Here is a 72,089-nt window from a genome sequence, read left to right as displayed (position 1 = left end):
TCTGTAGGTGTTTTGGGTGCTGACCAGTTTTCAATTGCCTTAATTTTGGAAGGGTCGACGTGTATTCCTTCTGAACTGACCACGTGACCTAGGAATTCAACCTTTCTGATCCAAAATTCACACTTTGAAAACTTCGCATAGAGTTTATCTGTTCTAAGAGTTTGCAAAACTTGACGAAGATGTTGGCCATGTTCCTCTTCACTTCTTGAGTAGATAAGGATGTCGTCAATGAAGACTATGACGAATTTGTCCAGAAATGGACGACACACTCTGTTCATTAGATCGATGAACACAACATGTGCATTCGTCAATCCGAGTGGCATCACTACGAACTCATAATGACCATAACGAGTTCTGAACATGATTTTGGGAATGTTATTCTCCAAAATCCGTAACTGGTGATACCTGGATCTTAAGTCTATTTTTGAGAAGTAGCTCGCACCTTGAAGTTGGTCAAATAGATCGTCAATACGAGGCAGAGGGTATCGATTCTTAATGGTAAGTTTATTCAGCTCGTGGTAGTCTATGCACATACGGAATGATCCATCCTTCTTCTTCATGAACAAAACCGGTGCTCCCCAGGGTGAGAAGCTTGGTCTTATGAAACCTTTGCTAAGGAGTTCGTTAAGCTGACTGGATAATTCCTGCATTTCAGAAGGTGCAAGACGATATGGAGATTTGGCTACTGGGGTAGCCCCTGGATTTAAGTCGATTCTGAACTCGACTTGTCGTTCATGAGGCACTCCCGGAAGATCATCGGGAAAAATGTCGGGAAAGTTGCAGACTTCAGGAATGCTCGATATGTCTTTCACTTCTTGCTTTTTGTCTACTACATGAGCTAAGAAAGAAGAGTACTCTTTGCGAGGGTACTTCTGTGCCTTTATGCAAGAAATGATCTGGATGTTCGTTTCGGGTTTGTCGCCGTAAATAACAAGAGTTTTGTTAGTTGGCAAGTTCAGACGAATGGCTCCTTCATAGCATAGGATGTCAGCATGGTTAGGACACAACCAATCCATACCTATTATGACGTTGAAACTTTTGATAAAGACCGGCATAAGGTCTATTAGGAACGAAGAGTTATTCAAGTTAAGAGTACATCCTATGTACATATCGTTGGTGGATTCGGATTTCCCATTAGCCATTTCGACTGTGAATGTTTCTTTTAATGGTTGGGGGTTTTGATTTAGTAAGTGTTTGAAATTATGGCTCACAAAGCTCTTCTCAGCACGACAATCAAATAGAATGCATGCATAAGTGTTGTTGAGAAGGAACGTACCCGTGACTACGGCAGGGTTTGCTATCGCTTCTTTGTGACCTAAGGCTAAAATTCTCCCAACTCCACCGACATTTCCAGCTTTAGGACAGTCTTTCTTGAAATGTCCCACTTCACCACAATTGTAGCACACTTGTCCTACTCCAGCAGCAGGTACTTGGTTAAGTGGTTGGGGTGGTGCTCTACAGAATCGGGCAGTATGCCCTTTTCTGTTGCAGTTACGACACTGCATTTCCCTGCAATTTCCATTATGGTGAAAATTGCAGTTATTGCACTTGGGGATATTACCAGCATAAGGCTTAGCTGGTACTGGGTTACCAGGAACAGTAGCTGGTACAGTAGCAACATTAACTATAACTAGCTGTTGTTTCTTTAAGGAATGTTGTGAAAACTTGCCCTTCCTCTTGTTCCGACCCTTTTTCTTGCTGTTGTTGTTGTTGTCATTGTTGTTGTTGTTTCCCTTCGGTTTTTCTGGTGCAGCAACCAGTGAGTTTTGATGGACTCCGTGGTCGATAAGAGATTGTTCCAGCTCTTTGGCACTGTCAAAAGTAACAGGCCTCAAAGCTAAAACACTTGACTGAATTTGGGGCGACAGTCCCCAAATATATCTCTCAATCTTCTTTCTCTCCAGAGCAACCATATCCGAGCAAAGAATATCCATATCACAGAATCTACTAGTATAGGTTGATATATCAGAACCAACCATTGTGAGACCCCAGAGCTCCTGCTCGAGTTTCTGAACTTCTCCTCTCGGACAGTATTCCCGCGTAAGCATGGCTTTGAAGTTCTCCCAGATTATCGAATTAGCCACTACCAGAGTAAGTGACTTAACATGGCCATTCCACCATGTTAAAGCTCTTTCTGAAAAGGTACAAGCAGTGAATTTGACCTTGCTGCTTTCAGGACAGGAGCAGATTTCGAAAATTGCTTCTGTCTTTTCTATCCACTGCCTTAATGCCATAACTCCTCCGTTTCCATTAAAGGTCCTGGGTTTGGCATTGGAAAAATCTTTATAAGTGCACTCTCGTGAGTGCCCATGACTCTCACCATGGTTAGAAGGATTTGCACCAGCTCCCGACCCACTAGCACCTGGAGTATTAAGATGAGACATGGCAGCCGCTACAGCCGCTGTGACCGCCGCTTGGAACATAGCGAAGTCGAACTGAGGAGGTGGTGGCGGAGGTGGCATCGGTGCTTCATTAACATTGTTAAGTCTTGGATTTCTACAAGGAGGCATCTTTTTCTATAAAAGTCAAAAGATACAAGGATGGTAAGATATCAAGAGTGAATATGAATTTTGATATCTCTTGAACTAAAACATATAGTTCCACATGAATCTTGTAATGAATTGGAAATAGAAGTCTACGAAAAGTACAACGTGTAACAGAATAATATGAAATTGAATGGTTATTTTTCAAAGAGTAAGCAAATGCATGTCGATTAAATTGGTATATTGAATACATAAAGTCTGGAAAATTTGACCGTAAACAGGTCTACAATACACCAAATTCTGGGAAAACATCGACATCATACAGACCTACCGAAAATAAAATTTCCGTGGTCTTACTGAAAAACATGAAAAATAACGCTAGAACCTATCCGTAGAGTTAACTATAACCAAAAGAGTGAACAGGAAACGAGTAGAGTATCTTCTACTGGCGACGGGTATCTCTTGGATGAAACCTCAACTTAGCCAGTTGACGCTCCACAGCAAGCAGATGTCTTTCATATATGACTTCAGCTCAAGTTTCTGCTAACTCTTGCAGTAGATACTCATTGTCTCTTGTAGCTCTCTCGCTAGCATATTCAAGACGACGAATGCGGACTGTATTAATTCTCGCATTAGCATCAACTTCCCTGATTTGGTTATGGCTGTTCTACCCTGAATTCATTTCGGGCAACCCTGCAGACTAGAATTGGTAGGACTCTATCTGCTGAGCCTCCTTCGCTCTGGTTGTAGAAGCTTCTGTCTCCATTGTATGGGATAGGTTGACCCTGTTATTGACTCCATGTTTCTAAGCTTTCTACCCACGGAGGTGTTGGACCTTGGAAAGTCGGGCGAGGGTTAGGATTTTGGGCTACTGATGGTGGATTATAAGCTTCTGATTCGGAATCATTTTCTTCAAGAAAATTTTCTGCAAAATCATCATCTAAGGGAATTTCGTGATTTTCTTCTGGCCCTGCTTCTTGTTCTTGACCGGGGAAGTAAGGGTCTCCGGGTATGTGAAATCCAACCATTGTTATCTAAGCGAGAATAGGGATAAGAGATATAGAATATAGTTAGTAACGATTGATTAAGGATATAAGTTTCTACGAGAAGGATTTACAGTTAACAAATAATGTATTCTGTATAAGTTGTTCTAGGTCTTACTATAACTATAAAGTGTATACTAATTATATATAACTTGGGTCTAATCGACCTTCGATTAAATGACCCGGCTCTAAGTCCACAACCAAACAAGGAACAGGAAATGAAGCTAGATCACATATTCTAAGTCTATATAACTTTAATTATATATAATTGTAATATACCCTTAATATTTATAGTTCTACCCTTTTTTTTCTCTATTGTGTTCACATGTTTGTTATTAGTATGTAGTGCCTAAAATACTCCTATAGTATTTTAACCTTTATGTTTTGTTCTAGAGTTCTTGTGAATATATATGACTTGTAAGTTTTAGACATGTCACAACACCACTATCACTCCCAAACACATGTTGGTCATATCTCAAATCAATATAGTTGATCAGGCTATATTAATCCCAGATATGATTACATAACTGTCCAGGTTTGACTGTAATGTTCAACATCCAAATACTTTTAAGTTCTTATGATTGTCATACTGTACTTATAGATATAAATGTTAGTATACTGCTTGTAAAAATACTTAAAATTTTAAAAGTATACTTGTAGCCAGAGCTCTCAGCCCCAAATATAATTATAGTTTGTATATCTTTTATGGATTGATATACTGTGTTCACTATAAACAATGCTCTGATACCAATCTGTCACACCCCCAAACCAGACGGCATAAATGTCCAGGGGTGGAGGACTTCATTTATAGTATCACAACACATGCATTATAGTAATCAGAGTACAAACAACCACTGTATTTAAAAAGTATAAGTATTTACATGTGTTTCAACATTGTCACACCCCCAAACCTGAACGGCGGAAATATTCGGGGGCGGAGGACGTCATGTACAGTATCATAACAATTGAATAGTAAAGAAAGTACACACCACCATAACATATATTTGAAAAGTTTACATGATTGTTGTATTACATATTTCAAAAGTCAAATACAATATGATGTTCCAAAAGATATTACTAACGCCAGAGCATTAGTCCCCAAAAGCAGTTGCTAACCTGGTTTAGCGATTTCCTGAGAATACAAGTTAATTCAAAGAAAAAGTGTCAACATTTAAGTTGGTGAGTTCATAAGTATATATTTGTATAAATGTATGCCATTCGAAAGTTTGTGTTTGTTTTCCAGAAAATTCGATATTTTCTCATAAAAGGAGTTATGAATCTTTGTTTGTATAGAATGAATGCATCGAACCAGGAAAAACCTATATTTTCCTAACAGCGAGGAGTAGTCTCAAATGTCCAAGACTATGATTTTGTAAGTAAATATGTCATACTTAAAATATTGATGCATAGTTTTATTACTAAACAAAACTATAAGAAGTTTGTAATTTCGCGTAAAAATAATTGTAATATTACTTTTCCCGCAAAAACATAAATACCATAATAATTGTCTATCCTGTGAGTTTTCATAACCGTACTATGATGGATTTGCCTGCGGCGAAGTGCTTCACGCGTCGAAGCGATATGATATTTGTCACCTCGCGGACTGTAGCTAACAGTCAGGGCGCGGGATCATCAGACCCGTGTAGATCTGTACACACTTATCACGTTCTCACAACAGAGACTATGGTTATAAACAGGGCTTTCTAGTGGTACCTTGACATATATGGTGAAGACGAATGACTCACATATTCTCAATTAAGTCACGTATTTGGAAAAATATATGAATGATTTCTGAATAATTACCCTTTCTACAGTGTTAACAAAGGCATAATAATGAGTTGTATTTTCCCGTATAAACATGATGTTGTAGTTGAAATGGTTACCCTTGGTATGCTGTAGTATGCAGATATATAAATAAAACATATTTCTATTTATAAAAACATATTGTATCCCATGAGTGTAAAGTTGCGGTGTATGATGTTTTGCATGTTAATGACTTCATATGATAGTTATAACAATAGTAAGATAAGTATAGCAAAAGATTGATGTTTTTCACCCGAGTTTAACCGTGTGTTTACTTGTATTCCCCCCCCCCCCCCCCCCCTAAAAGTGTTTAAAAGCATTTAAAAGTATTTGAAAGTGGAGAAATTGGGGTATGAACTCACCTGGTAGATTGAAGAAGGTGAAACAATTAAAATCGGGATGGCTTCGAGGGGTTAAACACAGAGCATAAGCACGAGAAAGAGAGGAATTGAGCAACTAAACCCGGAGCTCCTTGTGTCCTATTTATAGGGCTGATTCAGGCTTCACGTCGTGAACCAGAAGAAGTCCACGTCGTGAAAGTCTCTCCCACGTCGTGAAGCTTGATCTTATCTCTTCCATGGACGCGACGTCTGCTGGCCAGGTCTGGAACCCATCAACCAAAATCTCATGTCGTGAGCTTCTGGCTCACGTCGTGGGCTGCCTAACAGTCTCGGGTTTCGTGTCCCGAACTTGTAAATTCTGTAACTTTCGCGTACGAGCTCCGATTTTGACGTTCTATATATGCACGCATAGGTGAGATTATGCTCTACAACTCTCGTTTAGACTGCGTCGGCTAATTTTTACTTTATTTTTAACAGGCCGGGACTGGAAAAGTCCGTTAAAAATTCATAACTTCTTCATTCGATGTCCGTTTTCATCTGTCTTTTTACCGTTGTATTACTATCGATGAGATCTTCGATTCTCGTTTAGGTTGCATTGGATAAAAGTCGCTCGATCACTATTTCGAGTTTTTAGCTGTCTACTGCTATGTCTGAAACTTCGAAAAATCATAACTTCCTCATACGAAGTCAGATTTGGACGTTCTTTTTATGTACGCTTATGGTTTAGTGATATCTACGACTTTCATTTAGATACTTAAGGCTAAAAAGTATTTTATTGAAATTTCGTGTTTTACTCGATTGGTCATAACTTCTTCGTTATAACTCGGATTTTTGTGTTCTTTATATTTTTGAAAACCTTGATACGATATCTACCACTTAATACATTCACATTGAGATTTTTGAACATTTCATTTTTGACGTTATTCCTATTATATTAAGATAGGTTACCAAACTCGACTTTGGATCGTTACATTGATTCGAAATATCGGGTTGTTACATCATCCCCCTGTTAGAGGGAATTTCATCCCAAAATTATTTACAAGGTAAGTGTCTATGGACTAGGGAAGAGATGCGGGTACTTTTGTTGCATCTGATCTTCTCGCTCCCAAGTGAATTCAGGTCCCCGTTTAGCATTCCCGCTAACCTTCACTATTGGTATGCGACTTTGCTTTGCTCGTTTGTTTCCCTATCCATGATTTTGACAGGTTCTTCCACGAAGTTAAGATTTTCATTCAACTCGATTTCATCGAGTGGAATTACAAGGGTTTCATCAGATAGACACTTCTTTAGATTAGACACGTGAAACACAGGATATACGTTGTTAAGTTCGAGTGGTAGTTGGAGCCTATATGCTACTGGTCCAATCCTCGCAGTAACTTCGAAGGGTCCAGTGTACCTCGGGTTTAGTTTTCCACGCTTCCCAAAGCGTATCATGCCCTTCCAGGGTGAGACCTTCAGTAAGACGCGGTCACCAACCTGAAATTCCAAGGGTTTTCGTCTTTTGTCGGCGTAGCTCTTTTGTCTCTTCAGGCATTCAGTCGTTCACGGATTTGGATAATCTTCTCAGTCGTCTCTCTAATGATTTCCGGGCCAGTGAGAGTGCTATCAAGGACTAGGCCTCTCGCCAACTGCATGTCACCCACTTCCGCCCAGCACAGAGGTGATCTGCACTTGCGGCCGTAGAGGGCTTCAAAAGGAGCAGTCTTGATGCTAGTGTGATAAATGTTGTTACACGAGAATTCAACTAACGGTAAGTGGATGTCCCATGCTTTACCGAAGTCTATTACACAAGCTCGTAACATATCTTCTAGGGTTTGGATAGTTCTCTCACTCTGTCCGTCAGTTTGTGGGTGGTAGGCTGTACTCATATCTAGCCTAGTTCCCAAGGCTTTCTGCAGTGATTGCTAGAATCGTGATGTGAATCGGCTATCTCTGTCCCAGATAATAGATATCGGCACTCCGTGAATTCGCACGATTTCTTGGATGTAAGTCCTTGTCAGTCTTTCTATCTTATCGGTCTCCTTGACTGGTAAGAAGGGGGCAGACTTGGTTAACATGTCGACGGTTAAAGCAAAGGACCTTTCCGTAGCACATGGAGCTGGTATAGTGAGGACCAAGCCAATCCATTTCTAATAGCTACTTGGGAACTTCTTATCGTAATGTGCGTTACATCGATTGTTTAGAGTGATGACATCTTCTATGTATGTGTCTTTAGCGCCTTCTGTTTTATTCTTGTTATTACTGTTGCAAATATTTGTACCACCTTTATAGCTAGTATAGGTAGTAGGACTACTTTGGTAATTATTGATGGAATCTCGCAATATGATCCCTACAAAGTCCCTCTATACTCGATTAGTGTAAACTAATCGTATATAGTTAAGATTGAGAAGATAGTCGACTGAGCAACTCTGCCCTAAATCCAAAATCAAACAATAAACAGGAAATAAGGCGGAATTACTCACTCTAAGTCTGTAAAATCTTAACCATGTATGACCCTAATGTTATACTAAGCCATCCTAGCTCACCCATAAGGATCCTAAGTTTTTATATGACTGATGTGTTAATTTATGATTTTGATTTAATTGTGTAAAACCTTTATGAAAGTTTGATGCTTAATTATTGTTATTTGGAAAACGTACCAAAATTCAAGTAGGTTCCCTGTTGTTTCCTTATGACTCGTCGTTAAACTCCTCTCGTTCCTCCATCATTCCTCTCTGTCGGGCAATCTCTCTTAAAGTGCCCCTTTTCACCACATAAATAGCATACTAGATCTACTCCAACATTGGGGATCGGAGTCCTACAGTGATCGTTGGTGTGCCCTTTCTTCTTGCACCTATCACAATACATCTCCCGACAGGTTCCGTAATGATGGTAGTTGCACCTTTTGCATTGTGGGAGGTTTCCTAAATATGGTGTTGTCGACGTTAAGGGAGTATGGCCAGTGGGGGTAGGGATTGCTACCTCTTGTTGCCTTTTGATAGGCCCTTGAGTCGAACTGCTCCCCTTTTTGTTCCAGAACTTTCGTTTCATGTTTTTAGGTTTGTGGATTGGAGTATTATTGTAGGTAGACACTTGTTGTTTTCCTTGGTTGTTTCTAAGATTTGAATTGTCGATACCATTTCCATTTTTACTAGCGTTACTTGCATTGTGATGTGCCATGATGACTGTCACGGCGGCTGTGACCGCAGCTTGAAAAGTAGCTGAGTCTATATGCAGGAGTGGTGTTTTGTTGGTTGGTCGGTTATTTCCATGTGAAGACATGATTCTATTACATGATGTGAAACGAGTCGGTTAGCTAACTACGGTAGTTGTTAGTTGAATTTTATAAGTGCAATTTCTTATCCTGATATTCGGTTTCTAATGCTTCGACCTACATCCTTATGATGTATTTATGAAGGGAGGTTAAATAGGTATTGTTTTCAAGTTAAGTTTAAGCAAATTAGGGTATGGATGTTGAAATCTTTAGTCGATCTAGTTTCATAGGTTTTGGAAGAGGGTATCCCTCTTACTATTTTTAGTTATGAAGAAGGATATCACATACCTATCTCATAGCGCGAGTAATATAATCACCAACTCACTAGGTAATATTAATTATTAATTATTCGTTTGACGCATTAGGTTCTCTACCACTTCGCATGCTTCACGAGTGGTTCCCTCTGTTCTCTGTCCTTTTTTTTGTGGAAATGATTTGTTATCTCCTGGGATCTATATGGGGTCTCCTTCTCAGGTGTGTTGAATCTCTGTCATTGTTTTGATTACCCTAGTTGAAGTTGTAGAGATTTGATATCCTATGGTAACTGTCTCTTTCCGTAAAGGGTGTAGGTGATAGGAAAGTTGGGCTTATCGAAGGATTTGGTCTGTTTGGTTAGCGAGACGGCATTTTCTATAGGGTTAAAGATGAAACGGTGGCAAGACTTCAACAAGGTTTCCAAGTTCAATACCATTGAACTTCCATAGATTAGGTCAACAAGGATAGTGTAGTGAGTTGCTAAAACAGTTTATGACATGAATTGTTTACATATCCAAAGCATGGATTGATAGTGATGATCTTTAAACGAAATAAGAAGTCTGTCATAATAGTTGGTATAGAAGTTACATAGAATTCAGAAAACTTGACCTTGGAGTAGGTCTACAATACACCACACAGGGAAAACTTGACAGCATAGAGATCTAGTAAAACAGTACTAGCTAGACCGTAAAGTTTACATGAAAAGAGTACTAATCGGAGTATATACGAAGGTTATTCCATAAACCAACAGAAAGAGCGAGTAGAGTGCCCTCTACTCATGATATGAACTGCTTGGATGAGCCTTTGTTTCTACCAACTGACGCTCCATCTCGCACATACGACTTTCATACATTGCCTGGTGTGCTCGAAGTTTTCTGACTGCAGTTTGAGTTGTAGTTAGCTCTCTCTGTAGAGCTTCATTGTGATTCACGATTATCCCATGGGCTAATCCTAATTGTCAGATGCGAACTGTATTGACCCCGGTGTTCGCATCATTCTCCTCGGTTCGTTGGATAGTTGCCCTTCCTTGGTCATCATTGCGAGCAATTCGCCGAACCATTATAGGAAGGACTCTGTCTGCTGAGCCTCCCTCGCTCAGATCGTAGAAGTTCCGGTCTCCATTGAACGGAGTGGGTTGACCCTGTTCACGACTCCACCTATTCAGGTTCATTGCCCACAGAGGTGTCGAGCCTTGAAATCCCGGTCGAGGATTTGGATTTTGGGTCGAAGTCACTAAGGGTAGGTTATTGTTTTCGGGATCTGAGTCGGAGTCCTCTTGTATTTCTTCCTTGAATTCTTCTTCTTCCTCAATGAGTTCCTCTTCTTCTTCTCCTTCTTCGTCCATAATTTCTTCTGGATCCTTTCCCAGATCATTCTCTATCCATCCTCTATTGCCTTGGTTCGGGTAGTAGGGGTCCCCTGGTAAGTGAAATCCGGCCATTGTGTCTGCGCGAGAATAGGGATATGAGAATTGTCTAAGAACTATGTAAATCCGAACATGGAGGCTTAAACTATTGTATTTACAAAATACTCCTATAGTATTCTAAATGTTATGTTTAGTTCTAAAGATTTATGTTTGGTAAGTCTTAGACTTGTCGTTTACTGCAACTATTCCCTGGCGTATGTTAGTCGGCTCTCGGATAAATATAGTTGATCACACTATATTTATCCCAGTCCCGATTACATATTCTAAGGCATACTTGTAGTGTACAACTCATCTATAATACTTCTATATTGTTTTCCTTATGACATTGTTATTGTTACGAAATGTATGCATGTATACTTTTTAATAAAATTTATATTTTTAAAAGTATGTATCTTAATCAGAGTGTTTTTTGCCCAGTTGTGTTTATAGTTGTATATCGAAATAAACGGTTTTGATATACTTAGTTCACTATAAACAATGCTCTGATACCAATCTGTCACACCCCCAAACCTGAACGGCGGAAACATTCGGGGGCGGAGGACGTCATGTACAGTATCATAACAATTGAATAGTAAAGAAAGTACACACCACCATAACATATATTTGAAAAGTTTACATGATTGTTGTATTACATGTTTCAAAATTCAAATACAATATGATGCTCCAAAAGATATTACTAACGCCAGAGCATTAGTCCCCAAAAGCGGTTGCTAACCTGGTTTAGCGATTTCCTAAGAATACAAGTTATTTCAAAGAAAAAGTGTCAACATTTAAGTTTGTGAGTTCATAAGTGTAATGCCCGTGTTTCTAGCCTAGGCATTAATATTGATGTGATAGTCTAGGTTAACCTTTGTAACTCATTTTGAAGGAATGAAAAGGAATTATGTGAATATTATGTGAATTATGTGTTTTATGCTTAATTATTAGGGTTTAATTAATTAAGAATAAAAATGAGCGTCGAAAATAAATATTAGATAAAGCCGATATCTATTAAGAAACTTGTAGTGGGCGTGACAAGGATTACGGGTATATAAAGAATACCAAAATCCGAGTTATAACGAAGAAGTTATGAACTGTCGAAGTTACGCGACAAAACCGGCACGGGGCCGAATGTCGTAAAAAGTGAGTTTTTGATAAACTACTTTTTAGCCTTAGTGATCTAAACGAAACTCGTAGGGTTCGTTAATCCGAGAGTAAGTATAAAAAGAACGCCCAAATCTAACTTCGTATGAGGAAGTTATGATTTTTCGAAGTTTCAGCTTAGCAGTAGACAGCTAAAAACTCGAATTTTAGATCGAGTGATTTTTAGCCGACACAACCTAAATGAGAATCGAAGGTCTCGTCAATATTAGCACAACAGTAAAAAGACAGACGAAAACGGACGTCGGATGAAGAAGTTATGAATTTTTAACGGATTTCCTGTTCCGGTCTGTTAAAAATAATAATATAAAAATTAAAATCAAAATTAGCCGACGAAGTCTAAACAAAATTTGTAGAACATAATTTTACCTACGCGTGCATATAAAGAACGTCAAACACGAAGCTCGTATGCGAAAGTTATAGATTTTAGAATTTTTGGCGCGAAAATCGAGAAAATTTGCCAAAACCGAGGAATTTCGCATAGGTGGACTTCGGCCACCTCACCCTCGCTTAGAATGTGCCACGTGTCCGAAACCGCTGAGTCATCCGAAGCGGTCCACTGAAAATCAGACGCGTGCCCCTTTCCTCGTGTCCGAGCCTTCGCATGGTGCCACGGACCTCCCCCCCCCCCTCCTCGGACCCGAACTTCGGTCCAATCAGGAGCTGCCAACGAGGCCCTCGCATGCGCAACCCATGTGCTTCTTGCTTCGGATCTGCTGATGCGTGGAGGCTTCTCAGCCCTTGGATCAGGAGCCTCGGCCCCTATAAATAGGAGGGTGCGAGACCTCCCGGGGATACTTTGAAAACTTGTCAATTTTAGCCCCTAAACCTATATTTCCTTCATTCTAATATCCCCCAAAAGCCCCGGTATCAATTATAACCCCCGGAATACGCCACGAAGTGCCTGAGAAGCCCAGAAAATTTATCTTTTCGGTTTCGAAGCCCAACCTTCGCAGAGCCCGGTTTCTGAATAAAACTCACGGTTTTATTAGAAACGAACGTTTTAGGGAACGAATTGCTGCCCGATTATCATCAAATCAAGTGAGTGTATAGTCACCTTCATCTTACACCTAGATATGAAGTATTTTCTATAAAATACGTGCTACGTGTAAATATATAAATTGTTTATTTGAGGTGATTGTTGAGTTGATGTTTTATACAAGTTTTAAACTGTATATGTATTTTTATCTACAAATATGTTGGGTAAAACATGGGTAGATAGTTGATGTGTGATGATATAAAATGATGAGAGGCCTCGATGTGATTGTGATTCAGTCATCTAGCGGAGTTTGGATGATGACCACGGACTTTTCTAAACAGTCCAGTGGAAACGCTGGCATGCCCGTAACCTGTGGGTGTTCATGAACTTGGGCGTTCATTCGCTGTACTCCATCCCCCTCATGGTTGCCTTTAGGACATGTATGGCTGAGGAAACCCCTTAGCAGTAGTGTCCATCCTGATGATATTCTTTAGGCTAGGTCCCTTGTGATAAGTGTTTAGGGACGTAAAGTGAGGATAACGGGAATGGGTAATCAGGGCTATTGTTGATTGATGAACTTAATAAGTTTATTATTATTGTGGGTTGAAAACCCTATATGCTCACCAGGCTCCCAAGCCTGACCCACTCAACTTTTTATGTTACAGGTAGTGAACCCCGAGCATAGTCGGAGGATGATGAGAGATTTTTGGATTATAGGCCTGTAGTTTTATATAACTGTTGAAAGGCTTATAATGTCTTGTTTATGCTTTTGATCTGTATCGGAACATGACATCCCGAGGTTTTGATATATATGGAAAATATATACTTTCTTAAAGAAAGGTTTTGATAAATTTTTATCATGTTTTGTTTTGGGGACCAATTCCGCAACATCTTTTAAAAAGATTTCTCTGACTTTGTTTTAAAAGCATAAATTAAATCGGTCTTTTCTGGCCGAGAAATTAGGGGATGTCACAGTTGGTATCAGAGCATCAGTTTAAGCGAACTAAGAAATTGTAGGATTTCTAGACTTAAACTTAGAATGCTAAGTGATGATTGTGAGATGAGTGTCTACCATATTTTAGACACGAGCACTAGTTTGTTTTAGGAAAGATGCCTAAAATACTTTTATGTGCTAAATGTTATATGTTTGCCATGTGTGCCATTATTTGTTCGGATCTATGGTCTGTTGCCGACCGGATCTGGAAACCTTATGTGTGTAGGATTCTAAGCGTATGATTACGAGATTAGAACTAACATGTAAACGTTTCAGAGTGATAAGGGAATTTAAATACCTATCGAGGATAAAGACCTAAATTCGCCTTATTCGGTATATAGATTATAATGGCAAGAACTCGCAGTGGAGTTGCAAATGCAAACAGAAACAGAAATCAACAACCTCAACCTCAAGTAGTTGAGCAAGTACCTGTTATAGGAGCTGCACCTGAGCCAATGACGATGGCTAGGGTACAAGCAATGATGCAGACGATGTTAGATCGCCAAATGGAGGAGACAAGGCGATTACTACAACATAATAGGGAAGAAACTACGATACCTGTTGAACAGTCCGAATTGAATGAAGGGCAATCAGTAGGAGGGAACTACAGTGGGACTCTTGGTCAAGCCAACCCACCGATAGTTATACAGAACAACCAGGATGGAGGAGTTGATGGACGCGGATGTAAATACAAAGATTTCATGGCATCTAAACCACCGTGTCTATGTGGAAGTTCGACACCGGTGGAAGTCATGAATTGGATCTCCGAAATGGAGACGATGTTTGAAAGTTGTGAGTTCAGCAACAAACAAAAGACCACACTTGCAATTCCTCTATTAAAATCTGGTGTATTGAGCTGGTGGAAGCTACTAGCTGATTCCATGCCCAAGCGAGAAGCTAGCAAGATGTCTTGGGAAGACTTTGTGGTACAACTGAAATTGCAATACTGCTCTGAGCAGGATCTTCTGGAAATTAATAATGAGTTCCAGAATTTGAAGAAGGGAAAGATGAGCGTTACTGAATACGCTGCTAGTTTTACGGAAAAGATGAAGCTTGTTCCTTACCTAGTTCCAACTGAACTCTCTAAGGTTAACAAGTTTGCCCTCGGATTACCAGCGGACTTTGGTCCGATGGTTAAACAAGCAACCACTTTGAAAGCCGCCATCTGGGCTGCTAAGAATGTTGAGGTTCAGATCAGAGAGAAGGGTCTGGAGAGGGCAGAAGTTGGTGAAAAGAGAAAATTTGAAGGAACTTCAGGTTCCAACAAGAAAAGCAAATTTTCTAAGTCTAAGAAGCTTGGAGGAGGAGGAGGTGAAGTGAAATGGTGTGAGAAGTGCAAAAAAAAGCACTCTGGGAAATGTAATGAGGGGGTGACTTGCTACAAATGTGGAAAGACTGGGCATTATGCCAACGTGTGTCCGTCCGACAAGAGGGTATGTTTTGAGTGCCATGAAGAAGGGCATGTTTTTAAAGACTGTCTAAAGAGGAAGGATGCATCAAAGCCCAATCTTCCACCAAAGCCGAAGGCGAGATCCTTTCAGATGACACTTGAAGCTGTAAAAGAAGAAGTCGATGTCGCTTCAGGTGCCTTTCTCGTAAACGAATTGCTTGCCCAAATTTTGTTTGATTCTGGAGCCAATTACTCCTTTATTTCGCATGAATTTGGTAGAAAACTAGCTTTGCCTGTTGATAGACTAGTTAATGCTTTATTAGTCAAAATTGCTAGTGGCAAGTTTGTACCTGTTAGCCATCGTATGAAAAACATCCTCATTGACTTGAATGGGAATAAGTTCCACGAGGAATTATTGCCTATCGAGTTAAATGGTTTCGACATAGTTTTAGGAATGGATTGGCTTAGCACCAATGATGCCGAAATATTGTGTAGGCAGAAAATAGTAAAAGTAAACCTGCCAGGGAAAGAGTCATTTATGGTGTATGGAGACAAACACAGAGTAAATTTTGGAATCATTTCCCTAATGAAAGCCAGAAAGTGTTTGGCTAAGGCGTGTACATCATATTTAGCGTTCGTGATCGATGCTAAGAAGGAAAAGAAGGAGGTGCAGAATAGTCCGGTGGTGTGTGATTATCCGGAAGTCTTTCCCAAAGATCTTCCCGGATTGCCCCCTGATCGACAAGTAGAATTTCGTATCGACTTGTTACCAGGAACGACGCCGATAGCAAAAGCACCGTATCGATTAGCACCAACCGAAATGAAAGAACTTATGACACAACTTCAGGAGTTATTGGACAAAGGTTTCATTCAACCTAGTTCATCACCCTGGGGAGCCCATGTGTTATCTGTAAAGAAGAAAGACGGGAGTATGAGAATGTGCATCGATTACAGAGAGCTGAATAAAGCAACAATAAAGAACACGTATCCGTTGCCGAGGATCGATGACCTGTTCGACCAGTTGCAAGGTTCGAGCTATTTCTCGAAGATCGATCTTAAGTCGGGATACCATCAACTAAAGGTGAGGGAGCAGGATACCGAAAACACTGCGTTCAGAATAAGATATGGACACTATGAATTTTTGGTTATGTCGTTCGGACTAACCAATGCCTCAACAGCTTTCATGGATTTGATGAACAGGGTTTGTAAACCATACCTTGATAAATCCGTGATAGTATTCATATACGATATCTTGATCTATTCGAAAAGCAAGCAGGAGCATGAAAAGCATCTGTGAGAAGTGCTGGAAATTCTGAAAAAGGAGAAGCTGTATGCAAAGTTCTCCAAATGTGAATTTTGGATTCAAGAAGTCCAATTTTTAGGTCATGTGGTTAACTAAGAAGGAATAATGGTTGACCCAGCAAAGATTGAAGCTGTGATGAAGTGGGAACAACCAAAAAGTCCTACGGAGATTCGAAGCTTTTTAGGATTAGCCGGATATTATCGTCGATTTATCCAAGGCTTTTCTTCGATTGCTACTCTATTAATAGCTTTGACCCACAAAGTAGCTACTTATGCTTGGAATGAAAAGCACATGGAAGCCTTTGAAAAGTTAAAGAAGAGATTGTGTGAAGTACCGATTCTTTCGTTACCTGAAGGAGTTGATGACTTCGCAGTTTATAGTGATGCCTCTATAGTTGGGTTAGGATGTGTTCTGACCCAAAGGGATAAAGTGATAGCATATGCATCGAGGCAATTGAAAGATCATGAAAAGAACTACCCCACTCATGATCTGGAGTTGGCAGCGGTAGTATTCTCCTTAAAGATATGGAGGCACTATCTTTATGGTACCAAATGCAAACTTTTCACTGATCATAAGAGTCTTCAATATCTCTTTAATCAGAATGAATTGAACATGAGGCAGTGGCGCTAGCTAGAACTACTCAAGGACTACGACTGTGACATACTTTACCACCCTGGTAAAGCAAATGTTGTTGCTGATGCTCTCAGTCGGAAGGTAAATCTTGAAAAGAAAAGGCCAAGAGCGTTGAGAATTGAAGTCGTCTCGACAATTGTGGAAAGTATAAATAAAGCTCAGGAGGAAGATTTAGAGAAAAATGACCGAAAGGAGGAACGTTTGGGAAAAACGTTGGTGTTTGATACAAACGGTCAAGGATTGAAGTTATTCAAAGATAGGATTTGGGTACCTAAGACGGGAGGAGTACGAGGTCTTCTGATGGAAGAAGCTCACAAAACCATGTACTCGATTCATCCCGGCAGTACGAAAATGTATAGGGATCTAAAACCCTATTACTGGTGGCCGACGATGAAGCTCGATGTTGCTAAGTATCTGGCCGAGTGTGTAACATGTGCCAGGGTTAAGGCACAACATCAGAAACCGTATGGGAGTTTAGAACCTTTACCTGTACCCATGGGTAAATGGGAGGACATTACCATGGATCTTGTGACTAAACTGCCCAGAACAAGGAACAGTCACGACATGATTTGGGTGGTCGTTGATCGCTTCACTAAGAGTGCGCATTTCATAGCCGCTAACGAGAAATGCTCTATGGATAAACTTGCGAATTCTTACGTGGAGAAAATTGTGAGGCTTCACGGTGTTCCGTTAACAATTGTATCCGATCATGACAGCCGTTTTACCTCAAGGGCTTGGAGAAGTCTACAAGAGGAATTGGGTACCAAGTTGTGTTTGAGTACAGCTTACCATCCACAAATTGATGGTCAAAGCGAACGAACAATTCAAATGTTGGAGGATATGCTGAGAGCATGTACCCTAGAATTCCAAGGTAACTGGGATGAACACTTACCTCTAGTAGAATTTTCCTATAATAATAGTTTCCACTCAAGCATCATGATGGTGTTGGATATAGTGTCTAAGTCCATAACTTTATTTGGTATGTACTTTACCCGACTCGGCATGGTCCATTTGGGTTGCATGGCATTGCAATACTTGGATAGACTAAATGAGAGAATAAGGCACTTAGGATTATTAATATATTATAAGTTCTAATATATTAATAATAGTATTGTTTAATTAGTATTGATCAAGTATTAATCTAGTATTAATTTGGTGATCAAAGTGAGACTAATTAAATATATAGGGTTGATTATGACAATCATCAATTCTTTTATGGTGGATTAATGATCCATGGTTTATGGGTTATGGATGTAACCATTTGGAGCTCCATGGATAGTCCATGGGAGTTACAAACCCATGGGTCATGGGAAATCAAGAGTCATGACAATTAAGGGCATTCATGTGTAAACCCTAATTATGACAACACTATAAAAGAAACCCTATGGCTAGCAAAATCGTGACCTAGTGGACCTAGTGTTACTAGAGAGGGCATAACCGATTTTGAGTGCTAGAAGTATTCTCTCAAGTTATTCCAAGTCTTGTGGTGTTGTGTGAAGCATTTGAGGCACAACATTTGGGGTGTTAGGCTCACAAAGTCTTGAAGGAATCCAAGCAACAACAAGGTATGTATTTCTACTAGTTTTATGTTTTATGTAATCCCCATGCCATGCTAGTTAGGAAATAACCTTGAAAAAGAAATTTGCATGTATATAGAGAAAACATAGATTCAAGGTTATTAGGGTTGCATGTACACTTAGGGAGTGTTAGAATGCTCAAAAACCCATAAGTGGTATCAGAGCCTAGGATTGTTTTCTGTATACTTGATGCAAAACTGCTTAAAAATCAAAAATTCTGCATTCTGACGACTGGACTCGCCGAGTCCATGGGGAGGACTCGCCGAGTCCATGAACAAATTCATCCTACTCGGCGAGTAGAATAATGCACTCGGCGAGTAGGAGCGTGCTGGGCAGTTTTTTCGAGTTTTGTTGCTGGAAATGGATTAAGATCATTATCCCAATCTGTTTTGGACTTGTAAAATCTGTTTTTCAAAATGATAATGATTATGTTAACCCATTTTACATGGCTTTTATCAATTTTCAAGTATTGTATATGTTTATATGATTTCTTGAAATTGCTTGACATGAATTTGTGTTCATATGAGTTTAGAAGATCATAGGAATTATGTGTAACCTCCATGTGTGTTTAATTGATGATCTTAATGGGTATGATGGTGTCCATAACTTGTCCTCAAGTTATGGATAACCAAAAGTCACTTCTTTAAATTGTGATTAAAGAACTAAAGAAGTTTCATAAAATGAAGAGTCTTCATTTTTATGAACCATTAAAACTCATAAGTTACAAATTGAAGAGACTTGGAATAGTTTCAAATCTTGCCCTCAAGTTTTGGAATTTGAAAAGTCTTACACTTTAATACTTTAATTCCAAATTAAACCTTAGACTTTTAAAAAGTTTAAAAATCAACACTTATACTATTATTATAATTTTATTATATAGATATGTATAAGAATATGTCATTCTTACCGTTAGTAGGCCTCATTCACGAAGCCGGTCTATAAGGGGGGTATAAGGTTGTTGCCTATAAAATGGTGACTTAATGGGTGTCCACTCTCACCCACCGCTTCCTTGATCGGTGGAGGGTCGTTAGCCGAATGGGTAGGATATGACTTTAAATACTTGTTAAAAGTATAATGAATTATAAAGTAACTATACATTATAAATTCCCAATCTTAGTTACTTTAGGAAAATGTGAAATTGGTGCTAGCCCATAAAATTACACTTTGTACCTTACCAAGTCGTTAGTGGAGCGTGTGTGGTTAACCGACACACTAACATGGACTAGTAAGAGTGGCAAAGGGTAACTTGACCTTATTATAGATCGGTGGAGCGTGTGTGGTTAACCGGCACATCGATTAGGTAATATTATTGAGGGTACCAAGTCAATTTGTATGGTTATTCACACCTTGTTTGTGATCCTCGGCATCCCAGTCACAAACTTGAGAGGGCACAATCGAGATTCAAACATGCCATTGAAAAGTTCAATGTATCTCAAAAGATCTAGGAGTTTCAAAACCAATAAAACCTAATAATAAAATATTTCGTTCTTATGGTGGAAATTGGTAAATCGTCATTTACCTACCTTCAAATATTTTATAGTATGGATTACGGCATCCCTCTTCCAACTATAAATAGTTTGTTGGATCCTAGCCTTAATATTTCATTTGGGTGAATTATTAAGGATTCCTAATCTAATGAAACTTGTCTTTCTTTCCTTTCAGATGTCTTCCAACAATGCTTCTGGCTCAAACCCAACAGGCTCCTTTTCCCTTATGAACTTGTGTGGTAAGGTCATCTTTGATGGATCCAATTTCAATGAGTGGATCAGAAACATCAGAATGATTACTCGCTATGAGGACAAAGAATATGTCCTCGATAGGGAGCTTAAGGTTGTGAGTGAAGACACTGCTACTCCTGAAGAGTTTGCGGAGTTTGTTGCACATGAAAAGGATGCTACTAAAGTAGCATGCATCATGATGGCCACCATGACTCCTGAACTTCAAAAAATCCTATGAAGATTTCTACCCCTATGAGATGCACCTGGATCTGATGGAAAGGTACCATCAGAGCGCGCGTCAGGAGAGGTATGAAATCATCTCCTCCATGATAACCGCAAGGATGATGGATGGCAAACCCATCACCGGTCACTTGCAGAAGATGCAAAGGTTCGTTGACCGGTTGCTGAAGCTAAATGTTGACTTTCCTGAGGAAATGGCGATTGACATCATTCTCCATTCCTTACCTCCAAGTTATGATCAGTTTCGTATGACTTATCATATGAACAAGGAGGAAGTCACACTTAGCAAACTTCAAGGATTCTTAAGGACAGCTGAAAATGGCCTTAAGGGTAAAGCGGTTGCTACTTCTACTCCTTCAACAGCCCCTGTTCTGGCTATTGGGCAGGGAAAGGGTAAGAAGAGGAAAAGCCCTTCGAATGGTACCAAGGGTAAGACTCTTGATGGTTCCTCTTCAAGTGGGACAAAGAAAGGTCCCATTACTCCTTCTTCAAACCCAAAGGAAGCACAGTGCTTCTATTGCCAGGATAAGGGACACTTCAAGCGAAGCTGCCCTAAATATCTGCAAGATGTAAAGGATGGGAAGGTTAAACCCACCCATGCAGGTATTTACACAATATTGTCTAATAACTCATCTAATGCTAATTCTTGGGTGCTTGATACAGGTTGTGGTATTCACATTTGTACTGATTTGCAGGCACTAAGAAGAAGTGAGCAAGTGGAGCACGGGAAGATAAACTTAGTCATGGGCAACAGGAAAGCATCACCTGTTACCAAGATAGGAGTTTATTCTTTAGTGCTTAATAATGGGTTAATGTTAGATTTAAATAAGTGTTGTTACTCGCCCGAAATGGCGAGAAATATTATTTCTTTTCATGGCTTGTACAAACAAGGTTTTCATTTTCATTTGATAATACAAATGATGCTATTAATGTTTATTACAATGATGTATTTTACTTTAAAGCATTACCTTGTGATGGTGTATATGAAGCCGTGAATGTTGTAGACAATCTAGGAAATAATGTGTTGTATATTGATTCTTCAGATAGCTTGGATAAAGCATCCTTGTGGCATTGTCGTCTTGGACATGTTAACAAGAAGCGCATAGGCCAACTCCAAAAGGCTGGAGTCTTGGAATCATTTGACCTCAAGTCAGATGATAGTTGCGAGTCTTGTTTACTTGGAAAAATGACAAAGTCACCCTTCACAGGTACTTGTGATAGGGGTGAAGGTTTGTTGGACCTTGTACACACGGATGTGTGTGGGCCCTTCAGAGTTGCTACAAGGGATGCTAATCGCTATTATGTGACTTTTACTGATGATTACAGTAGATATGGATATATTTACTTAATCAAGCATAAGTCAAAAACCTTTGAAAAGTTCAAAGAGTTTAAACAGGAAGTGGAGAATCAATTGGGCAGGAACATCAAGATGCTCCGATCCGATCGGGGAGGAGAGTATCTTAGCATTGAGTTCCTTGACTATCTTAAGGAATGTGGGATTGTCTCACAATTGACACCTCCCAGAACACCACAGTTGAATGGTGTAGCTGAGAGGCGCAATCGAACCTTGCTGGATATGGTTCGTTCCATGATGAGTCGAGCTTCGTTACCAATCTCTTTCTGGGGGTATGCCTTAGAGACTGCCGCCCATATCCTTAATCTAGTCCCTACTAAAAAGGTTGCCAAAACACCTCACGAGATGTGGACTGGGAAAGTTCCCAATTTGGACCACATCAAAATTTGGGGTTGTGAAGCTTTCGTGAGGCGTGAGACTCATGATAAGCTTGAACCTCGAAGTGAGAGGTGTATTTTCATCGGCTACCCACAGAGATCCTTTGGTTACCTCTTCTACAGACCCAGTGATAATGTGGTTTTTGTAGCACGAAGAGGAGTCTTTCGTGAGAGAGAATTCATAAGCCAAGGGGACAGTGGGAGGCAAATTGACCTTGAAGAGCTTCAAGAGTCAAGTGGTGAAGGAACCTCAAATGCTATCGACCAACCTGAGGAGGAAACTCCTGTTGATCCGATAGATGAGTCTGTACCTCCAAGGCGTTCCACTAGGGTGAGGAACACACCTGATTTTTATTATGGTTATCACATCACCACTGAAGGTGATACATTTATTAGTGATAGTACACTAATAGATTTAGATGAACCTAATAATTACAGGGAAGCCATGGCAGGCCCTGAGTCTGCTAAATGGAAGGAGGCTATGGACAGCGAGATTCAGTCCATGTATGACAATCAAGTTTGGAACTTGGTTGACAATGTACCAGGTCGTAAGACAATTGGGTGCAAATGGATCTTCAAGAAGAAGACCGACATGGATGGGAAGGTACATACTTACAAAGCGCGACTGGTTGCGAAGGGCTTTACTCAAACTCCGGGAGTTGACTATGATGAGACCTTCTCACCAGTAGCTAAGATTAAATCTATTAGAGTATTATTAGCCATAGCTGCATTTCATGATTATGAAATATGGCAAATGGATGTCAAAACCGCTTTCCTCAATGGAAAGTTGGCTGAGGATATTTACATGGCTCAACCAGAGGGTTTTGTCGATACAAGATACCCTAATAGAGTGTGTAAGCTTGATAAATCCATTTATGGATTGAAACAAGCATCTCGCAGATGGAATCTTTGCTTTGATGAGAAAGTCAAAGAGTTTGGCTTTTCTAGGAGTGAGGATGAGTCTTGTGTGTATGTCAGGGCTAGTGGGAGCATAGTTAGCTTCTTGGTGTTGTATGTGGATGACATACTTCTCATAGGAAACGACGTCCCAACCTTGCAGGAGGTTAAGTCCTGGCTTGGGAAGTGTTTCGCTATGAAGGACCTTGGGGAAGCTGCCTATATCCTAGGGATAAGGGTATTAAGAGATAGGAGTAAGAGACTAATTGGACTTAGTCAAAGTACTTATGTGGATAAGGTACTGAAGAGGTTCAGTATGCAAGATTCCAAGAAAGGAGAATTACCAATCCAGAGTAATGCCAAGCTGAGTAAGACTCAGAGTCCGAGTACAGAGGCTGAGATAGCTGAGATGAGTCATATACCATATGCTTCCGCTGTGGGCTCGATCATGTATGCTATGACTTGTACTCGCCCTGATGTGGCCTTTGCTTTGAGCATGGTCAGTAGATATCAAGGGAACCCCGGCAAAGCACACTGGACAGCGGTAAAGAACATTCTCAAGTATCTGCGGAGGACTAAGGATTGGGTCCTTACCCTCGGAGGCAGTGATGACTTGAGAGTGGAAGGATATAGCGATGCTAGCTTCCAGACTGATAGGGATAATCTCCGCTCTCAGTCAGGCTGGGTCTTTATCCTAAATGGAGGGGCAATTACTTGGAAAAGTTCCAAGCAGGAGACAGTAGCTGATTCTACTTGTGAATCAGAGTACATAGCAGCAAGTGAAGCAGCTAAGGAGGCGATATGGCTAAAGAACTTCATCGGAGACCTAGGAGTTGTACCAGCTATAAAGGAGCCAATGGAAATTTTCTGTGACGATGAAAGTGCAGTTGCTTTGGCTAAGGAACCGAGAGATCACGGGAGATCTAGACACATTGACAGAAAATACCATTTCATCAGACATCGAATAGAAGAAGGACTCCTCGTGGCTAAGAGGGTATCATCAGATGAGAACCCGGCAGATCCCCTCACGAGGGGACTGAGCAGGGTTAAGCATTTACAGCATGCGAGGCGCATTGGGCTGAAGGATGATATTAGTTTCAATAATTAGATTCCTGAAACTTGTAAAATGTAATTGACATTTGATGATAAATAAAAGTTGTTATTTATTTATGAGTAAGGTGTTACTATCTTGTGTTGATTGTTTACTATGTTTCAATTTTGCATGTTTTTACTTCCAGAATAATTATGTTATTATTCAAACCATCCACAGTCAGTCAAACTTTGGAAGTAAGTATTGATTTAAGACTGTCATGAATTTGGCTTGTATGATTTGTCTAAAAGTGCTTTGGACAATGCAATGGTTGCTACAACATTCATGAGTACTCATAAGGGCTGAGTATTGGATCCAACCCACGCTCACTTGCATCACTTCATGGAATATATCTCGAGTGATCGTGAGACGGTAATATCATATAAATCTTCAAACCTAGAGATATGAGTTGTTGACTATGAGTTGGTTATTCATTGATTGTACGAAAACGCATTGGTAACTCGATGTTATAAAACGTGCCTTTGTGAATAATTTAACAAGTAGTTAGTACAAGCATATCAGTCGAAGTTTATCTGTTCCTTCTAGAAATAGAAGCGATATCTGGGCCCCTCGATGATTTGGTTTTGACTTATGTACCGGGCCCGGTCAGAACCTAATTGATGTGTTCAATTTAGTTCTATGTCGAAACAAATCAGAGATCGAGAAACAAATGCTGGACAATAAGTAAGACCATGTTCCATGTGTTTGTCCAGCTGATATCATGAGAACAGAGGATTATATGATCACTTATCTTAAATGGCGTATCATCATCATCTCAGTTCCGAAAGACTTTGAAAGAGCTACGATTGCTAGTCGGATTTTGAAGTCATATTTGCAAATATAGTTATTAGACTTATCCAAGTGGGAGACTGTTGGATATAGTGTCTAAGTCCATAACTTTATTTGGTATGTACTTGACCCGACCCGGCATGGTCCATTGGGTTGCATGGCATTGCAATACTTGGATAGACTAAATGAGAGAATAGGCACTTATGATTATTAATATATTATAAGTTCTAATATATTAATAATAGTATTATTTAATTAGTATTGATCAAGTATTAATCTAGTATTAATTTGGTGATCAAAGTGAGACTAATTAAATATATAGGGTTGATTATGACAATCATCAATTCTTTTATGGTGGATTAATGATCCATGGTTTATGGGTTATGGATGTAACCATTTGGAGCTCCATGGATAGTCCATGGGAGTTACAAACCCATGGGTCATGGGAAATCAAGAGTCATGACAATTAAGGGCATTCATGTGTAAACCCTAATTATGACAACACTATAAAAGAAACCCTATGGCTAGCAAAATCGTGACCTAGTGGACCTAGTGTTACTAGAGAGGGCATAACCGATTTTGAGTGCTAGAAGTATTCTCTCAAGTTATTCCAAGTCTTGTGGTGTTGTGTGAAGCATTTGAGGCACAACATTTGGGGTGCTAGGCTCACAAAGTCTTGAAGGAATCCAAGCAACAACAAGGTATGTATTTCTACTAGTTTTATGTTTTATGTAATCCCCATGCCATGCTAGTTAGGAAATAACCTTGAAAAAGAAATTTGCATGTATATAGAGAAAACATAGATTCAAGGTTATTAGGGTTGCATGTACACTTAGGAAGTGTTAGAATGCTCAAAAACCCATCAGATGGTACCTTATCACGCTTTGTATGGGGAAAAGTGTCGAACGCCATCATGTTGGCTGGAAGCTGGGGAAAAGCAGTTTGTGGGACCTGAAATAGTCCATCAGACTGCTGAAAATTTGAAAGTGATAAGGGAAAGGATGTTAGCTGCTCAAGATCGACAAAAGAGCTATGCTGACAAGAAAAGACAACCGATATCCTTCGAAGTTGGAGATTCGGTTTTACTTAAAGTCTCGCCGTGGAAGGGACTTATAAGATTTGGTAAAAGGGGAAAGTTGAGTCCAAGGTTTATTGGACCATTTAAAGTGCTTCAGAGGATCGTGAATCAAGCTTACAAGCTAGAATTACCGGAAGAATTTGAGGGTATTCATAATACCTTTCATGTGTGCTATTTGAGAAAGTTTACGGGAGATGTGCCCGACAGAATTCTAATTTCTGAGTTAAGGTTGGATGAAAACAAGAGGTTGATCGAAGAACCAGAGGCAATCGTTGACCGTAAGACTAAGAAGTTGCGACGCAAAATGGTCGATTTAGTACTTGTGCGATGGAAACATACGAATGGGCCAAATTTCACCTGGGAAACGGAGAGTGACATGATGAGTCGCTACCCGCATTTGTTTGCTGATGTGTGATTCCGGGGACGAAATCATCCTAAGGGGGCGAGAATTGTAATACCCGTGTTTCTAGCCTAGGCATTAATATTGATGTGATAGTCTAGGTTAACCTTTGTAACTCATTTTGAAGGAATGAAAAGGAATTATGTGAATATTATGTGAATTATGTGTTTTATGCTTAATTATTAGGGTTTAATTAATTAAGAATAAAAATGAGCGTCGAAAATAAATATTAGATAAAGCCGATATCTATTAAAAAACTTGTAGTGGGCGTGACAAGGATTACGGGTATATAAAGAATACCAAAATCCGAGTTATAACAAAGAAGTTATGACCTGTCGAAGTTTCGCGACAAAACCGGCACGGGGCCAAATGTCGTAAAAAGTGAGTTTTTGATAAACTACTTTTTAGCCTTAGTGGTCTAAACGAAACTCGTAGGGTTCGTTAATCTGAGAGTAGGTATAAAAAGAACGCCCAAATCTGACTTCGTATGAGGAAGTTATGATTTTTCGAAGTTTCAGCTTAGCAGTAGACAGCTAAAAACTCGAATTTTAGATCGAGTGATTTTTAGCCGACACGACCTAAACGAGAATCGAAGGTCTCGTCAATAGTAGCACAACGGTAAAAAGACAGACGAAAACGGACGACGGATGAAGAAGTTGTGAATTTTTAACGGATTTCCTGTCCCGGTTTGTTAAAAATAATAATATAAAAATTAAAATCAAAAATTAGCCGACGAAGTCTAAACGAAAGTTGTAGAGCGTAATTTTACCTACGCTTGCATTTAGAGAACGTCAAAAACGGAGCTCGTATGCGAAAGTTATGGATTTTAGAAGTTTTGGCGCGAAAATCGAGAAAAATTGCAAAAACCGAGGAATTTCGCATAGGTGGACTTCGGCCACCTCACCCTCGCTTAGAATGTGCCACGTGTCCGAAACCGCTGAGTCATCCGAAGCGGTCCACTGAAAATCCGACGTGTGCCCCTTTCCTCGTGTCCGAGCCTTCGCATGGTGCCACGGACCCCTCCCCCCCTCCTCGGACCCGGACTTCGGTCCAATCAGGAGCTGCCAGCGAGGCCCTCGCATGCGCAACCCATGTGCTTCTCGCTTCGGATCTGCTGACGCGTGGAGGCTTCTCAGCCCTCGGATCAGGAGCCTCGGCCACTATAAATAGGAGGGTGCGAGACCTCCCGGGGATACTTTGAAAACTTGTCAATTTTAGCCCCTAAACCCATATTTCTTTCATTCTAACATCCCCCAAAGCCTCGGTATCAATTATAACCCCCAGAATATGCCACGAAGTGCCCGAGAAGCCCGGAAAATTTATCTTTTCGGTTTCGAAGCCCGACCTTCGCAGAGCCCGGTTTCTGAATAAAACTCCCGATTTTATTAGAAACGAACGTTTTAGGGAACGAATTGCTGCCCGATTATCATCAAATCAAGTGAGTGTATAGTCACCTTCATCTTACACCTAGATATGAAGTATTTTCTATAAAATACGTGCTACGTGTAAATATATTAATTGTTTATTTGAGGTGACTGTTGAGTTGATGTCTTATACAAGTTTTAAACTGTATATGTATTTTTATCTACAAATATGTTGGGTGAAACATGGGTAGATAGTTGATGTGCGGAGTTTGGATGACGACCACAGACTTTTCTAAACAGTCCAGTGGAAACGCTGGCAGGCCGCAACCTGTAGGTGTTAATGAACTTGGGCGTTCATTCCCTGTACTCCATCCCCCTCATGGTTGCCTTTAGGACATGTATGGCTGAGGAAACCCCTTAGCAGTAGTGTCCATCCCGATGATATTCTTTAGGCTAGGTCCCTTGTGATAAGTGTTTAGGGACGTAAAGTGAGGATAACGGGAATGGGTAATTAGGGTTATTGTTGATTGATGAACTTAATAAGTTTATTATTATTATTGTGGGTTGAAAACCCTATATGCTCACCAGGCTCCCAAGCCTGACCCACTCAGCTTTTTATGTTACAGGTAGTGGACCCTGAGCATAGTCGGAGGATGATGAGAGATTTTTGGATTATAGGCCAGTAGTTGTATATAACTGTTGAAAGGCTTATAATGTCTTGTTTATGCTTTTGATCTGTATCGGAACATGACATCCCGAGGTTTTGATATATATGGAAAATATATACTTTCTTAAAGAAAGGTTTTGATAAATTTTTATCATGTTTTGTTTAGGGGACCAATTCCGCAACATCTTTTAAAAAGATTTCTCTGACTTTGTTTTAAAAGCATAAATTAAATCGGTCTTTTCTGGCCGAGAAATTAGGGGATGTCACAATAAGTATATTTTTGTATAAATGTATGCCATTCGAAAGTTTATGTTTGTTTTCCAGAAAATCCGATATTTTCTCATAAAAGGAGTTATGAATCTTTGTTTGTATAGAATGAATGTATCGAACCAGGAAAAACCTATATTTTTCTAACAGCGAGGAGTAGTCTCAAATGTCCAAGACTATGCTTTTATAAGTAAATATGTCATACTTAAAATATTGATGCATAGTTTTATTAGTAAACAAAACTATAAGAAGTTTGTAATTTCGCGTAAAAATAATTGTAATATTACTTTTCCCGCAAAAACATAAATACCATAATAATTGTCTATCCTGTGAGTTTTCATAACCGTACTATGATGGATTTGCCTGCGGCGACGTTCTTCAGGCGTCGAAGCGATATGATATTTGTCATCCCGCGGACTGTAGCTAACAGTCAGGGCGCAAGATCATCAGTCCCGTATAGATCTATACACACTTATCACGTTCTCACAACAGAGACTCTGGTTATAAACAAGGCTTTCTAGTGGTACCTTGACAGGTATGGTGAAGACGAATGACTCACATATTCTCAATTAAGTCACGTATTTGGAAAAATATATGAATGATTTCTGAAATAATTACCCTTTCTACAGTGTTAACAAAGGCATAATAATGAGTTGTATTTTCTCGTATAAACATGATGTTGTAGTTGAAATGGTTACCCTTGGTATGGTGTAGTATGCAGATATATAAATAAAACATATTTCTATTTATAAAAACATATTGTATCCCATGAGTGTAAAGTTGTGGTGTATGATGTTTTGCATGTTAATGACTTCATATGATAGTTATAACAATAGTAGGATAAGTATAGCAAAAGATTGATGTTTTTCACCCAAGTTTAACCGTATGTTTACTTGTATCCCCCCCCCCCCTTAAAAGTGTTTAAAAGCATTTAAAAGTATTTGAAAGTGGAGAAATTGGGGTATGAACTCACCTGGTAGATTGAAGAAGGTGAGAAAAAGATCGAGCAGAACTTCGACTGGAGAAAGCTGATTTCTCGGGATTCTCGCGAATCTCGGGAATCTCGGGACTTGGATATGAAAATCAGGATGGCTTCGAGGGGTTAAACATAGAGCATAAGCACGAGAAAGAGAGGAATTGAGCAACTAAACCCGGAGCTCCTTGACTCCTATTTATAGGGCTGATTCAGGCTTCACGTCGTGAACCTGAAGAAGTCCACGTCGTGAAAGTCTCTCCCACGTCGTGAAGCTTGATCTGATCTCTTCCATGGATGCGACGTCTGCTGGCCAGGTCTGGAACCCATCAATCAAAATCTCACGTCGTGAGCTTCTGGCTCACATCGTGGGATGCCTAACAGTCTCGGGTTTCGTATCCCGAACTTGTAAAATCTGTAACTTTCACGTACGAGCTCCGATTTCGACGTTCTATATATGCACGCGTAGGTGAGATTATGCTCTACAGCTCTCGTTTAGACTGCGTCGGCTAATTTTGAGTTTATTTTTAATACTTTATTTTTAACAGGCTGGGACTGGAAAAGTCCGTTAAAAATTCATAACTTCTTCATTCGATGTCCGTTTTCATCTGTCTTTTTACCGTTGTATTACTATTGATAGATCTTCGATTCTCGTTTAGGTCGCGTTGGCTAAAAGTCGCTCGATCACTATTTCGAGTTTTTAGCTGTCTACTGCTATGTCTGAAACTTCGAAAAATCATAACTTCCTCATACAAAGTCAGATTTGGACGTTCTTTTTATGTACGCTTACGGTTTAGTGATATCTACGAATTTCATTTAGATACTTAAGGCTAAAAAGTATTTTATTGCAATTTCGTGTTTTACGCTTAATAGTGTTTTGCCGGTTTTGTTGCGGATTTTCGATTGGTCATAACTTCTTCGTTATAACTCGGATTTTTGTGTTCTTTATATTTTTGAAAACCTTGATACGATATCTACCACTTAGTCCATTCACATTGAGTTTTTTAAACATTTCATTTTTGACGTTATTCCTATTATATTAAGATAGGTTACCAAACTCGACTTTGGATCGTTACATTGATTCGAAATATCGGGTTGTTACAAACATGGTATACTGAAAATAAATAGTTGTACAAAAGAAGAAGACAAGACAAAAATAGCTCCATCTTCTCAAAAGCTCGGTGTGTACCTGTCTACTGGTTCCCTGAGAATACAAGTAATTTAAAAAGAGAGTATCAACAAAAGTTGAGTCAGTGCATAAGTATTTATGTTTTGTAAGAATGTTTTCTGTTTCCTGAATAAGTAAACTGTTTCCAGAAAATCCTATATTTTCTGTTGTATATGAAAAGTAGTTTTTGTTACATAAAACTGTTTTATTTGTAAACCAATGTTCTGTATTTGTAATCCTTTTGTAAGCTTGTATCTGTGAGTATGTCTGATTTCATCAACTGTTATTGTAAACTGTAATGAAATACTATAAGCTGTATCTTGTAAACTAGTACTTTGAAAATGTACATAAGTTTAGTTAATTATACACTAACGTATTGTTAATATCTTTAATAAGTTATTATAACCATACTGACTAGATGGCCTGACCCAACGCTATGAAGGCGCTGAAAGCTGTTGATAACAATTGTCACTTACAGGCGTGTATGTCTGACTGTAGCTAGTAGTTCGAGTGCGGGGTTGTCAATCTCAATATAGATCTATACACACATTGGTTCGATCCCCCGCTTGGAGATTCTGGTTATAATGTCAGGACTTAACTATGTTGTTTAAAATGAATTAAACAACCTGAAATACTTGACTCATAAAAGCATATAAACGTTACATGTATAAAAGTTATGAAAACCCAATCATTCTGAAAGAAATGATTGATAGTATGTTCTTGAATTAGTATTCTTAATATGTATCTGAAAGAATGTATACACTTGAATCGTTTTGATTCAAACCTCTGTTATTGTAAAACAATGTATTCTAGTATACTTGAATCGTGAATTAATGTTCTGTGAATCATAAATTATACCTATTATATGTTATTTGTACTTTCTGTATTGATACTTAGTATTCATGAATGCAACCCTTTGCTCAACTTGTTACAAAGGGTAATTGAAACTAAATGAACAAACTTTTATACTTGTATACATGTACAAATATATATAAGTAAAATTTAATTGACACTTGGACAAATAACTGATACTTGTAATCCGACATCCAAACAAGGAAAAGGAATGAACGTGGGTTATCAGTCCTAAATCTTTTAAAACTTATTTATATAAATATATGTATACTAGTATGATTTTTGGGGAAAATATAAGTTTATAAAAACATTTAAAAGAAATTTGATATTTTGAAATCCATTTTGGTGACTTGATGTCATTTTGAAACAATCATTTAAAAGCATTTGATTTAATGATAACTGAAATCCATTTTGATAAGATATTTGAAAATCACTTATTTATAACACAAAAACTTTGTGTTAGACTTGTATTCCCCCCCCCCCCCTTAAACAGTAAAAACTATGAAAATACGGGGGTATGAACTCACCTGTTGTAAGTTATTCAATTGTAAGATCAGTGTAGGATGCTAAGTGTCAAGTGAAGTCTTGAACACAACGGATCCTATTAAACATATAATGACACATATATGTATATAATTAGTGTTTAAGCAACTAATCATGATAGAGATTCACCTTAGGAACTAGAAAACACTTATATGTAAGTGTTATAATCACAAAGGATTGCATCTAAGGGGTGTATGGCCACACAATGGTGTTTACGGCCAAGGTGTTCACGGCCCTATGTGTTTACGGCCATAGGGTTTACGACCCTATGTGATTACGGCCGTAAACTCATGAAGTCTTGTGCCAAAAGGTGTTTTAAGGTCTTTCAAGCATCAAGGAAGTGTTCTAGACCCATTCCTAGCCTTAAGAAGAGCTTATGGTCAAACTAGCAGCCTTAACAAGGGTTTACGGCCAAGGGAGATGCTCCTGGCCGTAAAATCTCATTGTTCTTGGAAATTGGTTGATTTCAAGGTTGTAAGTTATGAACTCCTATAGAATAACTAGTATACGGAAGGATACTTACGTTTTGAAGCTTGAATGGGGTGTTCACGATCTAAAGAACTAGTGTGTGTTCTTGAAGATCTAGCCAAAAGAGATAATTTCATGGATGAAATCATAGGGTTTCACAAGATTAAGCAAGGTATCAACTAATGAATGGAAGAAACACTTACTTATTTGAAGATCAAGGTGTAAATCTTGATGATAGTTGAGAGAGAAATCGAGTTTCTTGGGTTGAAAGTGTGAGAAATGGTGAAAATTGAAGGACATTTATATATGTATGCGAGGGTTTATGACCGAGGAGTTTGTGGTCCAAAGTCGACAAGACATTTACGGCCAAAGCCTCGTTTACGGCTACGAGGAGTTTACGGTCCGAGGAGTGTACTGCCGTTAACTCTTTACGGCCCGAAGTGTTTACGGTCCGAGGCGAATGAATTAGATGTGAAGTTTCTCGGTTTTCAATCCTTTTCCTTACACATTCAACTATGGATATTTTAAGAATTTTAGCAAATAAAGGTTATTATCATAACCTATATAAAAACCCAAACAATAAAAAGGACTACGGTTGACCTTTGTTTGACTTTGGTAGAATAGAGTTGACTTTACATACAGAAAATAACGGGATGTTACATTAATGGAGGAACAGTGACTTGGAAAAGTTCCAAGAAAGATACCATAGTTGATTCAATATGTGAGTCAGAGTATATAGATGCGAGCGAAGCATCAAAGAAGGCTATATGGTTGAAGAACTTCATTGGAGACCTTGGAGTTGTGCCAGCCATTATGGAGCTGATGGAGATCTTCTGCGATAATGAAGGAGCAGTTGCCTTAACTAAGGAATCAAGAGATCATGGAAGATCTAGGCATATCGATAGAAAATATCATTTTATCAGACATCGAGTAGAAGAAGGACACATCGTCGTTAATAGGGTATCATTAGAAGAGAATCCTGTCGATCCCCTCACAAAGGGTCTAAGTAGGATTAATCACGTTCAACATGCGAGGAGGATTGGTCTGAAGGATGATATTAGTTTTAGTGATTAGATAGATATTTAGAAACTTGTTACAAATAAATGTAATTGACATTTGATGATTGAATAAATGGAGATTTATTTATGAGTATTGTTTACTATCTTTTGTCAATTGTTTATCTTTGTGTTTCAACTTTGCATGTTTTACTTCCCGAATAATTAGATTATTCAAAAAATCCACAGTCGATCATACTTTGGAAGTAAGTAGTGAATTAAGACTGTCATGAATTGGATTATAGACTGTCTAAGTGCTTAAACATAGCAATAGTTTGCTGCAACATTCATGAGTACTTCTGAAATGGAGATTTGAGTATTGGATTAAACCTACGCTCATAGAATTACTTCATGGAATTTATCACGAGTAATTATGAGACGATAATATCATATAATCTTTAAACGGAGATATATTAGTTGTTGTTTACAAATTGGTTGTGCATTGATAATGCATAAACGCATCAGTAACTTGATGTAATAAAACCCATTGTTGTGTACGATTTGATGAGTAAATAGTCGAAACATATAAGTCAAAGTTTATATGTTCCTTTTGCCCTAAGGGGAAAAGCGATATCTTGGGCCCCTCGATGATTTGGTGTTGACTTATGTGCCGGGCCCGGTCAGGACTAAATTGATGTGTTCAATTAAGTTCTTTGTCATTACAAATCAGAAATCGGGAAACAAACTGTTGGACTACTAGAATGATTCTGTTCCATGTCATTTGTCCACATGATATCTGATGGGTTTGAGCCAAAAGAACATCCTATGTGCTCATGCAAACCCTAATGCTTGGATCTAGGTTTCTCTATTGTACATGCAATTCATCCAAGACTTATAAACCCTAGATCTAGCATACATATTTCGAAATTAACATAAGAAATCAGATCTAGATGATTACCTCTTGTACAATGGCTTGAATCTTCTTGTCTTGGAGCTTAGAATCACAAATGTCACTCCTCTAATGGCTTACAAACACCACAAGCAAGAGGATGCTAATTTAGAGAGAGGGAATGGGCACAATTTCGGCTATGAAGACTCTTAGGGTTTCCAGTCTCGAAATATGATGCCTTAGGGTCTTATTTATACTTGTGCTGCTAGGGTTTCAGTCAAAACCCTAATGGATAGCTTAGGCCTTAAGCAGTCCAAGGAAGCTTCTGGAATAGGGCCTCTTTAGCCGAAATTAGGATGGACACATCCCTAATTTCGTCTAAGCCTAGTCCATAAGCCTTCTCAGCCCAATACTCAAGTATCACACATTTGACAGTTTAAGTCCACCTTATTTAATTAATGTCTTTTAGTCACAAAATTAATACTTAATTAATTCTTGTCTAATATTAATTAAACTATATCATTTCTCCTTTAATATATTATTCATATAATATATTAATAAACCATAATAACCTCTCTCTTCATAAATCATCCTATCATGTTGCTTTCGTGAAGGCAACCCAAAAGGACCGTGCACAACCGGGTCAAGTACTTACGTGTGACAACCCGAAATTTTCATTTGTATAATTTCCATAGCCAAACACTTCAAAAATTAGTCAAAAACATTTCAGTACATTTTTGGCCGGATTTAAGCCCGTCTGGGTGTTTTATTTTAATTTCGTTAAACAATTTAATAAAAAGGAAGTGTCGTTATGAGTGAGGTGTAACGAACAAAACAATCAACTCATTTACTAGGAGTTTACGGCCAAACAAGTGGTGTTTGGGCCATAAACACCATATTCCCAAGACTCATGCATATAGCATGAGTTTACACATCTTTTCCTCATTCTCCACTTCCCACCTCAAGAACACAAGGCTTTTCTCTCAAGTATCATAAGTCCATTCTTCCAAATCCGCCAAAAGTGTAAGTTTTCCTTCCTAAATTCGTTCATACGACACTTAATCTAGTGTTTATACATCATTTCATCCATGGATTCTTGGTTTTTACATAGATCTTCAAGTATTCTTCAAAACACCAAGAACACCAAGAACACACACTAGTGTTCTTGGGTCCTAAACACTCTTACAATCTTCCTATAAGTAAGTATACTCTTCCTAACTAGTTATTTGCTTAGTGTGCTTACAAATCCATGGAATGAACACCAAAAATCCCCAAGAACATGTGTTTACGGTTTGGGGATCTCCCAAAACCGTAAACACCCCCAAAGGGTGTTTTGATGCCCCTAACACCTTCTAATGCTTGGATAAGAGGCTAAGAACTTACATGCATGAACTAAGAACCACAAAACACGAAAAGAATGAAGTGGCCAAGGGTTTACGGCCGTAAACTCTAGGGTTTACGACCGTAAACTCCCAAGGAGTGGTCCAACGACCGTAAACTCCAAGGGAGTGCCATTTCAAACCCTAACCACTTCCTAAGCCTTTGATTCAACCCTAGGACACTTCTTTGTGAAACATGAGACCTTGAAACACCCAAATGCAACATTCCCATGAGTTTACGGCCGTAAACTCATGGAGGGAATGGTCCATCAACCGTAAACTCATATAGGGTGACCATTTGAAGTGTAAACTCCATAGTGAGGCCATACACTCCTTAGAAGCAACCCTTAGCACTCCTAGCACTTGAAACAAAGTGTTTTCGTGCATTAGAGTGTCTTTACTTACTTAATTAGTGATTAATTAACTAATTAGATACATTTATGTATCACTACATGTTACATAGGATTCGTGTGTGTGTTCAAGTCCTCACTTGACACCTAGCATCCTACCCGGCACTTCCATCAAATCCACTCACTACAGGTGAGTTCATACCCCTAACTCAACCTTTTAAATGATTTTAAATGCTTTTATGGGGGGGGGGGGAATACGAGTTGAACTGTTATAGTTATAGTATCAATCACATGTGATTAATAACTAGAACAGACTACAAGATTTGCTACTGCTTTCAAAATACCACCAAACTTTGGATTTTCAAGTGTTTCAAACCTTTTATCAAACTCTTTAAATGCCAAAACTGTTTTCAAACTCTTTTAAACTTGCTTTATTTTCAAACCCATATCTACACTAATATATTTATATAAGTAAGACTTGAAGGACTTAGGACTGATAGCTCACCTTATTTCCTGTTCCTTGTTTGGTTGTGGACTTAGGGTATTCTGTTATTTGTCCGATTGTCGTTGAATTCTTAATTATATATCATATATATTTGTGTTGGGTATAAAAGTCTTCACTTCAGTTCAGTACCTTTGTGTATCAAAGGCATGCAACCAACATTACTATTTAACTATAATAGGTATTGTTAAGGATTACTACTCATTACTACTATTACAATGACACCTACCCGAGTCAGTACAGCTATGAGTCAATACATGATAAATACTATACAAAGAGAATACTATATGCTATCCAAGAGAACACTCTATACATTATACAAGAAAATACAGTATACAATATACAAGAGAATATACTAAAACAAAATGTGACATACTACTTCTCGATACGACACTTCATTGTGCTATCACCGTGTAACCAGAGTCTCCTGGAGGGAGAGCGGGCATTATGTGTACAGATCTATACGGGACAGACACTCCCACATCCCGACTGCTAGCTACAGTCCGAGCCGACTAGGCCCAGAGGTGACAAAATGTCACCATACTACGTGTGACCTGGAGGGTCATCAGTTATTCGATCGTCAATCAGCATGGTTACATACAAGTTCATATTAAGACCTTTAATTAACACTTTAAGAATTAAAGGCAAAACAGACTCCCCGAGGTGTATTGTACATTTAATACCACCTGGAGTCTGCATTTTTCATTACATTCAGCCGGCAGTGACACTGCTGGGGTAAAACATTATTTTCCTATTTCTTTACATTAATGAGGTCAAAAACTATATTTTCATAATAATAGTTTCTCTGCGGAAAATCTCCACATTTATGAAAGAACAAATATACAAACAATTGAGTCTTGGTAGAAGGCTACTTTTTACTGGAAAACATAGGGTTTTCTAGGGAGTATACTATTTTCAAACATTGAAACCAGATATTATACCACCTTGTTGTAAACATTTTTATACAAGCAATGACACTAAATACTTATGAACTCACCAGCTTTATGCTGATACTCGCTTTCAAAATAACTTGTATTCTCAGGTCATCAGTAGACAGGTACAGATGCAGCTTTTGAGAAGATGGAGCATATACCAGACTCCTATTTATTTTGATTATACTTTTGGTGTCTAACAAACTGTACAGAACACGCTTGTATTACAATTATTATATTAATGCAATGGATGTTGTTGCTTGTCTTTACTATTATGCATTGTTATGATACTGTACATGACGTCCTCCACCCCAAAACGTATTCCGCCGTTCTCGGTTTTGGGGTGTGACATTACCAAATATAGTTACAGGCTTAGACGCTAATCCAACAGTCTCCCACTTGGATAAGTCTAGTAACTATAGTGCAAGCACAATCCGATTAGCAATCGTAGCTCTCAAAGATGTTGTCGAACTCTGATCTTATTAGTAACCTGTCCTCTATATAAGGGATCGTACAGTCCTCCGTTCTAGATATTGTGCAGACAATTACATGGAACATAGTCATACTTATTGTCCAGCAATTTGTTTCTCGATCTCTGATTCGTCTGACATAGAACTTAATTAAACACATCAATTCAGTCCTCATCGAGCCCGACACATAAGTCAAACCAAATCATCGAGGGGCCTAGATATCGCTTTTACTCTCTTAGGATAAAAGGAACAGATAAACTTCGACTTATATGATGTATTTACCATTCACTCATCAAATCATGCACAACAATGTGTTTTATAACATCAAGTTACTGATGCGTTTACGCATTATCAATGCACAACCAACTTGCAAATAATAAATCCTATATCTAGATTTTAAGACCATATGATATTATCGTCTTGCGATCACTGGTGATAAATTCCATGAAGTGATACCAGCAAGTGCGGGTCTAATCTAATGCTCAAATCAAACTCATAAGCACTCATGAACGTTGCATCAAACCTTTGCTATGTCTAGTACACTTTAGACAATCTACACAACAATTCATGACAATCTTCTTTCATACCTACTCCCAAAGTATGAGCGACTGTGGAACATTCGAATAATCTTATTATTCAGGAAGTCAAAACATGCAAAATGAAACAATAGGTAAATAATTAACATAAGACAGTAACTTTACTTATAAATAATACCCTTTTATTTAATCATCAAATGTCAATTACATTTATCTATTACACGTTTCTAAACTATCTAATCTAAACTAATATCGTCCTTCAGCCCGATGCTCCTAGCGTGCTGCAAGTGCTTAACCCTACTCAGTCCCTTTGTAAGAGGATCTGCTGGGCTATCCTCCGACGATACCCTCTTTACTACGAGGAGTCCTTCTTCTACCCGATGTCGAATAAAGTGATATTTTCTGTCGATATGTCGAGATCTTCCATGATCCCTCGGTTCCTTGGTCCAGGCAACCGCACCTTTATTATCACAGAAAATTTCCATGGGCTCCTTTATGGCTGGCACAACTCCAAGGTCTCCGATGAAGTTCTTCAATCATATCGCCTCCTTTGAAGCTTCGCTCGCCGCTATATACTCTTATTCGCATGTTGAATCAACTACGGTCTCCTGTTTTGAACTTTTTCAAGTCACTGCTCCTCCATTTAGGTTAAAGACCCAGCCTGACTGCAAATGGTAGTTGTCCCAATCAGTTTGAAAACTGGCGTCACTATACCCTCACACCCTTAAGTCATCACTCCCACCGAGGACTAGAAACCATTTCTTGGTCCTCCGAAGGTACTTAAGAATATTCTTGATTACGGTCCAATGTGCTTTGCCAGGGTTCCTCTGATATCTGCTGACCATGCTCAAAGCGAAGGACACATCAGGGCGAGTACAAGACATAGCATACATAATCGAGCCAACTGCGGAAGCGTATGGTACTCTGTAAGGTCCTGAAAACAGATCTTAACCAGTGATCAAGCAATCAATCAATCAACAAAGTAAGAATTGGAGTAGAAGAAGAACAAAAACAAGCTTGCACACGTTTATTTTGAAAAACGTCTGGTACAACTTGGGAATACTCTGACCGGAAACTCTAATGATCAACAACATACAAAAGACTCAGACCTGCCCTATATATAGTAGACACTGGCCGTAAACAAGTTTACGGTCGTAAACCTGTTTGCGGCCGTAAACACATCATCGGGCCATAAACACCCCAACAACCTACAAATGCATAAAAATGACGCAAAATGACTATTACATTGGAAAGCCTAGACCAAACCATAAACTGGACCCTTTCAATCTCCCCCTTGGTTTGGTGCTAGCTTTGACTCACTCTTTGTCGACAGGAAGAACATCTGATCCCTCCATAGCCCCGTTCCACATCCTTTTCCTGACAATATCAGCAACCATAGAAGTATACTCTTTAGCAGCAGGCTCGAAAATGTCTTCAGTGACCTTGATTTGATGAAGAGCAAGCTGATGAATGTCCCATCTTCCAAATTGAAACAAATCTCTTTTGTCATACAATCGAATGCATCCATGTGGAAGTTTTATGACAGCAGAGGCTGTGGTTTCATCAAAAACCTAGTAGAGCATGGAATTCAAAGATCCATCTGGATAATTCTGCAGCACAGGAATCTATTTCACTTGGCTGGTGGCAGGCCACTTCACAGTTTGAAAAGGAAGATTGGTTTTGGGATCAAGTATATCGGGGTATTGTTTAACGATTGACTATGCAGTCTTCATCTCAGGAAAACCCTTATTCACTTGACTCTCCAAATAAAGCTTGAAATGTGTTGCCTTGGGATCATTTGATGGATTTGCAAAAGGAGCATTCGATAATTCTGAGAGATCAACCCTGGTCCAGGTTTGGAAATCTTGAAAAGTTCTATAAAACTCCATATTTCCACTCTTGCGTCTCACGAGCCACATGTTTAGTGCATCATGAAAGCCCCATGATATAGTTCCTAACCTATCACTGTATATGTGTCCAAAACATCTTTCTTCAAGATCAGTGACGGTGATTTTAGGCTGATCTCCAGGAGCGTTTTGATCTGAGCTCTTTTTGAATAAAAGTTGTTTTTTCTCAGCGGATTTGGCCAATTTGGCACGCTTGAGAGCAACAATGTTTGGTGCTTGAGCAGGTTCTTTCTCAAATCGATCAACGATCCGAGATGTATTCACAGGAGGGGGAGCAGCGGGAGGATCCTGAGAGGACTGATCAAATCTCAATTCTTCAGCAGAAGATTTGAATTTGTCTCCAAGTTCTTCTGCCAACAACTTCTTTAAATCATAGTAACAAGCAGTCATTAGCCCAAAATGAGTCTGAAGATCAGAAATTTGCTTTGTTTTCAGATCTCTATCTGCTTCAAGATCTTCAACTTGGATTTTAAGTTGAGCTTTCTCTGCTTCTAGCTCAGCCACACGGATATCAAGCTATATATTCTTCTGATTAAGCACCCCGATTTCTTTTTGAAGTCCAAGATTGGTAGGATCATCTTCTCCGGAGCGACCTTCCTCAATAAAAATTCCTTTAGATCAGGAGGAAGGCCCTGATCTTTGATCATGGGCCAAGTGCATAGCAAGTCTCTCAGATGCAGCATCATGAGAGGGCCTCGGAGCTAACGATCCACCAACATCAAAGGTGGTGCCAGGTTCTTCATGGTGTGGTCCAGATGAGTCTGTTGCAATAGTAGTTGATGGATGAGTTGGAAGGCCTTGAAATAGTTCTTGAACAAGAATTCCCTGCCTTGGATCGCGTCTTCTTCTCTTTAAAGGAGGCTGGGAGGTCTGAGTTGTTATAGTATCACTCACAAATGGCTCTATGGTAGGAGGAACATCATCAAGAGGAGGAATTCTTGAAGTTGTCTCCATTGGAGTTGAAGTTTCAGCCATTATGTTGGTGGTAGGAGGCGTTGTTTCGAGAGCGTCTTCTGTTTCCCGTATCTCCGTTGCGGAATGAGCAACATCATGGATATTGTCAAAAAATATGTCGAGGTCAACATTTGACACAAGGTTATCATTTCTTCCAAAATTAAAGGGAATGTCATCCTTGTCATAACCAGTAAGATCCAGGTCAGAAAAAGAGTCACCATCATTTTCTTTGTTCTCTGTCACATCCTCTGCAGATCCCTCATTGTAAGTACTCTCAACTTGAATAGGGTGTAGATCATGCTCTTCAGCTACCATTGCGACAGGAGCAACAACTTCTTCTTCATGATCTGAAACAGTAATAACATCATCTTCTGAAAACACCTGTTCTGAAGACATATGCTCGGAAGATACTCTGTCAGAAGACCCGTGAGATTCAGAGGGCTCATTCACTTCAGCAAACTTGCCAAACTTTACCAGAGGAAATTTTCCTTGAAAAACGGCTTTTCCTTTTCGATTTTTTTATCAACACAACAGTGTGTGGACCAAGAGATATCATATCTAGGGTTTCTCCATCTTTGACTATTTCAGGAAACTGCACATCAATGAACACCTGGACAAACCTGGGATACATCAAGAATGTGTCTCTGGTCTTTGCATTAATGTTCACGACAAATTCGTCCAGGATGAACTTTGAGAAGTTGAAATTGATTCCAGCAGCAAGAACAGTAATGGCTCCTTTGTTTCTTAATGAGATCTCATCAGCACCAGTCCGCCTGCCAGATATGCAGTTCACAAAAATGTGAGCCAAGAATCTCCAATAAGCTGGCAGAAGTTTCTTCATTGTGGGAGTAAAAACGGCTTCATATCCCATCTTGTCAAGAATTTCTTGAGCTTCATCAAGGGCTATTTCAGTAGGGTAGGATGATTGATCGTCAATTTGTAAGGCATCTCTGATAGATTGCTCTGTTATGATAACTTTGCACCCTTTCACATCAGCTTCAACAAACACAGATTTATCATCTCCTCTCTTCAACTTGGCAGACTTCCAGAACTCTTTGATGATTCCTTGATAGACCACAGGACTCACGGTAAGAGCAGTAGACAAGCAGCATTCCTTTAACCCATGGATCATTGAATCGAACTCTCCATGGGCAACAGGAGGGTCAGCAAGAATGATTGCCAGATTGTGACTGTCAGCAAATTTTAGTTCTGCCATTTCAGTATGCACAAGAACAGGCCAAGTGAGAAAAACAAAATATTTAATCAATTTAAGTTTATGTTATTCTCAATAATAATTTTATATAGGCCTTTAAATGAAAAAGTCAAAATTTGATTGACCAAAAATAGTTTACGGTCAACAGGGGTTTTCGGCCGTAAACTCATGGCCGTAAACAGAGTTTACGGCCGTAAACGCCGACGATGAATTTTCCTCGATTAAACCCTTAATATTCGTCGATTTGATGCGAGAATAGCATAGCTGTGATCGGAATTAGCATACCTATGGAATCAACGGATCAATTTCTCGAAAAGTCACAATTTTTTTTTTGAGAGAGAGAATCTGGGGAGTTTGCGGCCAAGTACTCAGAAAATGGGAATGAGGAGTTGTATTCGGCTGAAAACTCCGTTATATACCCAGTTGAAAAGTTAGGCTACAGTCCACAATGCGTAAAAATACAGTCCAATACCAAAATTTAAAATAAAACATTTTGAGGATAAAAAGAAATAATAATAAAAATAAAATAGTTTCCAAAACTAAAAGGTTAGAAAATTAGAAAATAGAAAATAAAAATAAAAATAAAATAAAATTAAAATAAACTAAATGAACTAAAATTTGTTTCACCTCAACTAACACTAAAACTATCTTTGTGATTCAGGGATCAAAGTTGTTAGACAACCTTAATCCACTTATCGGTACCTTTACCTTCATTTCTATATCTGGTCGATCGCCGGTATTGTGGTCCACTTAAACACGAAAGATTTGTGATAAGTTTTTAACAAGCTAAGAGTGACAAGACCTTAGATCCTATGAATCTAGATATACATCCTAAGGAACATTTAGCTGACGACAACCAAAGATATTGTTGTCCACCTAAATTGAGCAGCGAGATCTACAGACAATCTAAACATATTTTAGTTGTATTAGAACGTGTTTCCCGATTCCTGGTATACTCCAACAATTAAGGACTTCCAGAATACTCCTTACTTCAGGTGAGCAGACAATTATTAAGGGGAAAATAGATTTAGAATGCATATGTTATTCACTCAGGTCGGATCTCTTCCAATCATGCAGAGAGTGAAACATATGACTGATTAGAGTTTAGAGGGATTGAGAAGTAGAAGGTTGCATATATTGTGTACCAGTTCGGATTGTCAATCACGCAAAGGAGACAATATATGGCTAACAGATAGAAAGAATAACATAGAAGAAGATGCAGAGAGACAGAGTTGCATATGTTGCATTCCAGGTCAGATATGTTCCAATCAGCAGAGGAAGCAACATATGACTAACAGATAGAAAGAAAGAAAACAATTTTCTACAGACCTAATTTATCAGAATTTCGCAGTTGGCCCATCAATATAGGAATTAAGGACAAAGTCCGTACATCGAGGAAAAGTAAAACCACAGTTCTAAATACAGATTTTTTAATGAGACCGATGGATTCTCATGTATATCTCCCTGCTCAACCTATCCGAGCGTCGTATTGTCAGGCTAAACGGATCTATCTAAGTCAAGTTTTGTCAGGACTCTAGATTCCTTAAGTTCATTTGATCCTAGTCAAGTCCATTTTGAAAATCTTTCGTGCCTACCAGCGCATCGAGCACAGAGCTACGACAATTCGACTTTGGTACGTTACGCAGATTCAGATTGCCCGTTATCACTTGATGATAACACTTCCCTTCACATCACCTACAACAAAGAAACTATCAGCAACATATTTTTTTTTATTTTCTGATTTTTAAAAGTTTTTGGATTTTTGTAATTTTTCAATTTTTGTTTGGTTTTTGTTTATTTCTCCCCCTAAATTTGTGGATGGGTGAGAGTGAAATTAAGATTGCGCAAATTTAAACTAACCTAAACAAAAATTAATCCTCAAAACGAATCATTTTCAAAAAACTCACAAGCACATCGAATCGAGCTTTGTTAAATGGCTTTGTGAACAGACCCGCCACATTATTAGCAGTGGGAACCTGTTCCAGCCGAATGAGCGAACGCTCATAGCAGTCTCTGATAAAATGAATTTTGATGTCAATGTGCTTGGTTTTGGAATGCTGGACAAGATTTTTAGCAATCTGAATTGCAGCCTCATTATCACAGAAGATAGGGGTTTCTAGATAGTTCAAACCGTAATTCCAACAGCTGATGTTGGATCCATATAACTTGAGAACAATAGGCAGAGGCAGCAACATATTCTGCTTCTGCTGTTGAGGTTGACACGGTGTGCTGTTTCTTGCACTACCACGACACCAGCCTGTCTCCAAGGAATTGACACCCTCCTGATGTAGGTTTCGTGTCAAGCTCACAGCCTCCATAATTACTGTCAGCAAACGCATATAAATCAAATTCAGAATTTTTCGGGTACCAAAGACCCAATTTTGGGCTCCTTTTGATGTACCGAAAGATTCTTTTGACAGCAATAAGATGTGAAAGTTTAGGATTAGCCTGATAACGTGCGCATTAACAAACTGCAAACATGATGTCTGGGCGGCTTGCAGTTAGATACATCAACGATCCGATCATCGATCTGTAGTATGTCTGATCTACGGATTCGCCATCAGTATCCGGATTCAGCAGGGGTCTTTCGGCCATCGGTGTCGATGCAGGTTTTGCGTCTTGAAACCCGAACTTCTCAAGTATATCCTCCACATACTTTGCTTGATGGAGCAAGATTCCGGTTGACTTCTGTTGGACCTGAAGCCCCAAAAACATGGTAATTTCACCCAACGAACTCATCTCAAACCTCTTCTTCATAACGCCTTCAAACTCTTTGCATAGCTGTGGACTGGTAGACCCGAAGATAATGTCGTCAACATATATATGTACTAGAATCTGATCATTACCTACATGCTTGATGAACAAGGTTTGATCGATAGTGCCACGAGAATAGCCATGCTCGAGCAAGTGCTTTGTGAGAGTCGCATACCACGCTCGAGGAGCTTGATGTAACCAATACAACGCCTTGTCTAACTTGTAGACATGATTAGGAACTTCGAGTCAACAAACCCAGGAGGTTGATCAACATATATTTCTTCCTTCACCTTGCCATACAAGAAAGCTGTCTTGACATCCATTTGGAAAACCGTGAAGTTCATGTAAGAAGCATATGCAAGGAAGATACAGATAGCCTCCAAGCGAGCCACCGGAGCATAAACCTCAGTGTAATCAAGACCCTCGATTTTTCTAAACCCGCGAACCACCAATCTTGCCTTATTCCGGACATCATGTTGAGCTGGAGATTCAGGACAAGCAAGTGGAACAGATGACTCCCCCGTAGGAATTGAAAAGGATACCGTTGGAGGTCTGTAAACAACTTCTTCGTCTTCATCTTCAGGTACAATCTTCGAACCAGAGGAAGAACCGGATGAACCATCTGAATACATATTGAACGATTTGAACAAAGATGTGTAGTCAAACAGCCAATCAGGACCCACTCTAGCATCCGTATCATTCTCCTCCAACCAGCGCACATCGAAGGATTCTACAATCTGCTTCGTCTTCTTGTTGCAAACCCTATACGCAGTGCGTGTAGCATATCCCACGAAGTAACAATCATCGGCTTTGGCATTGAATTTCGGGTTGGACTCCAGGTGAAGAAGGGTGCAAGGGCAACCAAATACACGAAAGTGATTGACTGAAGGCTTAAGACCATAAATAATTTCGTACGGAGTCTTCATCTGGGCTTTGTTGATCAAAACACGATTCTAAACATAGCAAGCAGTGTTGATCGCCTCAGCCCAAAAGAAAACAGGTAACTTGGAGTCACAAAGCATCGTCCTTGCAGCGTCTTGCAGTGTACGATTTCTCCGCTCAGCAACACCATTTTGTTGAGGTGTGCGAACAGAGCCGTATTGACGCACAAGTCCCTTTTCTGCGCAAAAGTGATCAAGAATCCTATTCTTGAATTTTGTTCCATTATCTGTTCGAAGCGCCTTCACCCGATTATTGGTTTGGTTCTCAATCATCACAATGAACTTCTTTATCAGATCAGCAACCCCAGCTTTGTTGGATAAGAAGAAAACCCACGTAAAACGAGAGAAGTCATCGATCACAACCAGACAATACGAGTTTCTGTTGATGCTTTGGACATTGACCGGACCAAATAAGTCCATGTGCAATAATTGGAGCACCTGGCTGATTGAATTGACCTGTTTTGGTAGGTGTGGTTCTCTATGATGCTTTCCCTGAGCACATGACACACATTTCTCAAATGTTATGAAGTCTCTGATAGGTAGGCCACGCACCATTTCATTTTTTGCAAGGCGATTCAGATTCTTAGCGTTCGCATGACCGAGTCGTCGGTGCCACAGCATTGCATTTTGTTCAGAGGCTTTTGAAAAGAGGCAGGTGACTTGTTCAGGAATGTTACTGTTCATGTCAATGATATAAGCATTTCCATCCCGCTTTTTGATTTGACAAGGATCCACTCTTCCGGGATGACAATGCCTGGATTAAGGATCATGCACTCTTTATCAGTAAAATGGATTGAATAACCTTTGTCACAAATCTGAGAAACACTCAACAAGCTATGTTTTAACTCGGGAGCAAAGTTGACGTTTTCGAAACTCAACACTCCGTTTGTCACAGTTCCTCTCTGAGTGATTTTTCCACCTTCTCCGCCTGCAAAGGAAACATACCCCCCATTAAAAGATTGAATGTTGTTCAATTGGGAGATGTCTCCAGTCATATGCCGGGAGCAGCCGCTGTCGACATACCAAGGTCTGACGACATTCCTCCGCAACTGTCCCTGCAAAATGAGCGGAATCATTTAGATTTGGGAACCCAGGTCATCACTTTCCTGGTTTGACCCTTCACTAACTCAGATTTGTCTTTTAAAACCTTAAATTTTGAATCATCATTTAAAACACTTTCAGAGGATGATGATGATTGGTTGGAAGTTAATTTGGGCATCCACTGATATTTAGGTTTCTTAACAATCACAGGTGGTTTTGAAACATTTTTCTTTTCAGTTTGCTTTGAGCATCCGAATTTTCTACCAGAAGTGGTTGAAGATCCAAATCCCCTTTTTGACGAAATCGATCTCGGCGGAGCCTTGTTCGATTTTGGCAAACTGTTTGTGACTTTGTTATTAAAAACCTGTTTATTCTTTTGAAAAACTGCCATTTTCTTGTTTTGATTATCCTTCCAATCATCATCTCGAGAACGAGTTCTTGAGGACTTTCTAGTCAAAGACCTTCCTCTAGACTCGTTCTCTCCTCTTGGTGACAAAAAATACACAAAAGTCCGATTAGGACAATTCCTAGCAATATGACCGCCAGTACCACAATTGAAACAAATCTGTTTATTGTTATTGAAACTGGTACTGACTTTTTCAGATTTATTTTCATCAATGACACCCTTACTTTTCCCACAACAACATGTGCAAGTAACAGATTGTGCGATAAGTGAGGGTGCATCAGATTGTGTGACTTGTGGAGTGGGTGTGCTTGTAACAGAAACATCAGAAGCATGAGGATTATCAAACAAGTCATCAAATATGTCAAAAAAATTCAACTCAACATGATTCGATGCAGAATCATAAGAAGATATATCATCAATTTTAACATCAGAAACAATAAAGTTTTCATTCGAAAGAGAAACAGCAAGTTCAGACACAATTTTATTATCAGAAACATATCCTTCAGCTTCTTGCTTTGACTGATTTCAGGATTGATCTGCAAGGGAAGTAGAAACATTAGTACTTTCAATATTAATAATTCCTCCTGAAACAAAACCAGCTAGTTTGCCATAAACCATGAATGGTTCGTTGGCAATCTCCTCTTTAGATAGAGGGTAATACTAATAATTATGATTGAAAGGAGGAGGCACTTTATCGTATCCTAAACCCTTTTGCTGGTTATGTTTAAATTGCATGCAATGGTCTATCATGTTGGCAACTACTTCGCTTGACATATCAAATTTTCTAAAATCAAAATTTGCAGTTTCAAATTTACCTTTTAATATGTCAAGCTCAGTAGTCAATTCAACAAGTTGTCTCCTAACATAGTCATAATTCTCACATTTATTACTGTAATCTTCCTGAAGTCTCCTAAAGTCTTTTATTTTTGCTTCTAATTCAGCCTTTAGGGGTTTTTGTCCTTTCCTGAGTTGATAAACTTCATATCTCAGGTCCTCATTTTCTCTACGTAATGATTCTATTTCCTCACAAAGAATTTTAAGATAATCACTGCCTGCTTGAGAACAAGAAGATAGACTTACCTCTTTCTCCTTGGATTCTGAAGAAGAAGATACCATTAATGCAAACTGCAACTCCATCATCTTTTATTCAGGATCAGCCTCAGCATTCTTCACAGGAACATCATTGATTTGAGCCAAGTGAGCTTTTTTAGGTCCTGAAATATTCAGTGCCTGAATCTGGTCCTCCCAGTCAAAGGACTGAGCAACCATTCCAGTCTCACTGTTGATAGCAGCACCTCCACGACTATTTCCCACAGTAACCATCGTTCTATCATTGTTCATCCTTCTATCTGGTTTAGAGCACTCACGAGCAAAATGACCTGGCTCGTGACAATTGTAGCAACATAGCTTTCCTTTGTTAAACCCTACCTTCTTGTCGGCATTCATTCCCCAGTTGTTCTTTCCAATGTTCTTTGCAAATTGCTTCGCCCTGAACACTGCCATAGCTATCTGCCACGTAATATCCATCTCTTCCACATCTTCTGGATGAATTTGATCCATGTCAGCAAATGAGAGTTGAGGTGGGAGCTCTCCAGCTACAAAGGCATTATATGTCACACCCCAAAACCAGAACGGCGGAAACGTTCGGGGGTGGAGGACGTCATGTGCAGTATCACAACAATGCAAGGTAGTAAACAAGCAACAACATCATCCATTGCATTAATAATATAATTTAATACAAGTGTGTTCTGTCAAGTTATATAGACACCAAAAATATGAATCAAAATAAAAGATGAGTCTTGAACGAGCTCCATCTTCTCAAAACCTGGCACCGGTACCTGTCTACTGGTGACCTGAGAATACAAGTTATTTTGAAAGAGTTTATCAGCTTTCAAGCTGGTGAGTTCATAAGTATATTAGTGTCTGTGTTTGTATGAAAGTGTTTGTAAGTATGTAAAGTATAAGTTTGAAAATGTTTGTAATTGTTTGAACTCTCCTAGAAAACCCTATGTTTCCTACCAAAAGTAGCGTTCTACCAAGGCATCTAGTGTTTGTGTGTGGGTCTCTTGTAAGAGTATGTATTTTCCCAAATCTGACTATCATTATCCAAAAATATAGTTTTTACATTGTTGTTTATTGTTTGAAGATCACAAAGTGAATGTAATGGGAAAATGAAATAGTACTGTAGTGTTGTATTAAGTAACTACTGCTGTACTAACTACCTTAAACCAATTGTTATTTAAAGTACCATGTGATCGGCCTGTATCCTGCTACTGACTATAAACACAATGATGTAAGACATCGGAAGAAATGACATTTGGCACCCGTAGACTTGCAAGTCCCACTGTAGCGAGCAGCAAGGTGTAGGATAGTCAATCCAGTATAGATCTATACACAAACTCATACGCTCCCTACTTAAGGAGATTCTAGATACAAAACGGGCCATGACAGGTGATGCCATGGCCCGTTATGTGGCTCACATAACTATAGTAATGTTCTTGTATATGTATGTGCTAGCTGTATTGTGTGTTCTCTCCCTGTCTAGCATGTATGTATGTTCTCTCTGTATGGTATTGTATGTTCTCTCTGTATGGTATTGTATGAACTGACTCTTTTTATGTTTCACTGTTCTAGTAATAGTATTAGTATCTCCCTAAACTATACCTATTATAGCTTACTAGTAATGTTGTTTGAATGTACGAACATATGTGTATACCTTTGCTACCCAAAGGTATTGAACTGAATGAAAGAAGGAACTTTCATATCTATATACATATACATAATATATAACTAGGATTCAAACGACCTTCGGACAAATAACCTGAATACCCTAAGTCCACAACCAAACAAGGAACAGGAAGTAAGGTGAGTTATCAGTCCTAAGTCCTTTCAACCCTACTTATATAACTATATCTATATAGATACACATTTAATAGAATATAAGTTTAAAAGAGTTTAATAAAAGTATTTGATATGTAAAAGAGTTTGTAAAACAGTTTGAAGTAAAACAGTTTGATAACACAGTTTGAAAAGTAAGAAATCCACTTGTTTGGTAGTTATTAGTCACATGTGATTGATATAATAACTATAATAGTTCAACTTCTATCCCCCCCCCCATAAAAGCATTTAAAATCATTTAAAAGGTTGATTAAGGGGTATGAACTCACCTGTAGTGAGTGATATGGATGTACGGATTGATATAGGATGCTAAGTGTCAAGTGAAGACTTGAACACACACAAGGATCCTAGTTAACATATAATAACACATATATGTATCCAATTAGTCATTAAACAACTAATTAACCAAGTTAAGACATCCTAAGACATGTAAAACACTTTATTTAAGTGCTATAAGTACTAAGGATTGCATCTAAGGGTTGTAGGACTTGGCTATTGAGTTTAGGGTCCAAGAGTAAGCTCTTTATGAGTTTACGGTTTTGGGACCAACTCCATTGGTGTTTACGGTCATAAACCCATGAGTTTACGGCCATACACTCATGGTACTTTTACCATTTTGTGTTTTGAAGCTTATAAGTCCTAAAGAAGCATTCCTACTTCAAGTCTAAGCCTTTGGAAGTGATTAGGGCACCATTTCACCCCTTTGTGGAGTTTACGGCCCATGGACCATTTCTCCATGGGTTTACGGCCATAAACCCTAATGGTTTACGGTCTTTTTGATGTTTAAGGTCCTAAGCACTTTAAGGATATGATCTAGACTAGTATCCAAGGCTTGGTAAGGGACTAGGGCACACTTTGGCCCCTTCATTAGGGTTTACGGTCCAAGAACATCTTGGACCGTAAACACCTTTGATCTTATGTTTCCTTGTGTTTTCTAGATGATTAAGAAGTGTAGCAAGCCTTATAACAAGCCAAGGTAAGAGTACTTACTATGTAGAAGCTTGAAAGGGTGTTAGAAGTCCAAGAACACTAGTGTGTGTTCTTGGTGTTCTTGGTGAAACTAAGAACACTTGAAGATCTACACAAATGGAATGATTTCACGGATGGAATCATGTAAGATCACTAGATTAAGTAAGATATCAACTTTTTAGGGTAAGAAACACTTACAAAGTTGAAGATCAAGAAGGAAAATAGGATGCTACTTGAGAGGATTTGAGTTCTAGTCTTGAAAATGTAAAAAAGTGAATAAAATGGCTAAGTGCCATATTTATACCCCTTGGGGTTTACGGCCGTAAACACCTTGTTTAGGCTGTAAACTCCAAACTCTTGGAGTTTTTGAACTTTATTGGTGCACAATAAACCCTAGGGTATCCTCTCTCCTGTTATCTCTTGAAGTACTAACTTTAAAACACTCAGACTGACTACAAAATGCTTAACAGGTAGCAGAAACAGTTTTGACTTCCATTGAAGTGAATGGTTGTACAGAATAGAAATTCCGGGTTGTCACATCATCCCCCCGTTAGAAGGAATTTCGTCCCGAAATTAGAGTTTAAGCAAATAAGTAGTTACAAATAACTAAGTAAAAAGACGAGGATATTTCAGTTTCATCTGATCCTCTCGCTCCCAAGTGAATTCAGGTCCTCGCTTGGCGTTCCAGCGAACCTTCACTATCGGGATACGACTTTGTTTCGTTTGCTTGACCTCCCGGTTCATGATCTCTACAGGTTCTTCCACGAAGTTGAGGCTCTCGTTGATCTCGATCTCGTCGAGTGGGATTACAAGAGTCTCGTCGGACAGACACTTTTTCAAGTTCGAGACGTGGAAAATAGAATGTACGTTACTGAGTTCGCGTGGTAAGTTAAGTTTGTAAGCTACAGGGCCGATTCTGGCAAGAATCTCGAAAGGCCCTATGTACCTTGGATTTAGCTTTCCACGCTTTCCGAAGCGTATCAAGTCCTTCTGGCAACACGGTCACCCACCTGGAATTCCAACGGTTTCCTTCGTTTATCAGCGTAGCTTTTCTGTCGGTCTCTAGAGGCTTTCAATCGTTCACGAATCTGAACGATCTTCTCTGTCGTTTCCCGTATGATCTCCAGACCCGTGAGAGTGCTTTCAGGAACTCGTCCTTTAGCTAACTGGGTATCACCCACCTCAGCCCAGCATAGAGGGGATCTGCACTTTCGGCCATAGAGGGCCTCGAATGGAGCAGCCTTTATGCTCGTGTGATAACTATTGTTGTAGGAAAATTTGACAAGGGGTAAATGAGTATCCCATGCTTTCCCAAAGTCGATCACACAGGCTCGCAACATATCTTCCAAGGTTTGGATAGTCCTCTCACTTTGTCCGTCGGTCTGTGGATGGTAGGCTGTACTCATGTCCAGCCTAGTTCCTAGGGAACTTTGTAGCGACTGCCAGAACCTCAAAGTGAATCTACTATCTCTGTCCGAGATAATGGATATGGGAACACCGTGCAGTCGTATAATCTCCCGAATGTAAGTTCTTGTAAGCTTCTCCATCTTGTTTGTTTCCTTGATAGGCAGGAAGTGTGCGGACTTGGTCAATCTATCGACGATGACCCATATGGTATCAAGTCCACCCGTTGTCTTGGTCAACTTGGTTATGAAGTCCATAGTGATCCGCTGCCACTTCCATTCCGGTATCTCCGGCTGTTGTAGTAGACCAGAGGGTTTCTGGTATTCGACCTTGACCTTAGCGCAAGTAAGGCATTTACTCACGAAGGTAGCAATCTCTGCTTTCATGTTAGGCCACCAGTATAGCTTTTTAAGATCCAGATACATCTTATCTGAACCTGGGTGGACAGAATAACGAGTGTTGTGCGCCTCGTTCATGACCAAGTCTCTGAAACCACCGAGTTTCGGGGTCCAGATCCGATCCATGAGATAATAAGCTCCGCCACCCTTAACTTCCAAGTTCGTATCCATCCCTCTTAGGGACTCACCCGCCACATTTTCAGGTTTCAAAGCATCGAGCTGAGCTTCCTTAATTTGCGTGGACAAGTGTGAATGGATAGTCATAGTCAATGATTTGACCCTACGACCAGAATATTCTTTCCGACTTAGGGAGTCAGCTACTACGTTGGCTTTACCCGGATGATAACGAATTTCGCATTCGTAATCACTGAGTAGCTCGACCCACCGTCGTTGTCTCATGTTGAGCTCTTTCTGGTCGATTATATGTTGTAGGCTTTTGTGGTCTGTAAAGATAGTGCTTTTAGTACCATACATGTACTGTCTCCAGATCTTCAGAGCAAACACAACTGCTCCTAGCTCCAGATCGTGGGTAGTGTAGTTGACCTCGTGCGTCTTTAGCTGTGTCGAGGCATAGGCGATGACCTTACCTCGCTGCATCAGAACACATCCGAGCCCTTGATTTGACGCATCGCAATAGACAACGAAGTCTTCTATCCCTTCGGGGAGGGATAGTATTGGTGCGGTGCACAAGGCTCGTTTGAGCGTTTGGAACGCTCTCTCCTGCATCTCTTCCCAGTCAAAGGCCACGCCCTTCTGGGTCAGTCTTGTAAGAGGTTTCGCAATGTGGGAGAAGTTCTGAATGAACCTGCAATAGTAGCCAGCGAGGCCTAGAAATTGACGAATTTCTGTAGGCGTCTTCGGTGCTGACCAGCTCTCAATGGCTTTGATTTTGGAAGGGTCCACGTGTATTCCCTCTTCGCTAACCACGTGCCCTAAGAATTCGACTCTTCGGATCCAAAATTCGCATTTCGAGAACTTTGCATAGAGCTTCTCCGAACGCAGTGTTTCCAAGACCTGTCGAAGATGTTGACTATGTTCCTCCTTACTACGAGGGTAGATAAGTATGTCATCGATGAAGACGATGACGAACTGATCCAAGTAAGGACGACACACCCTATTCATTAAAGCCATGAATACTGCGGGCGCGTTTGTTAATCCGAATGGCATCACTACGAATTCGTAGTGCCCATAACGAGTTCAGAAGGCTGTCTTTGGAACATCCTCCCCTAGCACTCGTAGTTGGTGATATCCGGACCTTAAGTCGATTTTTGAAAAGAAGTTTGCCCCTTGAAGTTGGTCAAATAAATCGTCAATACGAGGTAAAGGATAACGATTTTTGACGGTCAGTTTGTTGAGCTCCCTATAGTCGATGCACATACGAAACGATCCGTCTTTCTTCTTGACGAACAAGACTGGAGCTCCCCAGGGTGAGAAGCTTGGTCTTATAAAGCCCTTGCTGAGCAGTTCGTTAAGTTGACAGGACAGTTCTTGCATCTCTGCAGGTGCTAGACGATAGGGTGATTTGGCTATGGGAGTAGCCCCTGGAGCTAAGTCGATTCTGAACTCGACTTGTCGTTGCGGATGTAATCCTGGGAGTTCTTCCGGAAAGATGTCGGGAAAGTCGCGTACTACTGGAATGTTCTGAATATACTTCGTTTCTTGGCTCACATCGACCACATGAGCAAGGAATGCGCGACATTCCTTTCGCAACAATTTATGAGCTTGAATGCTCGAGATGCTACGAAGGTTCGTGCCGGGTTTGTCGCCATAAACTACTAGAGTTTCGCCAGATGGCAGATTAAGGCGTACAGCCTTTTCGTAACACATGATGTCGGCACGTCGAAGACTCAACCAATCCATGCCGATAATGACGTCGAAACTTTTAATTGAGACCGGCATGAGGTCGATCGAAAATGAATGGCTATCTAGAGTTAGGGTACATCCTATGAATATACTGCTAGTGCTCTCCGTCTTTCCATTATCCATTTCTATAGTGAACGGTTCTTTAAGTGCTCGTGATTTTTGCATAAGTAAATGAGCAAATTTTTGGTTCACGAAACTCCTCTCCGCTCCACTATCAAACAGTATGCATGCATAAGAGTTATCGAGGAGAAACGTACCCTTGACCACTGTGGGGTCGGCAACCGCTTCCTCGTGGCCTATCGCCAGAACTCTTCCCACTCTACCGGTATTCCCTGCCTTAGGGCAGTCCCTCTTGTAGTGGCCCACCTCGCCACAACCGTAGCAAGCTTGGCCCACTCCTGCGCCGGGGACTTGGTTGAGTGGCCTAGCCGGAGCTTTGCAGAAACGGGCGGTGTGCCCCTTCCTGTTGCAGTTCGAACACTGCATTTCCCGGCAGGCTCCAATGTGGTGGAAGTTGCACTGGTTGCACATAGGCAAACTTCCAGCGTACTGCTTTACCGGAGCAGCAGCAGTGGCAGGTGCTATCGCAGCATGAACTGCCACGATCTGCTGCTTTTTAGCAGCCTTCTTCTTCTTTTTGTCATCCCAGAACTTCCGCTTGGAATCAGCGGTTTTGGAAGGTTCTGAGATGGCCAGGGTTGTTGTTGCGGCCGGGGTACGAACCCCATGGTCTATAAGCCGCTGTGCCAATCGCTTGGCACTATCGAATGTAGTGGGGTTTGAAGCCAAAGCATTTCCCTGGAATGGAGGCACCAACCCCCATATGAATCTCTCTATCTTCTTTCCCTCTGTATGAACCATGTTGGGACAGAGGGCCACCAGTTCACAGAACCTCGCGGTGTAGGAGACTATGTCGGAGCCCTTTATGGTTAGGCTCCACAGTTCCTCCTCCAGTTTTTGGATTTCGCCCCTTGGGCAGTACTCCTCAATCATTAGCTCTTTCAGAGCTTCCCAGCCCATGGCATTTGCCACTATTAGGGATAGTGACTTGACATGGCTATTCCACCACGTTAGGGCTTTTTCTTTAAAGGTGCAAGCAGCGAACTTGACCTTGCTCCCTTCTGGACAGGAGCAGATTTCGAAAACCGATTCGTTCTTCTCGAACCATTGCGAGAGGGCAATGACTCCGCCAATCCCTCTAAAGGACTTGGGCTTGCATTTAGTGAAGTCCTTATAGGAGCACTCTCTCAAGTGCACAGGAGCTTCACCAAGAGTAGATTGAACAGGGGTTCCTCCTCCAGTGGAACCAGAAGAATGATATTGTGCCATGGCTGTAGCCACAGCCGCAGCTACAGCAACATTCAGAGCTGTCGTATCGATTTGAGGAGTAGGTGGTGTTGCAGTGATTGGAGGATCGCGTCTTGTCGATCGACGTGGAGGCATCTTTTAACTATAAGTTTAGAAAGACGAAGATATTGATAAGAATTTAATAGGAAAATTGATGAGAATGACTCATGGACTAACTCTCCATAGCCCAACAGCACAATTGAGTAGCACGATTTGAATGTAGATGAAAGCATTTGGATATAATTTCCGTGATATTAGATATCTGTAAATAATACTAGAATTCAGATGTAATAAGTTCGGGAAAAATGGCCTAGAAGTAAGCCTTACATCAACCAAGATGGGAAAATTTTGACAGAGCTACTACCTAATCAAGACCTAACAGGTCTAAGATTTACAAGGATAGGAAATTAGACTAGAGTTTTTACAGAAACTAGGTTATATCCAAAAGAGAAGTCGATGGGACTCTATCGGCGACGAGAACTACTAGAGTGAGTTCTTGACTCCGAAAGAAGACGTTCTATGTCCCTCATACGCCTTTCAGATCTTGCTTGCTGAGCTCGAAGTTCTCTGACTTCAGCTTGGGTTTCAACAAGTTCTCTCTGTAGAGCTGCATTGCGGACCTGAGTCCTCTCATGAGCAGACTCTAGCTGGCGAATACGGACTGTGTTAACGCCAGAGTTGGCGTCAATCTCCACGACTCGGTCGATAGTTGCTCGACCTTGCTCGGTGTTCCGAGCAATCCTACGGACCATGACGGGTAGGACCCTGTCAGCTGAACCTCCCTCGGTGAGGTTGTAGAAGCTTCTGTCTCCATTGTAGGGAATGGGTTGTCCATGTTCCTGACTCCATCTGTTCAAGTTTGTGGCCCACAGAGGTGTGAGTCCTTGAAATGCGGGACAAGGATTTGGGTCTTGAGCAGCTGGGGGTAGGTTGTTGACTTCAGGTTCTGAGTCAGAACCATCAGAAAAGCCTTCAGCTTCGTGATCATCCAAAGGGATTGGGTGATCATCTTCTGGCTCTTCTCCAAGCCATCCAGCATTGCCTTGGTTGGGATAGTACGGATCTCCGGGGATATGGAATCCAGCCATGAAATCTACGCGAGAAAAGGGATAAAGAAATAAATAATAGACGAACTAACTAGATAATTATAAGATGATCTTTATCAGTTACTTCAATACTTGTTTAGTGCATACCAGTTATATGTACTTAAAATAGGATAGACCTTCGAATAAGTGACCCTAACTCTAAGCCCACAACCAAACAAGGAACAGGAAGTAAAGCAAAGATCACAGATTCTAATTCTATGACATCCTAGTTACATATAACCTTAGTGTATCCACTCAACAACTATTGACATACTAATAAAGACCTTTAGTTCTCAGATAAGTAATTAATAGTAACACAAAATACTCCTATAGTATTTTAAGTTTATGTTCTGTTCTACTGTTCTAATTGTAGTAGTGTTGGTAAGTTTTTGGACTTGTTGCAACCTCACAACCATACTTAGGCACATGCTAGTCAATCCTCGGATAATATAGTTGATCAGGCTATATCTTCCCAGGGTTGACCATATGTCTCTAAGTCTAATTGTGTCGCCCAACAATCGTAATACTTTTGTTCTGTCCTAGTGACACTGATTTTAGTATGAATGCAGGTATGTATACTTGGTTAAATATTTTATTATTTAAAAGTATAAACTCTTTATCAGAGTATTTTAATCCCGCTGTGTTTATAGTTCGTATATCTTTTATGGGTTGATATACTCAATTCACTATAAACAATGCTCTGATACCAATCTGTCACACCCCAAACCGGAACGGCGGAAACGTTCGGGGGTGGAGGACGTCATGTACAGTATCACAACAATGCAAAGTAGTAAACAAGCAACAACATCATCCATTGCATTAATAATATAATTTAATACAAGTGTGTTCTGTCAAGTTATATAGACACCAAAAATATGAATCAAAATAAAAGATGAGTCTTGAACGAGCTCCATCTTCTCAAAACCTGGCACCGGTACCTGTCTACTGGTGACCTGAGAATACAAGTTATTTTGAAAGAGTTTATCAGCTTTAAAGCTGGTGAGTTCATAAGTATATCAGTGTCTGTGTTTGTATGAAAGTGTTTGTAAGTATGTAAAGTATAAGTTTGAAAATGTTTGTAATTGTTTGAACTCTCCTAGAAAACCCTATGTTTCCTACTAAAAGTAGCCTTCTACCAAGGCATCTAGTGTCTGTGTGTGGGTCTCTTGTAAGAGTATGTATTTTCCCAAATCTGACTATCATTATCCAAACATATAGTTTTTACATTGTTGTTTATTGTGTGAAGATCACAAAGTGAATGTAATGGGAAAATGAAATAGTACTGTAGTGTTGTATTAATTAACTACTGCTGTACTAACTACCTTAAACCAATTGTTATTTAAAGTACCATGTGATCGGCATGTATCCTGCTACCGACTATAAACACGACGAGGTAAGACGTCGGAAGAAATGACGTTTGGCACCTGTAGACTTGCAAGTCCCACTGTAGCGAGCAGCAAGGTGTAAGATAGTCAATCCAGTATAGATCTATACACAAACTCATACGCTCCCCACTTAAGGAGATTCTGGATACAAAACGGGCCATGACAGGTGATGCCATGCCTCGTTACGTGGCTCACATAACTGTAGTAATGTTCTTGTATATGTATGTGCTAGCTGTATTGTGTGTTCTCTCCCTGTCTAGCATGTATGTATGTTCTCTCTGTATGGTATTTATTGTATGAACTGACTCTTTGTATGTTTCACTGTTCTAGTCATAGTATTAGTATCTCCCTAAACTATACCTATTATAGCTTACTAGTAATGTTGTTTGAATGTATGAACATGTGTGTATACCTTTGCTACCCAAAGGTATTGAACTGAATGAAAGAAGGAACTTTTATATCTATATACATATACATAATATGTAACTAGGATTCAAACGACCTTCGGACAAATAACCTGAATACCCTAAGTCCACAACCAAACAAGGAACAGGAAGTAAGGTGAGCTATCAGTCCTAAGTCCTTTCAACCCTACTTATATAACTATATCTATATAGATACACATTTAATAGAATATAAGTTTAAAAGAGTTTAATAAAAGTATTTGATATGTAAAAGAGTTTGTAAAACAGTTTGAAGTAAAACAGTTTGATAACACAGTTTGAAAAGTAAGAAATCCACTTGTTTGGTAGTTATTAATCACATGTGATTGATATAATAACTTTAATAGTTCAACTTGTATCCCCCCCCCCCCCCCGATAAAAGCATTTAAAATCATTTAAAAGGTTGATTAAGGGGTATGAACTCACCTGTAGTGAGTGATTTGGATGTACAGATTGATATAGGATGCTAAGTGTCAAGTGAAGACTTGAACACACACAAGGATCCTAGTTAACATATAATAACACATATATGTATCCAATTAGTCATTAAACAACTAATTAACCAAGTTAAGACATCCTAAGACATGTAAAACACTTTATTTAAGTGCTATAAGTACTAAGGATTGCATCTAAGGGTTGTAGGACTTGGCTATTGAGTTTAGGGTCCAAGGGTAAGCTCTTTATGAGTTTACAATTTTGGGACCAACTCCATTGGAGTTTACGGTCGCAAACCCATGAGTTTACGGCCGTAAACTCATGGTACTTTTACCATTTTGTGTTTTGAAGCTTATAAGTCCTAAAGAAGCATTCCTACTTCAAGTCTAAGCCTTTGGAAGTGATTAGGGCACCATTTCACCCCTTTGTGGAGTTTACGGCCCATGGACCATTTCTCCATGGGTTTACGGCCGTAAACCCTAATGGTTTATGGTCTTTTTGATGTTTAAGGTCCTAAGCACTTTAAGGATATGATCTAGACTAGTATCCAAGGCTTGGTAAGGGACTAGGGCACACTTTGGCCCCTTCATTAGGGTTTACGGTCCAAGAACATCTTGGACCGTAAACACCTTTGATCTTGTTTTTCCTTGTGTTTTCTAGATGACTAAGAAGTGTAGCAAGCCTTATAACAAGCCAAGGTAAGAGTACTTACTATGTAGAAGCTTGAAAGGGTGTTAGAAGTCCAAGAACACTAGTGTGTGTTCTTGGTGAAACTAAGAACACTTGAAGATCTACACAAATGGAATGATTTCACGGATGGAATCATGTAAGATCATTAGATTAAGTAAGATATCAACTTTTTAGGGTAAGAAACACTTACAAAGTTGAAGATCAAGAAGGAAAACCGGATGCTACTTGAGAGGATTTGAGTTCTAGTCTTGAAAATGTGAAAAAGTGAATAAAATGGCTAAGTGCCATATTTATACCCCTTGGGGTTTACGGCCGTAAACACCTTGTTTAGGTCGTAAAATCCAAACTCTTGGAGTTTTGGAACTTTATTGGTGCACAATAAACCCTAGGGTATCCTCTCTCCTGTTATCTCTTGAAGTACTAACGTTAGAACACTCAGACTGACTCCAAAATGCTTAACAGTTAGCAGAAATAGTTTTGACTTCCATTGAAGTGAATGGTTGTACATAATAGAAATTTTGGGTTGTCACATTATAACATTTGACAAGTCCAGTGGCAAAAGCAATATTTTCATCACTTTCTTTGGAGTTTGAAGAAGAAGACACAACTGGTACATTGGAGGAGGAAACAGCTTGTGGAGCAACAAACGACTGACTTTGTGAGTGAGGCATAGATGACGCAGCAGTAAATGGTGTAGCTGATGGAGCAACAAAAGTTTGATTCTGAGGTTGTTGAACAACAAACGCTTGGCCTTGAGAGGAGATGAGTGATAAAAAGCATTGTTTGAAGAAATCCCAAGATTTGCAGTTGAGTAGGAATTCACATGATTAATCTCTCGCTGCTTATCATCAAGATCACATGCTTTGATAATCACCATTGTCTCAGCAAGACTGAGACAGTTTAGATCTTTTGTCTTCTTGATGACAGCTACGTTCATATCCCATGATTTTGGAAGTGAATTAAGTAGCTTTTTGTTTATCTCAGATTTGGCCAAGAAGATCCCAGCTATAGTCATTTCAGTAGTAAGTATGGTAAATCGCTGCAGCTGAGCTTCCAGGGTTTCTCCAGGGATATAGTTGAACATGTTGAATTTTTGTCTTAACATATCCTGACGAATTTCTTTCATGTCTTCATTTCCCTCATAGACCTCAATCAAAGCTTCCCACAGTGCTTTGGCTGAAGTATATTCTCTGAAACCTTGAGCTATATCGAGAGATAAAGCCATAGTCAGAGTGGCTAAAGCCCTTTCCTGTTCACCTTTTCAAAATAATCATCAGTATAATTTTCAACTGCTTTGTCAATTTGTTGTCCACCCGCAATAGTGGTAGTAATTATGACTGGTCCTTTGATGATGCTACGCCAAACCTTGAAGTCTTTCATCTTGATGTATTTCTCAATTCGGTATTTCCATTCAGGAAACCCATCTGCATATAGTAATCGTGGAATACGCGTGGTTGTTCCCATAACTGAATCCAGTTCATGATGATGTCTTTGACTTTGAGAATCCATATTTTTTTTAATTTTTTTAATTTTATATCGAAAGAAGATTAAAAACAAGAAAATGTCAAATAATAGTCCGCGGTCAAGGGATTACGGCCGTAAACAGAGTTTACGGTTGGATTTACGGTTGGTGAGTTTGCGGTCTTTGAATATGTACTGTTTACGGTCTTTGAAGATACTCAGTTTACGGTTGTGAACTGAGTTTACGGCTATTGAAGATTTCTTGAGATTACGGCCGTAAACAAGGGTTTACGGTCAAGAACTCCTGACCGTAAATACACAGAAATTGATGAAAACTTAATTTTTAAGCAGAACTAATCTCCTTTTGTCACGAAAACACCAAATTCAGTGATGAAGCCAAGTTCCTTTGACCGAAAACGTGATTGAAAGATGTTTTGACACCGGATTTGCTCTAATACCAATTGTAAGGTCCTGAAAACGGATCTTAACCAGTGATCAAGCAATCAATCAATCAACAAAGTAAGAATTGGAGTAGAAGAAGAACAAAAACAAGCTTGCACACATTTATATTGAAAAACGTCTGGTACAACTTGGGAATACTCTGACCGGAAACTCTAATGATCAACAACATACAAAAGACTCAGACCTGCCCTATATATAGTAGACACTGGCCCGATAGCGATGGGGGACGTGTGTGTCATCGGGCCGTAAACAGGTTTACGGCCGTAAACCTGTTTGCGGCCGTAAACACATCATCGGGCCGTAAACACCCCAATAACCTACAAATGCATAAAAATGACTCAAAAGGACTTTTACATTGGAAAGCCTAGACCAAAACATAAAGTGGACCCTTCATACTCGGCTCATTTATGCTATCTCGACTTTGGTACTCGGGCTTTGAGTCTTACTCAACTTGGCATTACTTTGGATTGGTAACTCCCCCTTCTTAGAATTCTCCATACTAAAACGCTTTAGTACCTTGTCCAAGTAAGTATTCTGACTAAGTCCTATTAGTCTCTTACTTCTGTTTCTCACTATCCTTATTCCCAAAATATCGGCAGCCTCTCCGAGGTCCTTCATAGCGAAGCACTTCCCAAGCCAGGATTTAACTTCCTTCAGGGTTGAGATGTCGTTTCCTATGAGTAGTATTGATGGGTTTTGAGCATTCTAACACTCCTATGGTGTACATGCAACCCTAAATACCTTGGATCTATGTTTTCTCTATTATACATGCAAATATCAATTTACCAAGGTATTGTTCTAACTATGTAACATCCCAAGTTCGGAAGCAAGAAGTTGAAGGGTGCAAAGTGTAAATTCGAAGAAGGGACTCGACGAGTAGGTACACTTACTCGCCGAGTCGGAGCGGGTTTGGGTCGCGGATTAAGTGGCCAACTCGCCGAGTCGGCGGCTTGGACTCGACGAGTTGGTGCTGGAATGAGAAAACCCTAATCTCGGGGGTTGCACCCTATTTAAAGGACTTTATGTCCTTCTCTCAGCCTCCTTACCACTTAAAGTTTATCTCGGGGGGTGCCTGTAAACCCTAGAAATCGAGTGAGCCTTCATTATTAGAGAGAATAGAGCTTTGGAGGAGGAAATCTTGAAAAGAGGCTTGAAGATCAAGAGGCTTGCTGCAAAGGAGTGGTGTAGATACGGGATCTACTTCAGTTAGAGCTTATATTAGAGGTAATAATCTGTTGCTTGGGCTCTTTTGCATCTAGATCTATTATTGTTTGAGATTTGGGGAATTTTTGGTATGATTGAAGGTTATTTCGGGTTTGGAGGGTAGATCTGAGGTTGCTACCTCAGATCTAGACTTGATCTGGTCCAGAATGTCATAAAGTATCTGTCTAAGATTTGTTGGTGAAGCCCCCTAGTCCTTAACCCTAGCCCTAATGTGTTTTGGGCCTATATCTCCTTGGTCTCACGTAAAGTTTGCAACTTTATGTGAGGGTTAGACTGTAGAAGAGTGGATCTATGGATTGGAGCCCCTGCATGGCTCGAAAACCCACTGTATGGATTAAGAACTGGAGAGACTCGGCGAGTCACATGGGTGTACTCGACGAGTTGTATGAACATAGGCATGGACTCGGCGAGTTGAATAACAACTCGGCGAGTCTGTTGAAGATTGCCTTGGACTCGACGAGTCTGTTCTTGGACTCGGTGAGTCTGGTCGCAGAATCCAACCTCTTTTGGTTAAAGCCTTGGATCAGTGAGTCGGTTGGCGACTCAGTGAGTTGGACATGATGGGATTATGAGATCGTTGAACTCGACGAGTCGACGGGTTGACTCGGCGAGTTGAGTCGTGTTATGGGAGTTTTCTGAGTATAAGAACTCGACGAGTCGACGGGTTGACTCGGCGAGTAGAGTCAACCAGGAAGGTTGACTTTGACCAAGAGTTGACCAGTTTGACTTCCAAGGGTATTTTGGTAATTATGGTATTGGTTCTTTGGTAGTGTGCTGTGGTGAAGTTCGTGTCGGTGGTCGGAGCAGCTTGGTCGTATCTCTTCAGTCGGCAATTGCAGGTGAGTTATCCTCACTATATCGACAGGGTCTACAGCACCAAGGCCGACCCTTTATCGGATGGAAATCCGGGTATTGTTTGTTATGTTATTGCTTTGCTAGATCTGCATCCTGGTATTTAGGATGGTATTATGTTAGTGACCTGGTTAAGGTCGGTACCCGGTATATAGGGTAATGTTATGCTAGTGACCGGTTAGGTCGGAATCCTGGTTAGGATGTTGATATGCTATGTGATCAGTTAGACTGATAGTCTGGTTAAGGATTTGTTATGTGATTGATTGTTTTATGTGCACATGGTTGTTTGACGGGGGTTGGGTTGAGGCGGGTCCTGCTTCGTGCTGTAGGCCAACATACCCAGGGCGGACCGGATATTCCGAAGGCCCAGCGAGCGGTCCGGATAGGCTGAAGGCCCTAAGAGGGCGGACCAGACGTGCCGAGGCTCGGAGAGTGGACCAGGCCGACTGAAGGCCCGGTGCGGGCGGACCAGTCATACTGTAGACTCAGAGAGTGGACCAGGTGGATTGAAGGCCCGGTGTGGGCGGACCAATCATACTGTAGACTCGACGTACATGGCTAGACTCGGAGGGTAGACCAGGTGGACTGAAGGCCCGGTGCGGGCGGACCAGTCACACAGTAGACCCGATGTGTATGGCTGTTCTATTTGTGATATGTTATGAGTATGATATGTGTGGTTGGTATTTTGGGGGTAACTCACTAAGCTTTCTGGCTTACAGTTTCAGTGTATTGTTTCAGGTACTTCAGGAGATCGTGGCAAGGCGAAGGCGTGATCATACCGCTCCTCATGTTTTATGATTTATATGATATGGTTCTGGGGGATACTCTGAAGTTTAAACTATCTTGAAAACGAATTGTATGAACGTAATGGTTTTTGAATGATTTAAAATGTTTTAAATTGGCTCAAACTTTATGGGTGTTACAAATTAGCATAATATAAAGTACACATAATATAAATTCTAGTAGAATTACATACCTCTTGTTTGGTGCTTGATTCCATGGAGCTCAAGAGCCTAGTGCCCCAAGTGTGACACCTCAAATGGTTCACACAACATCATGAACACTTGGAATAACTTGAGAGAAAGTAGAACACTTCTAAAATCGGTTTTCCCTCACTTGTTTCTCTAGTGGCCGATTTCTTCAATAATAAGATCATTATATAGTTAGTCACAATTAGGGTAAACCCTAATTGTCATGGCTTTCCATTTCCTTGGATCCATGGGTTCAAATACACCATGGAGCATCCATGGAGCATCCTATGGGTTGTAGCCCAACTTGATAATCCATAGAGCATTAGCCCACTATATAAGTATGGATGATTTACACAATCAACCCATATATTTAATTAGTCTTCTTTTGATCACTTAATTAATTCTAGATTAATTCTTGATCAATACTAATTAAATAATCTTATTAATATATTAGAACTAATAATATATTAATAAACCTTAAGTGTTATTTCTCTCATTTTAGTCTATCCAAATGCATGATGCCATGCAACCCAAATGGACCATTACGGGTTGGGTCAAGTATATACCAATTATACTTATGGACTTAGACACTAATCCAATAGTCTCCCACTTGGATAAGTCTAATAACTATTATTGCAAGTACGCCTTCACAACCTGACCAGCAATCGTAGCTCTTAAAAGCTGCTGCCGAACTCTGAACAAATCAATGACGCGTCCATTAGATAAGTGATCATATATTCCTCCATTCTAGATATCATATGGACTAAGACATGGATTATAATCATTCTCTCTGTCCATTTGTTGTTTCCCGATTTCCGATTTATGACTACTGACTAATTGAACAAATCAAATCAGTCTAGGCCCGGCTGAGCACTTACGTTTTGTCATCACTAAATCATCGAGGGGCCCACAAATATCGCTTTTATCCCATTAAGGGTAAAATGAATGGATAAACTTCGACTCATATGCTTGTACTGACTACTTGTTGAATGATACACAAAGGCACGTTTTATAACATCGAGTTACCAATGCGTTTTCGTGCAATCAATGTATAACCAACTCATGGTCAACAACTCATATCTCTAGGTTTGAAGAATATAAGATATTATCGTCTCATGATTCACTCATGATAAAATCCATGAAGTGATTCAAATGAGCGTGGGTTGAATCCAATACTGTAACATCCGGATTTTCAGGTATTTTATAAAGTGCATTTATCTTGAGTTTTATGGAGGGACTCGACAAGTAGACTTTCAGACTCACCGAGTAGGACCGCGAGTTCTTGTCTGGATTAATGACCGGACTCGACGAGTAGGTGCGTGGACTCGGCGAGTCCGCGCTGTAAAGTGAAACCCTAAATCTCAGGGCCTGAGCCCTATTTAATGCCCTTATGGCCGTCATTTGCAGCCACTACTCCCCTGTGAAAACCCTAGAGAACAAAGAGAACTTAGAGAGCATTTTGGAGGCTAAATCTTCATCTTCTGGTGTGATCTTGCAAGAAGGAGTGGAGAAATTCAAGCTAGATCAATTGTGGAGCTTGGATCTATATTGTTCACACCAGGATTCACGTTTTGAGGTACAAGTTCCTTCCCATTTCGTGTATTTGATAGATTCCTTGAATCTAGGGTTCCCTTTGCACAATTTTGAGTTAGATTGTAAAGTATATGAGGTCCCTTTGGGTTGAGATGATAGATCTGGACCTTGAGAGGTCCAAAAGGTCCCAAGCTTCCAGCTTTATGAGGTTTCATGTGAGCCTTGAGAGTAGAACCCTATTTTGGAGGTCATTTCTCCGTTTTTGGTCTTATAAGCATTGCATGAACGTAAAGTTTGAACATTTACGTGACTTTCGAGTGTTAGAAGGTTGCATCTACTGGTTGGTGAAGCAGATCTGACCTCAAAGGACCTTTTGAGTGTTTTCACGGGAGGAACTCGCCGAGCCCATAAGGGACTCGACGAGTCGAGTCGGGTTGCCTTGCGACCTGTGTCGACCCGTTGAGTGTTGGGTTGACTCAGCGAGTCAGTGAGGACCAGAGGCGAAGAGGTCATGCATGTACTCGTCGAGTCACTCTTGTGCACTCGACGAGTCGGTCAAAGTTTGACCGTTGACTTTCGTTGACCTTAGGGTTCTGGTCAAGACTGATTCAAGAGAGTTCAGGGAGGGGTAGAATGGCCTTCTACCCAATCTGTAGAAATGAGACTATGAGATAATATTGATCGGGGATGTTATTTGGATAATAGGAGGAGGCTAGGCGGGGACGTTGAGCACGAGAGTTTATCCGACTTCATTGAGGTGAGTCTTCTCACTATACTGTGACAACCCGAAATTTATTCCGTCACTGTAACCCTTTCCGTTAATAAAATTTATTTTATTATTAAAAATTGTCCATTAACTTTTAAGTTAAATAATTCATCTAGGGTTATTGTTATAATTTCCTACGTGTAGGAAATCAATAAAATCACATATAATACCCTCGACAATCCTTTGGAAAAATTTCTAGTTTACGACTAAGTTGGGTTACGGTCACTTAATCGGGTAAAATCTTAAACTCCGTTTAATGTCGGGATTGGTTGTGTCCCCACCTGGCCACTAACTCAAGGCCTATATAAAGGTTGAGTGGCCACCATTTGAGTCTTTTCCCACCTTAGAACCTTCTCTCTCTACACTCTCTCTCTAAAAATCGGATTTTTGCTCAAGAATCACTCATTCAAGCTCCAAAATCGTAAGTAATCCTTCCTAGCTTGTTGTTTAACTTAACATGCATGCAAATCTGTAGGTTAAACTCTCCAAAGGACCCAAAACCTTGTGTTTAGGGTTTGGGAACACCTCCCAAAACTGTAAACTCCCAAAAGGGGGTTTTGATGCCCCAAACCCTCTTCAATGCTTGGCTAATGACCTAGAAACTTGCTGGAATGATCTTAGAACCCTAAAACATGGATTGAATGGTGCAAACATGAGTTTACGGTTTGGAAAGGCCTCCCAAAACCGTAAACACCTTCTAAGGGTATTTAAGTGCCTTAAAAACCTTCCTATGCTTGTATAAGTGACTAGAACCTTGCATGCATAGCCTAGAACCACCAAAGCACAAGAGAAATGAACCAACATGAGTTTACGACCGTAAACTCATGTGTTTACGGCCGTAAACTCCCAAGGGAGTGGTCCAAGGACCGTAAACTCCAAGAAGTGTCCATTTCTAGCCCCAATCACTTCCTAAGCCACGGATTCGAGTCTAGCATAATTCCTTGAGTAGTTTAAGACCTTTGAACACCCAATGGAACCATTACCATGAGTTTACGGCCGTAAACTCATGGGGACAATGGTCCAGAAACCGTAAACACACTTAAGTGTAACCAATTGAAGTGTAAACTCCATAGTGAGGCCATACACTCCTTAGATGCAACCTTTAGCACTCCTTGCACTTGAAACAGAGTGTCTTCATGCATTAGAGTGTCTTTACTTACCTAATTAGTGATTAAATAACTAATTAGATACATTTATGTATCACTACATGTTACATAGGATCTGTGTGTGTGTTCAAGTCCTCACTTGACACCTAGCATCCTACCCGACACTCCCATCCACTTCACTCATTGCAGGTGAGTTCATACCCCTTAATCAACCTTTTAAATGTTTTTAAATGCTTTTATGGGGGGGAATACAAGTTGAATCAAACAAGTTATAGTATCAATCACATGTGATTTATAACTTGCAATCAAATGGATTTTCTATATTTTTAGCTGCTTTGCCAACAAAACTGCTTCAAAATGTTTATCAAACTCATTTTCATGTTAAATTGTTATAAAACTATTTCCAAACTCTTTTAAACTTCCTTTATTTTCCAAACCATATCTACACCAATATATTTATATAAGTAAGACTTGAAGGACTTAGGACTGATAGCTTACCTTATTTCCTGTTCCTTGTTTGGTTGTTGACTTAGGGTATTTTGTTATCTGTCCGACTGTCGTTAAATTCTTAGTTATATATCATATATGCTTGTGTTGGATATAAAAGTCTTCACTTCAGTTTAGTACCTTTGTGTATCAAAGGTATGCAACCATCATTACTATTTAACTATAATAGGTATAGTTAAGGATTTCTACTCATTACTACTATTACATTGGTACCTACCAGAGTCAGTACAGTCATGAGTCAATACATGTTAATTACTATACAAAGAGAATACTATATACTATACAAGAGAACACCCTATACATTATATCAGAAAGTACATTATACGATATTCAAGAGCATATATTAAAATAGAATGTAACATACTACTTCTCGATACGACACTTCACTGTGCTATCACCGTGTAACCAGAGTCTCCTGGAGGGAGAGCGGGCATTATGTGTATAGATCTATACGGGACAGACACTCCCACATCCCGACTGCTAGCTACAGTCCGAGCCGTCTAGGCCCAGGGGTGACAAAATGTCACATTTCTACAGATGACTCGGAGGGTCATCAGGGATTCGATCGTCAATCAGCATGGTTACATACAAGTTTACATTTCGACCTTTAATTATTACATTAAGAATTAAAGGCAAACAGACTCCCCGAGGTGTATTGTACATTTAATACTACCTAGAGTCTTCATTTTCATTTCATTAGCTGGCAGTGATACTGCTAGGGTAAAACACTATTTTCCCAATTACTTTACATGAATGAAGTCTAAAATTATATTTTCCTACTAATAGTTTCTCTGGGAAAACTTTTACATTTTCAAAGGATCGAAGATACATACAACCGGGTTTTGGTAGAAGACCACTTTTACTGGAAAACATAGGGTTTTCCTAGTGAGCATACTATTTTCCAACATGGAGATCAATTATTATACTACATGGTTGTAATCATTTTTATACAAGCAATGACACTAAATACTCATGAACTCACCAGCTTTATGCTGATACTCGCTTTCAAAATAACTTGTATTCTCAGGTCATCAGTAGACAGGTACAGATGCAGCTTCTGAGAAGATGGAGCTCATACAAGACTCCGCTTTATTTTGATTATACTTTTGGTGTCTAACAAACTGTACATAACATACTTGTATTACAATTATTATATTAATGCAATGGATGATTGTTGCTTGTCTTTACTATTATGCATTGTTATGATACTGTACATGACGTCCTCCACCCCAGAACGTATTCCGCCGTTTTCGGTTTTGGGGTGTGACATATACTGTACCTGGAAGGGTACCTATGTGTGACCGGAAGGTCTTGTATGCTATGAGGTGTATGTACTGTATGCTGATATGTGATGTGTATGTGTTATGTATGTCATAAGGTGGACCGGAAGGTCAGGAGTATATGGACCGGAAGGTCAGAGTGATATGGACCGGAAGGTCAGAGTGATATGGACCGGAAGGTCAGGGTGACATGGGTCGAAAGGTCATTACAGGTAGGATCGGAAGGTCTACCAGGGTTATGGGACAGAAGTCCCCTGGGACACAGAGACCGGAAGGTCTTATAGCCTTGAGTGGCGTATGTTCGTACGTGGTATTTTGGGGAACTCACTAAGCATTTATGCTTACAGTTGTTATGTTATGTGTTTCAGGTACTAGCGAGGATCGCGGGAAGGCACCGGCATGATCCGTACACACTTATGGAGTTTATGTTATTGAGATTTTGGGACATGTTTTTGTTGGATTAATGTCTAAGTCCATAACTATATTTGGTATGTACTTGACCCGACCCGGCATGGTCCATTTGGGTTGCACTTCACCGACACAATTTATATGGATAGTCTTTTGAGAATAGTATTTTTATGATTTATATTAATATCTTATAAGTTCTAATATATTAATATGGAATCATATTATTTAATTAGTATTGATCAAAAATTAATTTAGAATTAATTAAGTGATCAAAAAGAACTAATTAAATATGGACTCTTATATATATGGAATGGGCCAAGTTCATTTAGGTTGGGCTAAGCTTTCATGGATGGTCCATGGAGCTTTTAACCCATGGATCCTATGTAAATGAAAGGTCATGGGTATTAGGGTTTACATGGATGTAACCCTAATCCTCCATAATATATAAAGGGGTCCTTGGCTCACAAA

The sequence above is a fragment of the Lactuca virosa genome, chromosome 2, assembly GCF_052849685.1.
Source record: "Lactuca virosa cultivar CGN04683 chromosome 2, Lactuca_virosa_CGN04683_v6, whole genome shotgun sequence".
In the NCBI taxonomy this organism is placed as follows: Eukaryota; Viridiplantae; Streptophyta; class Magnoliopsida; order Asterales; family Asteraceae; genus Lactuca; species Lactuca virosa.
The sequence above is the reverse complement of the archived record's forward strand: the minus strand, read 5'-3'. Positions refer to the sequence as shown.